We start from the raw sequence: 72,089 nt of genomic DNA, 5'->3' as shown, positions 1-72,089 counted from the left end.
GTCTGAAATGCATTTCATTTGATCTTGACACTTTCCTGTAGGTGCTGGTGTTACCCCTATTTAATGGATGAGGAAATAGGCTTAGTAAACACTGCTCGATATGTCTGCAAACAAGGGAAACCTTTCCTCTGTATTATTTGACCAGGGGTCATCCATTCTGACTTCCTTTGGATAGGTAAGTGGGAAGAAGCTTAGTGACTTCTTGTCTGCATCGCTGTCTCCTTTGAGTAAGAGCTTAGCCTTTCTGCTACACTGTGGTGTGGTTCAGGTCTGTGTGGCTCTTTGTGACCCATTTGGAGCTTGGGGAAAGGATACTGAAATGGTTTGTCATTCCCTTCTCCAGGTCATTTTATAGATTAGAAAACTGGGAAAACAGAGTTATGTCGTTTGGCTAAGGTCACCCAGCTGGTAAGTGTCTGAAACTGGATTTAACTCAAGTCTTCTTGATTCCAGGTTCCATCCACCACCCCACCAGGGTGCCCACTTCCCTGTGTAGGGGAGACTAAGTCATTTAAACAGCATTTACTCTCATCAACCCAGCCTGTTACAACATATTGAGCCAACGTCCAAGCTGTCCATCTTCTGGCCTTCTGGTGAAACTGCAGTGCCACAGACCCTCACCACCACAATTGCTATTCCCAAACTGATTGTAAGCTTCTCATACTTGGTTTTCTAATTCTCTAATTTACTAATAAATTTAAACATTTTTACGGGTAAAAAAAAAGAAGAAGAAGAAAACATTGCTTCGATCCTTCTCCTCCAATTTCCACGTATTTGTGCATTTTCTGCCTGCTCTCACGTGGGCTCAATTCATGAAATATATCTGGGTGGTCACACATTTACCCCAGTCCAGAGTGCCAGGGTTTATGGGTAGTACTGATGAGTGTGTTCGAGTCCTTCCTAGTTAACAAACAACTTTGATTGTTCCAGAGTAGCCCAGATATTGTGAGGGGTAGGCCAAATACCCAAAGTTTCATTCCTGGAGAAAGCTAGCCCCCAGCAAAACCAGGACCTTCGTGATGAAGTTTTCCCTTCCATAGGTTGCTACGGCTAATCTGACCCCTCAAATATACCATCAGTACCCTAGCCTGTCTTTATACAGGAGGGTATTGATAAACATCAATCACACATCCAGAAGAACTTAAGAACCTTTGCTATGAAGAGTTAAGGGTTTATTTATTTAATTAAAACCCTTACCTTCCATCTTGGAGTCAATGCTGTGTATTGGTTCCAAGGCAGAAGAGTAGTAAGGGCTAGGCAATAGGGGTCAAGTGACTTGTCCAGGGTCACACAGCTGGGAAGTGTCTGAGGCCAGATTTGAAACTAGGACCTCCCATCTTTAGGCCTGATTCTCAATCCACTTAGCTACCCAGCTGCCCCCCAGTTAAGGATTTATTGGTTCTATGTTCAAATTTTATTTTCAAAGCATTTTGCTTTAGTCGTTTGGAGACTGTGGCTGGTTTGGGAAGGCTTAGTGGGACGCGAAATGTTTGGATTATTCAATGGTTGCTCTCCTCTCATCATTTACCTCTGACACCACCAAATCAAAATGATGGTTTTCATGAAAGAAGGGGATAAAAGGAAAATAAAGCAACAGAATAAAATACAGAATTCGTAGATATGCACAAAAGTAACTGAACAAGAGGGTAGCTGGGTAGCCTAGCAGTTAGAGAGCCAGGACTGGAGCTGAGAGGTTCTGAGTTCAAATATGGCCTCAGACACTTCTGAGCTACATATAATCCTGACCAAGCTATTTATTCCCCATTGCTTAGTCCTCGTTGCTCTTCTGCCTTACGATCAATATTGATTCTAAGGCAAAAGATATGAATTAAAAAAGAAAAACAACGGAACAAAATTAAATCCCTACAAAGAAGGCTCTGAAATATTAGGCAGAACTAGTTGTGAATGAGTGTGGCCACTGACTGTCACTTTAAAAGATTACCTCTTGAAACAATACAAAGAGCACTAGATCTGAAGATAGAAGACTTTTGTCCCAATCTTGACTATGGGATGCTGAATAAATAACTTAATTTCTGTTTTCTAGGCCTTGGCTTCTTCACATGTAAAAGAGGGGGAGGGCAAATATTTTTTCTTATTTCCTAAGATCCTTTCTAATAGAGTCCAAAATTAACAACATAAATTGTAGTATTAATTGATGGCTGAAAATTGATAAGTCCACCTAATAAGCCAAGAACTATTTTTTAAGTTTATAGAACTTCTGATAGACTGGTTCCTTTATGGTTCTTTTTGAGAATGTTTTTAAAGGCATAAAATACAAATGAATTATAAAAGAAACAAATTATATTTAAATGGTTTCCAAAATGTATTTTTAAAAAGAAAAACACAAGTTCATAGGTCCCAGGTTCAGAACACTTTAATGCTTTTATCTGAACGAAAAATACATTCATGAACACATACTACATGCAAAACATCTTGATAAGGAGCCTGGAATACAAAGAAAAAATTAATAATTCTCCACTGTCAAAGAACTGACATTCCAATGGCCGAGGGTAGAGGAGAAAGAAAGCAAACAGAAAGTTTTATGTGAAGTCAAATAGAAAAATTGCAGAATCTTTAGCAAAAGAGATGTCAATACAATTTCTATTGTGTCATTTCCATTCATATTTCAAAGGAATTTTGAGGCAAGTGCATTTTTCCGGGTCTTTGGATATTTCTTAAGTTCCCATGGAAGTAATTGATAGGCTTTATCTTCCACGCATGAGGCCTACAACAGCTGTCCTGGAAGATGAGCCAATAACTAGGGGTAAATTGGTCATATCATTGGTAGCAAGGAATGCAGGTCTGCACTCCATAGTGATTTGTGCTCTCAATTATGGCTCCAGTGACTGTGATCAAAGGTCAACCTATAGACATGAAGGTACTGCTGTTCACAAGGCCCTTTCAATATGTATATATAGATACAGAGAAATGTCTATATCTATATCTATGTGTCTATATATGTATATATCAATCTATCATATCTAACAAAAGACATAGACAGACTAACAGACAGATAAGAGAGAGAGACAGAGACAGAAAGACAGAGAGGCAGAAGGAGGGATGATGGAGGGAGGAATGGAGGGAGGGGAAGGGAGAAAGGAGAGAGGGAGAGGGGGAGGGAGGGAGGAGAGGGGGCGGAAGAAGGGAGGGAGGGAGAGAAATCCATAAGGCCAAGAGATCCCATTAGAAATATTACAGGGCATATCTGCTTCTTCATTCTACATACTTCTCCATACCACCACTTAGAAACGACTTCATAGTCAGAGAATGGATCTTCATCCAAAAAATGTCATGAGTGGACCACCTCACACCTAGCAGATTCACCAATATGGGAGCAAAGGAAATAACTGTTGGAGATTTGGTAAAATTGGGACACTAATGCATTGCTAGTAGAGTTATGAATTAATTCAACCATTCTGGAGGATAATTTGGAATTATGCCCAAAGGGATTTAAAAGATTGCCTACCTTTTAATCCAGTCATACCACTGCTGAGTTTGAACCCAAAAGATATAAAGAAAAAGGCATGTACAAAAATATTCATAGCCACCCTCTTTGTGGTGGCAAAAAAAATGGAAAATGAGGGGATGCCCTCTTATTGGGGAATGGCTGAACAAATTGTGGTATCTGTTGTTGATGGAATTTGTGCTCAAATGAATAATAAAGCAGAGGAATACCAGGGGAACTGGAATGACCTCCAGGAACTGATGCAAAGTGAAAGGAGCAGAACCAGGAAAACATTATACACAGAGACTGATACACTGTGGTACAATCAAATGTAAGTGACTTTGCTACTAGCAGCAATTCAACGACGCACGACAATCCAGAGGGACTTATGAGAAAGAACACTGTCCCCATCCAGAGAAAGAATTTTGGGAGCAGAATGAAGAAGAAAAATATAAGATCAATTACGTGGTTCAATGTGGATATGATAGGGGTTTTGGCTTTAAAAGATAACTCTACTGCAAATATAAATAACACGAACAATGATACATGTATAACCCAGTGGAATTGCTTGTAAATTCTGGGAATAGGGAGGGAAGAAGGGTGGGAAAAAATCATGAATCATGTAACCATGGAAAACTATTCTAAATAAATAAATAATATCATGAATGGAGCTCATTTTTATTTACCCAAAGAATTTTTTTTCCTTTCTAACGTCCTTCTGAATGCATTTTTCACCTCCTTGTTTCTCAAGCTATAGATGAGGGGATTCAACATGGGAATCACTGCTGTGTAGAACACAGATACAACCTTATTAAGGTCCAGGGAGAAGCTGGCACTGGGTCTTACATAAATAAAGAAAAGGGTCCCATACAAGATGCTGACAGCAGTCAGGTGTGAGGAGCAGGTGGAAAAGGCCTTGGACCTTCCTTCAGCAGAGCGGATCCTGAGGATGGCCAAAAGGATATATATGTAGGAAATTAGAATAGTCAGACCACTGAAGACTCCCACACCTCCAGCCATGATGAGAAGGACTAACTCATTGAGGTGGGTGTCAGTACATGCAAGAGAGTGCAAAGGTGATATATCACAGAAGAAATGATTGATGACATTCTGGCCACAAAAGGGCAATTGGAAAGTTAAGACAGTATGAGTCATAGAGTTTAGAAGGCCCATGATGTAAGGCCCAACTACCAGATGGATGCAGACACTCTGAGACATGACAACGGTATAGAGTAATGGGTTGCAGATTGCTATATACCGATCATATGCCATTGCAGCTAAAAGGAAACACTCGGTGGTCACAAAGAGTCCAAAGAACCACATCTGTGCCGAACAGCCTAGGAAAGAAATGGTTTTCTTCTCTACAAAGAAGTCGGCCAACATTTTGGGGGCAATAGTAGACGAAGAGCAAATATCTACAAAGGACAAGTGGCGGAGAAAAAAGTACATGGGGGTGTGAAGCTGGGAGTCTATCCATATCAAGACGATCATACCCAAGTTCCCAAAGACAGTGATGAGATAGAAAAACAGAAACATGAGAAAGAGGAGAACCTGTTGCTGGAGATGTTCTGTAAATCCGACGAAAACAAATTCAGTCACCACGGTTTGATTCTTAGCTTCCATTATATGCTATCATCTGATAAAAGAAAAAAGACTAGTTTTATTACTGAATTATCTAGAATGTTCTTCTCTCCTATCTTATAGTATCCTTAGTTTCAACCAAAGTACATCTGTCAGTGCTTCCTTCCTCATGAAGATACCTTTATAAGAATTTTTCCCTTGTTTTCAATAGGGAAGAGAGAGGAGTAATAATGTTGCTGTCCAACTGTCCAAGAGAGAGAGAGAGAGAGAGAGAGAGAGAGAGAGAGAGAGAGAGAGAGAGAGAGAGAGAGAGAGGAAGGGAGGGAGAGAGAGAGAGAGAGAGAGAGAGAGAGAGAGAGAGAGAGAGAGAGAGAGAGAGAGAGAGAGAGGAAGGGAGGGAGAGAGAAATGACAGTGGTCTATTCACAGAAAAATATGAAAGGAAATACATGTGGAAGCCCAGATGAAGGGGACAATCATGAAATAATGAGTTGAATTTTTATTGCAAAGTGTTTTTGTTTTAATAAAGCAGGATGGAATGGAGAATTATGGTTTAATAAATAATCAACTTTTAATCTTCTACTTTGTATGTAGAATGATCATTTTGTTTTAGAATTGAAATTTTTAAAATGTTTTACAGTAATAAAAGAAATGTCCTGGTATAAAATATTCATATTTTGCATAGTTTATTTGTCGCCTTTGAGGAAAAGCAGCCTTCTCTCATTATGACTAGCACATTTTCTTTATCCATTGTTGTCCCAGAGTACAAGGCAATCTAGGAGTATGTTCAGATATTTCCTCATTAATTATTAAAATTGCAACCTCTCTCATTAATCAATTATTATTATTATTGAAGTTGGCCAATTTATTACATGGTATTTCTGAAATACACTGGATAATCCTCTTATTCCATGAACTTTTGGTCATCTCTCTCTCTCTCTCTCTCTTTCTCTCTCCCTCTCCTCTGTCTATATATATGTGTGTGTGTGAGCACATATAATATAAATATACACATAAAATATACATAAGTATTGTGTAAAACATTGAAATTTCATGACAAATCAACATCATGATCTATAGAATTTATGCAGAGGGTAACAAATAATAAAATAATATGAATAATTATTTATGATGAATCCACTCTGAGAAAAATCACAGCCAAAGTTCTCCCTAACCATTAATACTATTTCTGACTTCTCCTTAATTTCAGAAATTCAGACATTGATGTTCTCAGGACATCAACAGACGAGTGAAATCTCTTTTGACTTCTAGGTGGCCTAATGGATGGTTTCCTAGTTCTGGAATCAGGAAGAGCTGAGTTTGAAACTTTCCTCAGGCTAAGTGACCTTGGCCAAGTCATTTACTGTCCATCTCCCTCACTATCCTCATCTATAAAAATGGAGATAATAGTACCACTGTGAGTATAAAATGAGATGATATTTGTAAAACTCGTTGCAAACTTTACAGCACTATCTAAATACTAGCATATATTAGTAATAATAGCATCAAGGATTTTTGACACATTTCTTGACAAGAGGATGGTTAAAATCAACTCTCTCAAAACTGTTATTAGGCCACTCCTTGTGCTCTATCCTCTTATCATCTCTCTGCAGCCATCACAATGAACATTCTCTTCAGGATCTTGGTTAAGCCCTCCATGTGCTCACAGACTCCTCAAAGAAGAAAAGTTAAGCCATAATGGTTCATTATGTTCAATTGAGCTTCCAAAGATAGTCATAGGAGTTTTATTCTCTGTGGGAAAAGCTATAGGAAAACTGGATCCCCGTTACGGCAGGCAAACTCCAACGGTAGGACGAGGAACCCTTTGAGAGCCCTAATTTATTTTTGCTTTGTGTCCTCAGGACCAAGCAGAGTGTTTTATACATCCTCAGCACTTCATCCATATTTATTGAACCCGACTAAATAAAGCAGTTACTAATGCTTGCTGCCTTGGGTCATAAAGTGACCTCAAGTGCTTTGAGTTTTGTTCCTTTCCCCCATTTCCTACATACCTTCTTTGGCAGACATTTCAGGTAGGGGGAGGACCTGTTTTATCAGCTGACTTGGGAAGGTGCATAATGGTGCCTCTGTATCGGTACACATGTGCAGTGACTTGTCTCCATTAGGGCAGCGAGAGGTGGCCAGTAATGGGAACGTCCCAGAACCCAAACCGAATCAACAACTTAGAACAAGTTCTTCCTAGAATGTAAAAGGAATGAGGTTATCAGTGGGCATTGGGAGGTCATCAAAAGAATGGAGATACTAAAAGGAACTGGGAGTCCCAGAGCCCTCTATCCCCTTTAGTGCTCTCCTTCGAGATCCAGTCATTTGTGCAGAAATCTTTTTCTATCACCTCTCCATTTGCCCTTCTTCGCCTAAACCAGAAAGAGGATATAAATTGGCTGTTAGGATTAAGCCAGACTTCAGTTCTACGACTGATGCATCATTAGAAAGAGAAAGATGTCAACTCAGTGGGGTGGATTGAGCATAAGCTCTTACTACCCCAAAGCATCTCTTTCATTCAGATTCCTGAAATATAATTATCCGAAGTGAAAAAACTCCTTAGGAGAGGTTCTGATCTCTCTCTCTTTCATTTAGTTGGAAACACCACTGCCACATAAGTGTTCCTAGCATCATTTTAATCCAGTTACTACCATGATCAAAACCTTTCGATCATTCCCCAATTGTCTGCATAATAAAATTAAAGGGGGGCAGCTGGGTGGCTCAATGGATTGAGAGTCAGGTCCAGAGATGGAAGGTGAGGTCCTGGGTTCAAATTTGAATTCAGATACTTCCTAGCTGGGTGACCCTGAGCAAGTCACTTAACCCCCATTGCCTAGTCCTTAACTGCTTTTCTGCCTTGGAACAGATACATAGCATTAATTCTAAGATAGAAAGTAAGGGTTTAAAAAGTGATAATAAAATTAAAGGTAGTTAGCATGGTTTTCAAATCCCTGCACAGAAGGCTCTCACCTGTCTTTTCTGCTTGATCTCACATTAATATCTATATATGTACATATCTGCCAGATTAGACAACTTTCCATATGTGGTAGAAACCAAGGTGTTCTTTCTTCTGCACTTCTTCATTCACTTCTTAACTCTGGAATGCCTTCCCTACCCATCCATCTCTCTGCTGACATTCTCTAGCCTCAATGACCAGTTTAAAGAGCATCTTGTTCATAAAGACTTTCCTGATTCCCAGGTAGAAGAAGGGATCCTCCATTCACTAAACTCTTCACGACAGAGTCCTTCTTGGTCTGCAATCATTGGCTCTTAAGATATTCTGTGTGAGGCTCTCATCGCTCTGAATGGACCATGCATTCTTATAGGATGAAGGCGTTACTCATCATCATTTACCCTCCGTTGCCTGGAACAATGCTGTGTGCATCACTGCCAGCTCTCGAGAAATATCGTGCTGAGTAAATATTGGGGAAGTCTTGGCTGAACAGAGCTCTCGGCCCTTCTTGTTCCGTTACAAACACTCCTCCTATTTCTAGGGTGCTCACAACCGGCATTATGAAGTAACACAAAGATGCTCGGGTTTCCAGTCAGGAACCCACCAGCCGAGTCCCTGGTCTGAAATTTACTAGCCATTAGGACCATGGGAAAGTCCCTTCACAGGCCAGTTATGTGAGGACTGACTAAGCAAACTGAGTTGGGTGAATAAAAAGGAATGTGATTGTGGCGTAGAAAACAAGTCACCCTGGGAAGGCTTGTATAAACAGAAGCAAAGTAAAGAAACCATAATCCCAAAGAAGATAAACACGATGTCTGCAGTAGTGTACATGAAAACTCCACTAAAAGACCAGAGAACTCAGGGCAGTGTTGACTCTTGGCTGCAGAGGACTGGTTAATCAATCGAGAAATCGTTATGAAGAGCTGGCCTTGTACCTGACTCTGGTGCTAAAAAGCCATCAAAGAAACAGGAGAAGTCCTGGTCCTCAAAGCATTTACATTCCAAAAGGGAGGATATTCTGTACATATAAAACAATAAACAAACAAGTATGGTCTTTGGGTCAAGGGTGGCACTAACAGCTGTAGGGATCAGGGAAGATCTCTCTCTTCCTGTGGGATGTAATGTTTGACCTGAGATCAAGGTCGATGACAAAGCTCACTAGAGGTGGGAGACCTGTGGCATATGACCTCCTAGAACAATGTGATGCGGGAGAGGGGAGAGGACACTGTAGGGAAATGCCAATGCCTTTAAAAATGATAGGCAGGAGGCAGATGGGGGATCAGTGGTTTGAGAGTCAGGCCCAGAGACAGGAGGTGCTGGGTTCAAATCTAGTATCAGACACTTCCCAGCTGTGTGACCCTGGGCAAGTCACTTGACGCCCATTGCATAGCTCTTACCACTCTTTTGCCTTAGAACCAATACATAGTATTGATTCTAAGATGGAAGGTAAGGGTTTAAAAAAAAATAATTAATTAAAAGAAAATAAAAATGAAAGGCATCTGCAGATTTATTTCTCTTATCTATAGAAAACAAATAAAGTGATTTCTATTATTTGACTTTTAGGGTTGTTGTGAGGAAGAAATTTCTAAACATTTAACATTAAAGAAAGAGGAGATATAGTGTCCAATTGGTGGCACGTCAGTGTAAATTGCTTCCTAGCTTTACTCTCTTCTATTACAGAGATGAGGTAGGGATGGTTCCGGGGGGTGGGGGTGAAAGCTCAAGACCCACATGGTTTATTTTACATTTTGGCCAAGTTCAGCCTGGATGGCTATAGGCAGTTTCTTCTTTCAGGAAGATACCTGACATTCCCTCTCCCACCCAGTAGATATACATCCCATCTCTGAAGAATCCCTGCTCTTCAGAAGAAATGAACTAATCTGATCACGTCTATCTGGTCCCATGGTCCATGCCCAACAAAGCCTTCCACTGAATTACCTTTGCCAGGAAATCTAGTCCTGCTCTTTGGAAGAAGGTCATTCCCATTTCTATGGCAGAATAGTTTTCTGCAAAGCAGGGCAAATCTCAGGGTGCAGAAACTTCAGAGACGGCATCTTAGTAGTTATCTACTCAAGCCATTCCTGAATAAGAATTCCTTCCATTTTGTCCCCATTTTTGTATGAGGAAACTAAGTTGAAGAGATTGAGTGATTTGTTCAGGGTCATATGGCTGGTGTCTGAGACCACATTTGATCTCTGGACTTTGTGATTCCAAGTCCAACACTATCTGCTGCATCATCTAACTGCCTATTAAGTCAATATGTGGCCTCCTGTGCTTTCCACTAATTTTTGCTAGATACCCCCCACCTCAAACTCATGAAGAGTAGCATCACACCCACACTGCCTCCGAATCTTCTCTTCTCCAGGCTTGATATTCCCACTCCCTCCAATTCAGCAGTGAGTCATGGGAACAAGTACTCTCATTTTCCTGGTCATCCGCCAGTCAAATGTTCTCTGAATTATCAGCTGTTTTCCTAAAATATGGTGACCAGAACACAAGAACTATGATCGACGTTGTCTAGATGAGGAATCTAGGAGTCAATGTCTTAGATTAGACCTTTGACTTCATAGACACTGGACAATACTGTTAAGGAAAATTATATGCATCCCATCTCTGAAGGGCCCCTGCTCTTCAGAAGAAATGAACTAATCTGCTCAACACTATCTGGTCCAATGGTCCATGCCCACTTCCCAATGAAGATTAGGCACTGTTAGAGTTTTACCTGGGGCACTGAATGGTGTAATGACTTGCTCAGAGTCATACAACTAATAAACACAAGAGTTGAAACTCGAACCCTGTCTAGATGTTCTGGTTCAAAGGCCAGATCTCTCTCTTCTATGCAGTGTTGCTTCTCTCTTAAGAGTCACAGGATCATAATTATTTTGTAGATGTCACTCCATATTTTAAAACTAAATTCAAGGTGCAAATAAAAGCAAAATAAGAAATTTAATACAATAATATAATTGATTATAATGTAATTTAATAATATAATATAGCATAACATAATGTGAAATAACATAATATAATATGATATGATATGATATAATGTGATATGATATGACATGATATGATATGATATGATATAATATACCAAATTCATGCATTTTCTCTATAGAAATTCTAATGTCACTATGATGCTAAACCCATTAATGAATTCTGTTTTTTCATTTGGAAAACAGTGGATTTAAATCAGTTGAGAGCTAGTTATTTCCAACTCTATGTATTTATAAGAAATTATAATATTTGAAAGAGCCTGAATAACATATAGCATCCTGGATTTAGGTCAGGAAAAATTTAAATTCTCCCCCAAAGTATGATGTGACCCTGACCATGTTAATTAACCTCTCTTGTCTTCACTTTCCTCATCTGTAAAATGGGGACAAATATGACAATATATAGTTCTTACTTTACAGGGTTGACATCAGAAAAAAATATATAAAGCACTTACCAAAACCTAACGTACCATATAATTAGCAATTATTAATATTACCAGTCAAATCTATTGCTTGGTGTCATAAAGGCATCGAGTATTCCATTCATTGGATAGAACCCAGCTACTTTTCCGATTATTGGGTATTGTTTTTGAACCGATTTTGTCAGACATTTTCCTGAGCTCTAGAATAATTTGTAAATGTAATTTATTTGGAATTTGTGGGTCTCACCTCTTTGAGGGAATTCTTCATTGTCTCTTTTGATTTTTGCAAGGGGAATAAGGGAAGCCAAAGGTGCCCGCTAAAAACCTCATTGACAAGAAGGAAGATCATCTCCCTTCCTTGTGAGGACCCTCTCCAGGCATCAGAGCTACCTGTTCACTACATGAAGAGGCTGGAATCTGTCTTTTCTGCATCTCTTCTGAAAAAGAAAATAGAGTTGGTACCTTTGCGTTGGTCTTCAAGAGAGGCAACATAAGGGAGGTAAACGTCTTAAGACACTGGAATTTCCTTGGTTGGGAGCCAGCTCCCCAGTGAACCCCTAACCTCAGGAGCTTTATCCAATGGAGAAGGAATTAAAATAAATAACCTTGGCAGATTCTGAGTCCAAAATCAACTCACAAAGGAGCGTTCTCTGCAATGGAAAATCTTCACTTTGTAGCAAGGGATTTAGAAAAAGGAACTTGGAAGTCATTTAAGTTTCCAGGAGAAAATGAAGCCCAGACAGAGAAAATTGCACTCGACAATATCAAACAACATTAGAGGAAGCAGATTCCAAAATATAGATGTATATGTATAGCATGTACAGTGATTAAGATATAATCTGTGAAGTCAACATGGAGAGCCAATAAGACTTATCTCAGCTAGAGCTGTTCATGGCTAATACTGTTCAGTCAAAACCGATAGACACAGCTCTCCCTTCTGTTAACCATGGATTGACTAACTTTGGGGAGAAGTAATGAGAGGATCTTTGATTTAGAACTAGAAGGGGACTAAGTAACAGTCTGTCTTCTCTAATACTTTCATTTAACATAGAAAGAATCTTGAGCTCACAAAGGGGCTTGGATAAGTCACATAGCTGGTGACAGAGACAGAGTTTGACTACAGGCCATCTAACTTCAAAACCAGGGTCTAAATATCTAATGGAATACTAGTAGACTAAATTCCTCCCACGTTAGTGTGATTGGCCAGGTTGGGTTGGAGATGGGAAAAGCAAGAACAAGCATTTATTAAAGTGCCAAGTAATGTGACAAGTGCTTAAAAATAGTATCTCATTTGTTGTTCACAAATACCCTTTGAGTTAGATGCTATTACTACTTTCTTTTTTATAATGGAGAAACTAAGGCAGAAAATCGTTAAATGACTTTTCCAGGGTCACACAGCTAGTAAATGCCTGTGGCTAGACTTGAATTCAAGTCTTCCATACTCCAGGCCCAGAAGCACAGTGCCAGGAAGGAACCATGTATTCTCCTTTATTTTTACTTTCATAGGAACATAGATTTAAAATTGAGTAATTAGAATTTTGTACCCTAGGACTCCGTTTCCCAGCACCCCATTTTGTGGTGCTTACATTTTAGAGATAAGGTTTCTTTGAGTCTGCCACCCCTCATGTTCTTCTCCCACTTTCCCAGTCTGGTAAACTTGTCTTTACTCAGGCTATACTTTTCCTCTACTTCAAGTGATTATCAATAAATTTTGTAAAATATAATACTTGGAGTTATTGGATATTAATTTTTATCTTACAAAGCCCAAAAGTATCTTAGAGGCAATCTAGTCTGACTCCATCATTTTACAAATAAAAAATCTAAAGCATAAACAGATGAAATGACTTGCACAAAATCACACAATTAGGAAGCATCCTATTACAGACTAGATTTGAACATATCTTCCTGACTCCAAATGCAACAAGAGCCACAAAGCCCTCTCATGAAGGATATATGGGGATTCATCTTACAAACTATCCTTCATTTTCTATAGATCTTGAAGATATTCTTCTCTTTGTAATAATACTTTTAAAAAAATCCTTAGCTTCCATCTTGGAATCAATACAGAAGAGTGGTAAAAGCTAGGCAATGGGAGTTAAGTGACTTGTCCAGGGTCACACAGCTGGGAAGTGTCTGATGCCAGATTGGAACCCAGGACCTCCCATCTCTGGCCTGGCTCTCAATTCACTAAGCTACCCAGCTGCCCCCTATCAGTATTACTTTAAGGGGAAAAAAACAACTTTCCATTCTTGAACTTCATTCTAGGCTGATTAAACTAGAAATCTTCTTCTAGACCAGACAATGGTAAATTACACAAGCCTGAAATGAATGAAAAGCCTATGTGCAAAGGTGAAGCAAATAAAAACTGGCTGTTGCTCTTGGGGAATATAAACATTTTCTTCAAGGATTGTAAGGTGGTTATGAGATTGCTTTCTTAAAGTAATCTCCCCCTGATTCACATCCATGTTCTGTGTTGAAAAATAAAAGGTTGTCTTTCAGGACGGAGATGCTATTCATGTCACAATCATTCAGATGAGCAAATTGAGGAAGAAAATTCCAGTGACTTGCTCAAGGTCACATAGTAGGAGAGTTGAGAACCATTCTTTGTGAGGGAATATCTTAAGGAGATATTCATTGGGAAGCAATTTTTGGTGAAAAACAGAAGCTATCAGTGGCAGCTAGGTAGCCCAGTGGATAAAACTCCAGACCTGGAATCAGGAGTACCTAGTTTCAAATCCAGACTCAAAAAACTCTTCCTAGCTGTACGACCTTGGACAAATCATTTAATCTTAATTACGTAGCCTTTACCACTTTTCTGCCTTAGAAATGATACTTAGACCTTCTGGGAGGAAAAGTTGGAAATAATGCAAAAGAAATTCACGCATCTACAAAACCAGTTTGACCAAACTGTAAAAGAAAACCAGGCTTTAAAGCAAGAACTAATAAAGCAAAGCCAAAACACCAAGAAATTAGAAGAGAACATAAAATATCTCAACGACAAGGTGTTAGATCTGGAAAATAGAGGGAGAAGAGATAATTTAAGAATAATTGGACTCCCAGAAAAGCCAGAAATAAACACCAAACTCGATATTGTGATACAAGTTATAATCAAAGAAAATTGCCCAGAGATTCTAGAACAAGGGGGCAATACAGCCACTGACAGAACTCACAGAACACCTTCTACACTAAACCCCCAAAAGACAACTCCCAGGGATGTAATTGCCAAATTCCAAAGCTACCAAACAAAAGAAAAAATCCTACAGGAAGCCAGAAAAAGACAATTTAGATATAAAGGAATGCCAATCAGGGTCACACAAGACCTTGTAAGTTCTACTCTGAATGATCGTAAGGCATGGAACATGATCTTCAGAAAGGCAAGAGAGCTGGGTCTCCAACCAAGAATCAGCTACCCAGCAAAACTGACTATATACTTCCAAGGGAAAGTATGGGCATTCAACAAAATAGAAGACTTCCAACTTTTTGCAAAGAAAAGACCAGAGCTCTGTGGAAAGTTTGATACCGAAAATCAAAGAGCAAGGAATACCTGAAAAGGTAAATATTAAGGAAAGGGGAAAATGTTATCTTATTCTTTTACTCAAACTCTCTTCTATAAGGACTACATTTATATCAACCTATGTATACTAACATGTGGGGAAAATGTAATGTATAAATAGGGGGTAAAGAAAGACCAAATAGAATAATCATTCTCACACAAAGATTCACATGGGAAGGGGAGGGGAAGAAAACTCCTATAAGAAGGAGAGGAAGAGGGGGGGGGGGTTTACTTAAACCTCAATCTCAGGGAAATCAACTCTGAGAGGGAAAAACATCCAGATCCATTGGGATCTTGAATTCTATCTTACCCAACAAGGGTAAGGAGAAGGGAAAACCAAGGGGGGGAGGGGGAGAGGGAGAACAAAAAGGGAGGGAAAGAGAGGGGGAGGGAGAGGGAAGAAAAAGGGAGGGACTAAAAAGGGAAACATCAAGGGAGGGGACAATGGGACTGATTCAAAGTAAATCACTGGACTAAAAGGTAGAGCCGAAGAAGAAAAGGTTAGAATTAGGGAAGGCAATCAAAATGCCAGGGAGTCCACAAATGACAATCATAACTTTGAACGTGAATGGAATGAACTCACCCATAAAACGTAGACGAATAGCAGAATGGATTAGAATCCAAAACCCTACCATATGTTGTCTTCAAGAAACACACATGAGGTGGGTTGACACCCACAAGGTCAGAATTAAAGGATGGAGTAAGACCTTCTGGGCCTCAACTGATAGAAAGAAGGCAGGAGTGGTAATCATGATATCTGATAAAGCCATTGCAAAAATAGACCTGATCAAAAGGGATAGGGAAGGTAATTATATTTTGTTAAAAGGGACTCTAGACAATGAGGAAATATCACTAATCAACATATATGCACCAAATAATATAGCACCCAAATTTCTAATGGAGAAACTAGGAGAATTGAAGGAAGAAATAGGCAATAAAACCATACTAGTGGGAAACTTAAACCAACCATTATCAAATTTAGATAAATCAAATCAAAAAATAAATAAGAAAGAGGTAAAAGAAGTGAATGAAATCTTAGAAAAACTAGAATTAATAGACATATGGAGAAAAATAAATAGGGATAAAAAGGAATACACCTTCTTCTCAGCACCACATGGCACATTCACAAAAATTGACCATACATTAGGTCACAGAAACATAGCACACAAATGCAAAAAAGCAGAAATAATGAATGCAGCCTTCTCAGATCACAAGGCAGTAAAAATAATGATTAGTAATGGTACATGGAAAACCAAATCTAAAACCAATTGGAAATTAAACAATATGATACTCCAAAACCGTTTAGTTAAAGAAGAAATCATAGAAACAATTAATACTTTCATCAAGGAAAATGACAATGGCGAGACGTCCTTTCAAACCTTTTGGGATGCAGCCAAAGCGGTAATCAGAGGCAAATTCATATCCCTGAATGTTTATATTAACAAACAAGGGAGAGCAGAGATCAATCAATTGGAAATGCAATTGAAAAAACTCGAAAGCGATCAAATCAAGAAAAGTAGTCAAGTGGAATAAATTCAATGGGAACTCAAAAACAAAGGATGTTCATATTAGCACACATACACAATTTACAAATTGTAAACAAATTGTAAACAATGTGGGCTTTTGTTCTCATACATAATCGTTTTTATGCATTTGTTTAGTTAAATTTGGGGGGGTTAGTGGTGATGGTGGTGGAGGTGATTACTAAGAATATAATAAAATAAATAAATATGAGGAAAGTAAGACTGAAATAAAGAAAATTATTTGCCTAAAGTCATACATCTAGAATTATTTATTAAAAAGGATATTTGCTAAATTCTCCTTGGTTGATGAAACAAGTTTAACATATTATAATAACGTCCAGTGCCTGGCACCATAGTCTGCACACAGAAAGAACCCAATGTTTGTTAAATTAAATGGAATTAAAATGTGAACCCCATGTTTTCAAAAAGGAATATAGAAGCCACAGAGCATGCAGAGAAAGCCAAGAAAGACCCTTGTCAATGGAAGGAATTTCAGATCAGTAGTCACAAGAAGAAAAGATTTATGGCCAACTGGGGAGCAGTCTTCAGATATTTAGAAGAGCTATTGCCTGTAAAAGGGAATAGACTTTTTCTACCTGGACCAAGAAAATAAGATTGGCAATAATGATCAAATGTTATAAAGAGGTAGATTTATGCTTGAAAAAATTATAATGGATTCAAGCCAAGAGGATAATCAGTGCTATGCTGGATAATAAGTAGAAAGGGAGGAGAATGTTGAGCATGAAGCTTCATTCTAGAAGGCAGAAGAATTCTAGAATAAGAAGAATTATTGATTCGATTCCAAAGTCATCCCTCCCCTCCCCAGTATGCTCCAAGGAAATGGTAGAGAGAGAGAAAAATACTTTGGAATTGCAGAAATGAATAAGAAGAGTTCCCTTTGTATGGGTTTGGTAGAGTATTCACTATAATCATGACACTGTGGTTTAGCCATTTTTCATTTCATCTTTGTGGCACCATTTGGAGTTTCCATTTCCTTCTTCAGCTCCTTTAGTTTCCAATGTTCAGCAAAGGTCTCTCTTTCCCATCATCTTGTTGGATGAGAATTCAGTTTCATTCAGGAATATTTCCCTAACCATAGTTGTCCCTAAATAGAATGGGTTTCCTTGGAAGATAATGGTTTCTCCCTTCATAGTACTCTCCAAGCAAAAACTAAATATTTATTTAGTAGAGAGAGAGAAAAGGAACAAGCTTTCCTTTAGCACTTACTATGTGCCAGGCAATGGACTAAATGTTTCACAAATGTTATCTTGTTTAATCTTTAAAACAACCTGGCAGAGACTACATGGTGCCACGAAGGAACAGAGCATGAAGAACATAGTGTCCTGTTAAGATTATAATAAAGAGACTTCCGGGTAATCATGGCTGCAATCTAGACGCCGCACGCTTCCTCTCCCCAGCACCGAACGAAATAGACTACTTCAAAGGAGCATAAAATCACCTTTGGAGGAACAGAAGCACTCCCCAGTACCCCACAGAGGCAAAGGTACGTGGGGCTTGAACATTTCCACACTAAAATAAGAAGGAAAAGCTTGCACAGAAAAGTGAACTGAGCCGCCCTTCCCCCACCCCACCTCCCCCACTAAACCAGAGTGAGCTACCTGAGCGCTCACCGGGACAGCGAGTGAGTGGGTCGCGTCTCTGTCTGGGGGGGCACTCCAGGGTCCTTGGGATCTGGGGACTGCCAGGAAAAAACGTCTCAGGGCGCTTTCACTGGAGAATCCAGCGGACCTGGACTTGGGGCGGGCTGCGCTGAACAACGCGCGCTGATTATCTGGGCGGAGCTGAATACCTGGGCTCAGAGGCTGGGAAGAACTAGTCTGAAGCAACCTAAATTCACAGAAAAACCGCTCTTATAACCCAGACCCCAGACCAAAAAGGAAAGGGAAATAAAACCACCAAAGGGATGGCTCACATGGCCCAAAATCAAGCCTCCAGGAAGAAAGGGAAAAAAGTGACTATTGAAAACTTTTATGGTGGAAGTACCCAAGGAAAAGAGGAGAATGAGGAGGAAATCCAAAAAAATTCAGAACACGCCTCCCAAAATGGAAACTATCAACAAGCTCTGGAAGATCTCAAACTGGAACTTATCCAAAAGATGGAAACCTTCTGGAAAGAAAAATGGGAGAAAGAGATCAGCTGTCTGACAGATAAGACTGCTCAATTGGAAAAAGAACTCGAAGCATCCAATAGAAGGGCAGACAAGGCTGAAAAGCAAATCCAGTCCCTAATGACCAGAATTAAGCACCTCGAAGAAAGTGAGATGATAAAACAGCAAGAATCAATAAAGCAAACCCAAATAATTAATGAATTGGAAGAAAACATAAAATATCTCACTGAGAAGGTCACGGACCTGGAGAACAGAGGAAGACGAGAAAATCTCCGTATCATCAGTCTCCCAGAAAAACCAGAGGTAAACAACAAATTGGATATTATTCTAGAGGAGATTATAAAAGAAAATTGCCCCCACGTTCTGGAGCAAGGGGGCAAAATAGAAATAGAAAGGATTCATAGAACACCTTCTAGACTAAATCCCCAAAAGACAACGCCTAGGAATGTAATTGCCAAATTCAAGAGCTTCCAAGTAAAGGAGAAAATCCTACAAGAAGCCAAGAAGAAGAGCTTCAGATATAAGGGGGCTCCCATAAGGATCACACACGACTTAGCGGCTAACACACTAAGAGACCGCAAAGCATGGAACATGATATTTAGAAAGGCAAGAGAGCTGGGTCTCCAACCAAGAATCAACTACCCAGCAAAACTGACTATATACTTCCAGGGGAAAGTATGGGCATTCAACAAAATAGAAGATTTCCAAGCATTTGCTAAGAAAAGACCAGAGCTCTGTGGAAAGTTCGATATCCAAGCACAGAAAGCAAGAGAAACATGAAAAGGTAAATATGAAAGAAAGGGAAAAGGAGATAAATCTTATCTTTCTCTTTAAGTCAAACTCTCTTCTATAAGGACTACATTTACATCTAATTATATATATTAATATGTGGGGAAAATGTTTTGTGTAACTCTCATAAATTGTATGCATCATAAGAGTAGTTAGAAGAAACATGCATAGGGAAAGATTGGGGAATTAAGATTTGGGGAAAGTTGGGGCAAAAAAAGGAAAAGGGAGGGGGGAACCGTGATAATACTAAGATTAACTTCAAGAAATAGGGGGGGAATCAATAGAATAAACTTTCCCATATAAAGATACACATGGGAAGGGGAGGGGAAGAACTCTCATATGAGAAGGAGAGGAAGAGAGCGTGAAGTGGAATTACTTAAACCTTACTCTCAGTGAAATCAAATCTGAGAGGGAAGAACATCTAGATCCACTGGGATCCTGAATTCTATCTTATCCATTAGGGCAAGAAAGAAAGGAAAATTAAGGAGGGGGAGGGGGAAGGAGTACAAAAAGGGAGGGAAGGAGAGGGGGGAGGGGAAGGGAGCATAAAAAGGGAGGGGCTAGAAAGGGAAGCATCTCAAGGGAGGGGACTAGGGGGACTGACCTAAAGTAAATCACTGGTTCAAAAGGAGAAAGCTAAAGAAGAAAGGTCAGAACTAGGGGAAGACATCAAAATGCCAGCGAATCCACAAATAACAATCATAACTTTGAACGTGAATGGGATGAACTCACCCATAAAACGCAGACAAATAGCAGATTGGATTAGAACCCAAAACCCTACCATATGTTGTCTTCAAGAAACACATATGAGACGGGTTGACACTCACAAGGTTAGAATTAAAGGTTGGAGTAAGACCTTTTGGGCCTCAACCAATAGAAAGAAGGCAGGAGTTGCAATCATGATATCTGACAAAGCCAAAGTACAAATAGACCTGATCAAAAGGGACAGGGAAGGTAAATATATTCTGCTAAAAGGAAGTATAGACAATGAGGAAATATCACTAATCAACATGTATGTACCAAATGGTATAGCATCCAAATTTTTAATAGAGAAACTAGGAGAATTGAAGGAGGAATTAGACAGTAAAACCATATTAGTGGGAGACTTGAACCAACCACTATCAAATTTAGATAAATCAAATCAAAAAATAAATAAGAAAGAGGTAAAAGAGGTGAATGAAATCTTAGAAAAATTAGAATTAATAGACATATGGAGAAAAATAAATAGGGACAAAAAAGAATACACCTTCTTTTCAGCACCACATGGCACATTCACAAAAATAGATCATACACTAGGTCATAGAAACATGGCACTCAAATGCAGAAAAGCAGAAATATTAACTGCAGCCTTTTCAGATCACAAGGCAATTAAAATATTGATCGGCAAGGGTACATGGAGACCCAAATCAAAAATTAATTGGAAATTAAATAACATGATACTCCAAAATCGGATAGTTAGAGAAGAAATCATAGAAACAATGAACAATTTCGTTGAAGAAAATGACAACGGCGAAACATCCTTTCAAACCTTATGGGATGCAGCCAAGGCAGTACTTAGAGGAAAATTCATATCCCTGAGTGCATATATTAACAAATTAGGGAGGACAGAGACCAAGGAATTGGAAATGCAAATAAAAAAACTTGAGAATGAACAAATTAAAAACCCCCAGAAGAAAACCATACTAGAGATCCTAAAAATTAAGGGAGAAATTAATAAAATAGAAAGTGACAGAACTATTGAGCTAATAAACAAGACTAGAATCTGGTACTTTGAAAAAACAGACAAAATAGACAAAGTACTGGTTAATTTAATTAAAAAAAGGAAAGAAGAAAGGCAAATTAATAGCATCAAGGATGAAAAGGGGGATCTCACCTCAAATGAAGAGGAAATTAAGGCAATCATTAAAAACTACTTTGCCCAACTATATGGCAATAAATATACCAACCTAGGTGATATGGATGAATATTTACAAAAATATAAATTGCCTAGACTAACAGAAGAAGAAATAGTTTTCTTAAATAATCCCATATCAGAAATTGAAATCCATCAAGCCATCAAAGAACTGCCTAAGAAAAAATCCCCAGGGCCTGATGGATTCACCAGTGAATTCTATCAAACATTCAGAGAACAGTTAACCCCAATATTATTCAAACTATTTGACATAATAAGCAAAGAGGGAGTCCTACCAAACTCCTTTTATGACACAAGCATGGTACTGATTCCAAATCCAGGCAGGCCAAAAACAGAGAAAGAAAACTATAGGCCAATCTCCCTAATGAATATAGATGCAAAAATCTTAAATAGGATACTAGCAAAAAGAACATAAAGAAGGAAACTATAAGAAAATTAGGCGAACACAGAATAGTATACATGTCAGACCTTTGGGAAGGGAAATAATTCAAAACCAAGCAAGAATTAGAAAGAATTACAAAATGCAAAATAAATAATCTGGATTACATCAAATTAAAAAGTTTTTGTACAAACAAAACCAATGTAACCAAAATCAGAAGGGTAGCAACAAATTGGGAAACAATCTTCATAAAAACCTCTGACAAGGGTTTAATTACTAAAATTTATAAAGAACTAAATCAATTGTACAAAGAATCAAGCCATTCTCCAATTGACAAATGGGCAAGGGACATGAACAGGCAATTCTCAGCCAAAGAAATCAAAACTATTAATAAGAACATGAAAAAGTGCTCTACATCTCTTATAATCAGAGAGATGCAAATCAAAACAACTCTGAGGTATCATCTCACACCTAGCAGATTGGCTAACATGACAGCTATGCAAAGTAATGAATGCTGGAGGGGATGTGGCAAAGTGGGGACATTAATTCATTGCTGGTGGAGTTGTGAATTGATCCAACCATTCTGGAGGGCAATTTGGAACTATGTCCAAAGGGCAATAAAAGACTGTCTGCCCTTTGATCCAGCCATAGCACTGCTGGGCTTGTACCCCAAAGAGATAATGGACAAAAAGACTTGTACAAAAATATTCATAGCTGCGCTCTTTGTGGTGGCCAAAAATTGGAAAATGAGGGGATGCCCCTCAATTGGGGAATGGCTGAACAAATTGTGGTATATGTTGGTGATGGAATACTATTGTGCTAAAAGGAATAATAAAGTGGAGAAGTTCCATGGAGACTGGAACAACCTCCAGGAAGTAATGCAGAGCGAGAGGAGCAGAACCAGGAAAACATTATACACAGAGACTGATACATTGTGGTACAATCGAAGGTGATGGACTTCTCCATTAGTATCAATGCAATCCCTGAACAATCTGCAGGGATCTAAAAAAAAAATACTACCCACAAGCAGAGGATAAACTGTGGGAGTAAAAACACCGCTGAAAAGCAACTGCTTGACTACAGGGTTGGAGGAGATAAGACTGAGGAGAGACTCTAAATGAACACTATAATGCAAACTCCAACAACAGGGAAATGGGTTCGAGTCAAGAACACATGTGATAACCAGTGGAATCATGCGTCGGCTATGGGAGAGGGAAAGGCGGGGGTGGGGGGACGGCAGGGGAGGAAAAGAAACCATCTTTGTTTCCAGTGAATAATTTATGAAAACGACCAAATAAAATAATATTAAAAAAAAAAAAAAAACAACCTGGCAGGAAGAGTTGTTATTATTTCTACTTTATTTTTTTAAACACTCACCTTGTCACAATACTGTGTATTGGCTCCAAGGCAGAAGAGTGGGAAGGGCTAGGTGGTGGGGGTTAAGTGACTGCCCAGGATCACACAGCTGGGAAGTGTCTGAGGCCAGATTTGAACCTAGGACCTCCCATCTCTAGGCCTGGCTCAATTCACTAAGCTACCCAGATGCCCCCTATTATCCCTACTTTAAAGGAACTGAGTTAGGAAAGATCCCCAAGGTCACACAGTTAGGAAATATCTAACGGTGGACCAGATATTAGGATGTTCTATTCCTCTTAGCTTCCCTGAGTATATTATATGTCATTTAGTATATTATAAAGGGATGATTCCTGCTCAGTTAAGGGTTGGAATGGATGGCCTTTACCTAAGGCCAACCTTAAATATTATGATTCCCGATCAGACTTCCGGTTAAGATGGCGGCTTAGAGAAAGCTAAAGCTCAGATCTCCGGAAAACCCTTCCCGACCAATCTCAAACGATAAGCTCCTAAGGCGCCGAAATTCAAAACGATCAACAGCACAGCCCCTGGGAACCCTCCTCCTGGACCTGGACCCGGTTCAAAAGGTACGGCTCCCCTTAAAAGCCAGAACCCGAGATCACTCGGACCTCAGCGTTAGGAGCGCAGAGTCCAAGGCTCCCGGAAGCCGCAGCCCGGCCGGCTCAGAGAGCAGGGTCCTCGGAAACAACAACCCTCAGGGCCTTCTACAGTCCCGGTGAAAGTTACTGCCTGGGGCTTCCGCTGCAGAGAGCTGGTCAAAACAACAGCAACCCTCAGGGCGGGCAAGACAGCCTCACGGGCTGGATCCTGCTATCCAAGTCTCAGTGAAAGTCTGTGCTCTCGGAGCTTGGGGAAGCGGCAGCCCATCCCCCCGCAGGCCGACGAAACAGCCTCACGGCCAGGGATTCTGAAGGCAACTTCCGGAAAGCGAGCCGGGGGGGAGAGTGTGGCCTCGTGGTCCGACCCTTCCATTCCAGTTCCAGTGAGGCATATTCAGTTTAACCCAGGGAAAGCCCATAGAACTATCTGCCCAGGACTGCCTCTGAACACCAGAAAGAGACAAGAAAAACTAATCCTCCACATTCAGAGATGACAAACTCCACAGAACCACAGAAGCCCCAAAATACCAAGAAAAATAAGAAGAAAGGGGCGACTTTGGACACATTCTATGGAGCCAAAATACAAAATACAGAGCAGACAGAAGATAATATAAAAGAAAATGCTCCAAAACCTTCCAAAGGAAATGGAAACTCTCCACAAACCTATGAAGAATTTGAATCAGAAATGACCAAAAAGATGGAAGCCTTCTGGGAGGAAAAGTTGGAAATAATGCAAAAGAAATTCACGCATCTACAAAACCAGTTTGACCAAACTGTAAAAGAAAACCAGGCTTTAAAGGCCAGAATCAGGCAGCTGGAAGACAACGATCGTGTAAAAGAGCAAGAATCAATAAAGCAAAGCCAAAATACCAAGAAATTAGAAGAGAACATAAAATATCTCACCGACAAGGTGATAGATCTGGAAAATAGGGGGAGAAGGGATAATTTAAGAATAATTGGACTCCCAGATAAGCCAGAAATAAACACCAAACTGGACATGGTGATACAAGATATAATCAAAGAAAATTGCCCAGAGATTCTAGAACAAGGGGGCAATACAGCCACTGACAGAGCTCACAGAACACCTTCTACACTAAACCCCCAAAAGACAACTCCCAGGAATGTAATTGCCAAATTCCAAAGCTATCAAACAAAAGAAAAAATCCTACAGGAAGCCAGAAAAAGACAATTTAGATATAAAGGAATGCCAATCAGGGTCACCCAAGACCTTGCAAGTTCTACTCTGAATGATCGTAAGGCATGGAACATGATCTTCAGAAAGGCAAGAGAGCTGGGTCTCCAACCAAGAATCAGCTACCCAGCAAAACTGACTATATACTTCCAAGGGAAAGTATGGGCATTCAACAAAATAGAAGACTTCCAACTTTTTGCAAAGAAAAGACCAGAGCTCTGTGGAAAGTTTGATACCGAAAATCAAAGAGCAAGGAATACCTGAAAAGGTAAATATTAAGGAAAGGGGAAAATGTTATCTTCTTCTTTTACTCAAACTCTCTTCTATAAGGACTACATTTATATCAACCTATATATACTAACATGTGGGGAAAATGTAATGTATAAATAGGGGGTAAAGAAAGACCAAATAGAATAATCATTCTCACACAAAGATTCACATGGGAAGGGGAGGGGAAGAAAACTCCTATAAGAAGGAGAGGAAGAGAGGGGGGGGGGGGTTACTTAAACCTCAATCTCAGGGAAATCAGCTCTGAGAGGGAAAAACCTCCAGATCCATTGGGATCTTGAATTCTATCTTACCCAACAAGGGTAAGGAGAAGGGAAAACCAAGGGGGGGAGGGGGAGAGGGAGAACAAAAAGGGAGGGTAAGAGAGGGGGGAGGGGGAGGGAACAAAAAGGGAGGGACTAAAAAGGGAAACATCAAGGGAGGGGACAAGGGGGACTGTTTCAAAGTAAATCACTGGACTAAAAGGTAGAGCCGAAGAAGAAAAGGTTAGAATTAGGGAAGGCAATCAAAATGCCAGGGAGTCCACAAATGACAATCATAACTTTGAACGTGAATGGGATGAACTCACCCATAAAACGTAGACGAATAGCAGAATGGATTAGAATCCAAAACCCTACCATATGTTGTCTTCAAGAAACACACATGAGGCGGGTTGACACCCACAAGGTCAGAATTAAAGGATGGAGTAAGACCTTCTGGGCTTCAACTGATAGAAAGAAGGCAGGAGTGGTAATCATGATATCTGATAAAGCCAATGCAAAAATAGACCTGATCAAAAGGGATAGGGAAGGTAATTATATTTTGTTAAAAGGGACTATAGACAATGAGGAAATATCATTAATCAATATGTATGCACCAAATAATATAGCACCCAAATTTCTAATGGAGAAACTAGGAGAATTGAAGGAAGAAATAGACAATAAAACCATACTAGTGGGAGAGTTAAACCAACCATTATCAAATTTAGATAAATCAAATCAAAAAATAAATAAGAAAGAGGTAAAAGAAGTGAATGAAATCTTAGAAAAATTAGAATTAATAGACATATGGAGAAAAATAAATAGGGATAAAAAGGAATACACCTTCTTCTCAGCACCACATGGCACATTCACAAAAATTGACCATACATTAGGTCACAGAAACATAGCACACAAATGCAGAAAAGCAGAAATAATGAATGCAGCCTTCTCAGATCACAAGGCAATAAAAATAATGATTAGTAATGGTACATGGAAAACCAAATCTAAAACCAATTGGAAATTAAACAATATGATACTCCAAAACCGTTTAGTTAAAGAAGAAATCATAGAAACAATTAATAATTTCATCGAGGAAAATGACAATGGCGAAACATCCTTCCAAACCTTTTGGGATGCAGCCAAAGCGGTAATCAGAGGTAAATTCATATCCCTGAATGCTTATATTAACAAACAAGGGAGAGCAGAGATCAATCAATTGGAAATGCAAATGAAAAAACTGGAAAGCGATCAAATTAAAAACCCCCAGCAGAAAACCAAATTAGAAATCCTAAAAATTAAGGGAGAAATTAATAAAATCGAAAGTGATAGAACTATTGATTTAATAAATGAGACAAGAAGCTGGTACTTTGAAAAAACAAACAAAATAGACAAGGTACTGGTCAATCTAGTTAAAAAAAGGAAGGAAGAAAAGCAAATTCACAGCATTAAAGATGAAAAGGGGGACAGCACCTCCAATGAGGAGGAAATTAAGGCAATCATTAGAAATTACTTTGCCCAATTATATGGCAATAAATACACCAATTTAGGAGAAATGGATGAATATATACAAAAATACAAACTGCCTAGACTAACAGAAGAGGAAATAGAATTCCTAAATAATCCCATATCAGAAATTGAAATCCAACAAGTCATCAAAGAACTTCCAAAGAAAAAGTCCCCAGGGCCTGATGGATTCACCTGTGAATTCTATCAAACATTCAGAGAACAGTTAATCCCAATACTATACAAACTATTTGACATAATAAGCAAAGAGGGAGTTCTACCAAACTCCTTTTACGACACAAACATGGTACTGATTCCAAAACCAGGCAGGTCAAAAACAGAGAAAGAAAACTATAGGCCAATCTCCCTAATGAATATAGATGCAAAAATCTTAAATAGGATACTAGCAAAAAGACTCCAGCAAGTGATCAGAAGGATCATTCACCATGATCAAGTAGGATTCATACCAGGGATGCAGGGCTGGTTCAACATTAGGAAAACCATCCACATAATTGACCACATCAACAAGCAAACTAGCAAGAATCACATGATTATTTCAATAGATGCAGAAAAAGCCTTTGATAAAATACAACACCCATTCCTATTAAAAACACTAGAAAGCATAGGAATAGAAGGGTCATTCCTAAAAATAATAAACAGTATATATCTAAAACCAACAGCTAATATCATCTGCAATGGGGATAAACTAGATGCATTCCCAATAAGATCAGGAGTGAAACAAGGATGCCCATTATCACCTCTATTATTTGACATTGTACTAGAAACACTAGCAGTAGCAATTAGAGAAGATAAAGGAATTGAAGGCATCAAAATAGGCAAGGAGGAGACCAAGTTATCACTCTTTGCGGATGACATGATGGTCTACTTAAAGAATCCTAGAGATTCAACCAAAAAGCTAATTGAAATAATCAACAACTTTAGCAAAGTTGCAGGATACAAAATAAACCCACATAAATCATCAGCTTTTCTATATATCTCCAACACAGCTCAGCAGCAAGAACTAGAAAGAGAAATCCCATTCAAAATCACCATAGACAAAATAAAATACCTAGGAATCTACCTCCCAAGACAAACACAGGAACTATATGAACACAACTACAAAACACTCGCCACACAACTAAAACTAGACTTGAACAAATGGAAAAACATTAACTGCTCATGGATAGGACGAGCCAATATAATAAAAATGACCATCCTACCCAAACTTATTTATCTATTTAGTGCCATACCCATTGAACTACCAAAATACTTCTTCACTGATTTAGAAAAAACCATAACAAAGTTCATTTGGAAGAACAAAGGATCAAGGATATCCAGGGAAATAATGAAAAAAAACACATATGATGGGGGCCTTGCAGTCCCTGACCTAAAACTATATTACAAAGCAGCAGTCATCAAAACAATTTGGTACTGGCTAAGAAATAGAAAGGAAGATCAGTGGAATAGACTGGGGGAAAGCGACCTCAGCAAGACAGTATACGATAAACCCAAAGATCCCAGCTTTTGGGACAAAAATCCACTATTTCATAAAAACTGCTGGGAAAATTGGAAGACAGTGTGGGAGAGACTAGGAATAGATCAACACCTCACACCCTACACCAAGATAAATTCAAAATGGGTGAGTGACTTAAACATAAAGAAGGAAACCATAAGTAAATTGGGTAAACACAGAATAGTATACATGTCAGACCTTTGGGAGGGGAAAGGCTTTAAAACCAAGCAAGATATAGAAAGAATCACAAAATGTAAAATAAATAATTTTGACTACATCAAACTAAAAAGCTTTTGTACAAACAAAACCAATATAACTAAAATCAGAAGGGAAACAACAAATTGGGAAAAAATCTTCATAGAAACCTCTGACAAAGGTTTAATTACTCATATTTATAAAGAGCTAAATCAATTGTACACAAAATCAAGCCATTCTCCAATTGATAAATGGGCAAGGGAAATGGATAGGCAGTTCTCAGATAAAGAAATCAAAACTATTAACAAGCACATGAAGAAGTGTTCTACATCTCTTATAATCAGAGAGATGCAAATCAAAACAACTCTGAGGTATCACCTCACACCTAGCAGATTGGCTAACATAACAGCAAAGGAAAGTAATGAATGCTGGAGGGGATGTGGCAAAGTAGGGACATTAATTCATTGCTGGTGGAGCTGTGAACTGATCCAACCATTCTGGAGGGCAATTTGGAACTATGCCCAAAGGGCGACAAAAGAATATCTACCCTTTGACCCAGCCATAGCACTGCTGGGTCTGTACCCCAAAGAGATAATGGACACAAAGACTTGTACAAAAATATTCATAGCTGCGCTCTTTGTGGTGGCCCAAAACTGGAAAATGAGGGGATGCCCATCAATTGGGGAATGGCTGAACAAACTGTGGTATATGTTGGTGATGGAGTACTATTGCGCTAAAAGGAATAATAAAGTGGAGAAGTTCCATGGAGACTGGAACAACCTCCAGGAAGTGATGCAGAGCGAGAGGAGCAGAACCAGGAGAACATTGTACACAGAGACAAACACACTGTGGTATCATCGAACGTAATGGACTTCTCCATTAGTGGTGGTGTAATGTCCCTGAACAACTTGCAGGGACCCAGGAGAAAAAAACACCATTCATAAGCAAAGGATAAACTATGGGAGTGGAAACACCGAGAAAAAGCAACTGCCTGAATACAAAGATTGAGGGGACATGACAGAGGATAGACTCTAAATGAACACTCTAATGCAAATACTATCAACAAAGCAATGGGTTCAAATCAAGAAAACATCTAATGCCCAGTGGACTTACGCGTCGGCTATGGGGGGTTGGGGGGGGGAGGAAAAGAAAATGATCTATGTCTTTAACGAATAATGCTTGGAAATGACCAAATAAAATATATTAAAAAAAAAATATTATGATTCCCATTTGAGCATGAGCTTCCTGAGGATAGGAATTGCCTCTGTGCCTTTTTCTCTTCTTCTCTGTCTCTCTGTCTGCCCATTTTTGTCTCTCCCTATCTGGCTCTATTTCTGCTTCTCTATTTCTGTGTCTCTGTCTCTTGTGTCTGTCTCTGTTTCTCTGTCTCTGTCTTTCTCTGCCCCTATTTCGGTCTTAAGGCCTTAAGCCTTTTTCTATCACCTCCAGCACTAAGCAAAAAGATTATCAAGAACTTTATAAAACTAAATGGTTGAGGCCATGTAATAAAACATCAAGGACTAACTATTCAAAAGCAGAGCAGTTGATTTTTCCCCTTAAAAGAAATCACCTAGGGGGCAACTGGGTAGCTTGGTAGATTGAGAGCCAGGCCCAAAGATGGGAGGTCCTGGGTTCAAATTTGGCCTCAAATACTTCCTTGCTGTGTGACCATGGGCAAGTCACTTAATCTCTATTGCCTAGCCCTTACTGGTCTTCTGCCTTAGAGCTAATACACAGTATTGATTCTAAGATGGAAGGTAAGGACTTCAAAAAGGAAGAAAAGAAAAAATATTACTTAGATGCCATAACATTTAGTAGTTAATGTTCTATTTAAAATATTTAAAATATGCTATTGTGTGTGCAAGATGGGGCTGCTTGGTGGGAAAGTTGAGAGAGAGCTCTGGGATTAGAATCAGGAACACTTATCTTCATGAGGTCCAATTTGAATTCAGAAACTTACTATCTGTGTGATGTGTGAGATTTAAAATGGTTGAGGTCTTAAACTGTAGTGAGTTAAAATGGTGGAAGATATAAATTGTGATAGATATAAGAGAGGGTGAGTAAATTTTGACCACAGAAATATGTTTCACTACAATATCTTGGTTTTAAATCAAATATAAGGTGGTCACCAGGGAAATATTCCCAATTATTCAAATACCCAAGTCAATTGGGTTTATAGAGATTTTAATTAATAATGCAATGAGTAATCAAAGAAAGAGAGAGAGAGTAAGAAAGGAATAAGTATGAAGGGCCTCAAGCCAATATGGCCTAGACCTGAGTCTTAAGAGAGAGAATCAGTCAGTTTTTTAACACTCACCACAATGTCTGACTAAACAAGGATTCTAGTAACACCAGACCTGCTCCATCTCAGCTGACTTCATGAGAGAGCCTTCCAGCCAGAGACTGTTCCAAAGGGCCTCTCTCCAGAGCCTCCAGATGGACAGAGTCCCCTAAGAGGAGCTCCAGCGAGACCTCCTTAGAGATTGTCATCCAAGAGCTTCCCTTCTCCAGAGCCTCTCTCAAGAGATTCTTCCCAAGTAATCCTCATCAGAGATCCTCCAAAAGGATTTCTCCTAAAGGATATCTATATCCTCAAGAGATTCTGCTTTTTCTTATATAGGGGTTTTTCTCCCATGTCACCTCCCCTAAGTCCCTACATCTACCAATCACTGAAGACGCTTTCCAAAGGACTGCCCATCTGAATTCCTGCTAAGTCCACAAATCTCCTCAGTAAGTCTGAACCAGTGAAAACACAGCTGAGTCAACTAATCTCGTTAAGACAAAACTTGCCCGACCCTTTTAGGTACCTAGCATCTCATTGTATCAATTCTAAACACAGGCCTGGCTCAAAGAACTCCTTGCCCCACCATAAGCATGGATCCAAGTACTTTCTTTGTTTAGCAAGGAGTTTTCTCCCCTAAAGCAGTCTTAAGTACAGTTGGAGTAGAGGTCCTCCCATTTCTGATCCTGGCGAGTTCTCACATCAAAATGAGGAATGTTTCTCAGTAGGGAATTTGTTCCAATTAAAAATTCCCTGATGGGGAAATTTTTAACATTCACAAGTCTGAGAGATTTCAAGATTTACAGATGCTAGACAAGTCACTTTTAACCCTGTTAGCCTTAGTACCCTTATCTGTAAAATGAGCAAGAGAAGAAAATGGCAAACCAAGTCATCCTCTTATTCAACACAGAAGGGAAACAGATAAGATGCTAATCCAGATGCTAACCAGAGTATTAATGAAGTTACTAACAATATGGTCGAGTTTAGAGAGGAGGAAAAAAAAGTGAATCCAGAAGGAGGAAAATAGAATAAGGATAGGAGAGGGGGCTATTGGAATTGGAGGTCATGATGAGGACAAAGAATAGCATTAGGAAAACAGGTGGAGGATGAGGAAATGCAACAGGCAAGGTCCAGCCTTACTTGTGAATCCAGGGGTTCCCAACAGGTGGCTAAGGATCAGTCAAAAAAAAAACAAACAGAAAACAGCTGTATCTTTATGGCCATGGGAATGCTTTGCATATGATAGCTTCTCCACCATCCCCAGGTTTGATGTTTATTTTTATACCCATTTACTTGGCACACAGGTACATTACCTAACACACATGTCCAAAGAGAGATAATTAGAAAAGTGATACATTAACATTTAACAAATTACTTGATTAACAGTCTATATTTTTGCATTGTGATTACAGACAGCCTAAAGTTCCACACAAGAGAAATGATTTTGTCACGGGAAGCATAATTTTCTCATTACCCTGTGAGAAGTTTTGAGCTTACAAACAATCAAGGGAAATTACTTATTACTTTTAATAAAATGGAATGATTAATCAGAAGTTCTTAAAAGACAACCCAATAATCATATCATTGAGGTTGAGGGGTACTGGGAACACAATTCAAATTTAGACTGATCATTTTTCAGGGTTTACTAAGGTGTCCCTGAGTTACTGGTTTGTGAATTCGAGTCACTGAGGCATATTGAAGCTTGATATACCTGTATATTTTGTGAAGGACTTTATGATTGATTTGTGTGTTGGCTTCATGAGAATAAGTTTCTGTGAGTGGAAAAGTTCTGGGTTTGGCTTGTAGCTGCAGTTTGCTGTGAATTATGTACCTAAATAAAAGTTATCCCATGAAACTCTTTGGGATTGGATTTGAGGGTCTGATCTTTTGGTGATGTTTTAGAGAACTAGGTACAGGTATTTTGCTTTTGCATTATTCCTTCTGAGACTAGGGGGAATAATACTCAGGTCAATCTGTAATATGTAAGGGATATTGATGAGAGAGGTCATGCAAGGGGGACTGAGTGGGCAATCACATCTTGCCAGGGGCCACTCTGTGGAGATCCTTCTCCAGTTTCCACCTATTCCTACCACACGTGACTCTGTCAAGGCATTGTGACCTGATGGGTCCCAGAAAGGAAAGGGCAAAAGTCAAAGAGTTTGTGGTCTGAAAGGGAATTTCAGAATTCGAGATTTTGAAAATGGAGTAAATATAAGGAATGACAAGAAACCAGGGTGCAGTGAATATTGCGAAGTAAAAAAGAACTGAAAGTCACTGAAATTGAGGAAGCCAATGGGTCTCAATGGGCTTCTTGAAGGGGATTTTGTCATACTTAACTAAGATAATGAAGCAAAGAATGGGAAAAAAACATAATTAGCAAGCCAGCCAGAAACTGGTTTATTGTAAGGTAAAGGATGTGAAAGTAGTAGAGAGTTTAGGTGAAAGACAGATTAATAACATGAGGGACAAGTTTCCTGATTTCAGTTCTTCACTCCAAAGAATAGAAGGAGGGACTCTCTGAGGGAGGATTACACGATGGGGATGATATCAGGATTAAGGTATGATTCTAATAAGGACCAAAAAAAAAGAAATATTTCTGGAAAAGATGGAAGACATAGCCAAGTTTGCTCACAAATAGCCAATATGTATCTATTGCTGACAGTCTGAAATGCATTTCATTTGATCTTGACACTTTCCTGTAGGTGCTGGTGTTACCCCTATTTAATGGATGAGGAAATAGGCTTAGTAAACACTGCTCGATATGTCTGCAAACAAGGGAAACCTTTCCTCTGTATTATTTGACCAGAGGCCATCCATTCTGACTTCCTTTGGATAGGTAAGTGGGAAGAACCTTAGTGACTTCTTGTCTGCATCGCTGTCTCCTTTGAGTAAGAGCTTAGCCTTTCTGCTACACTGTGGTGTGCTTCAGGTCGGTGTGGCTCTTTGGGACCCCATTTGGAGCTTGGGGGAAAGGATACTGAAATGGTTTGTCATTCCCTTCTCCAGATCATTTTATGGATTAGAAAACTGGGAAAACAGAGTTATGTCGTTTGGCTAAGGTCACCCAGCTGGTAAGTGTCTGAAACTGGATTTAACTCAAGTCTTCTTGATTCCAGGTTCCATCCACCACCCCACCAGGGTGCCCACTTCCCTGTGTAGGGGAGACTAAGTCATTTAAACAGCATTTACTCTCATCAACCCAGCCTGTTACAACATATTGAGCCAACGTCCAAGCTGTCCATCTTCTGGCCTTCTGGTGAAACTGCAGTGCCACAGACCCTCACCACCACAATTGCTATTCCCAAACTGATTGTAAGCTTCTCATACTTGGTTTTCTAATTCTCTAATTTACTAATAAATTTAAACATTTTTATGGGTAAAAAAAGAAGAAGAAGAAAACATTGCTTCGATCCTTCTCCTCCAATTTCCACGTATTTGTACATTTTCTGCCTGCTCTCACGTGGGCTCAATTCACGAAATATATCTGGGTGGCCACACATTTACCCCAGTCCAGAGTACCAGGGTTTATGGGTAGTACTGATGAGTGTGTTCGAGTCCTTCCTAGTTAACAAACAAGTTTGAATGTTCCAGAGTAGCCCAGATATTGTGAGGGGTAGGCCAAAGAGCCAAAGTTTCATTCCTGGAGAAAGCTAGCCCCCAGCAAAACCAGGACCTTCGTGATGAAGTTTTCCCTTCCATAGGTTGCTACGGCTAATCTGACCCCTCAAATATACCATCAGTACCCTAGCCTGTCTTTATACAGGAGGGTATTGATAAACATCAATCACACATCCAGAAGAACTTAAGAACCTTTGCTATGAACAGTTAAGGATTTATTTATTTAATTAAAACCCTTACCTTCCATCTTGGAGTCAATGCTGTGTATTGGTTCCAAGGCAGAAGAGTAGTAAGGGCTAGGCAATAGGGGTCAAGGGACTTGCCCAGGGTCACACAGCTGGGAAGTGTCTGAGGCCAGATTTGAAACTAGGACCTCCCATCTTTAGACTTGACTCTCAGTCCACTTAGCTACCTAGCTGCCCCCCAGTTAAGGATTTATTGGTTCTATGTTCAAATTTTATTTTCAAAGCATTTTGCTTTAGTCGGTTGCAGACTGTGGCTGGTTTGGGAAGGCTTAGTGGGACACGAAATGTTTGGATTATTCAATGGTTGCTCTCCTCTCATCATTTATCTCTGACACCACCAAATCAAAATGATGGTTTTCATGAAAGAAGGGGATAAAAGGAAAATAAAGCAACAGAATAAAATACAGAATTCGTAGATATGCCCAAAAGTAACTGAACAAGAGGGTAGCTGGGTAGCTTAGCAGTTAGAGAGCCAGGACTGGAGCTGAGAGGTTCTGAGTTCAAATATGGCCTCAGACACTTCTGAGCTACATATAATCCTGGTCAAGCTATTTATTCCCCATTGCTAAGTCCTCTTTGCTCTTCTGCCTTACGATCAATATTGATTCTAAGGCAAGAGATATGAATTAAAAAAGAAAAACAACAGAACAAAATTAAATCCCTACAAAGAAGGCTCTGAAATATTAGGCAGAACTAATTGTGAATGAGTGTGGCCACTGACTGTCACTTTAAAAGTTTACCTCTTGAAACAATACAAAGAGCACTAGATCTGAAGATAGAAGACTTTTGTCCCAATCTTGACTATGGGATGCTGAATAAATAACTTAATTTCTGTTTTCTAGGCCTTGGCTTCTTCACATGTAAAAGAGAGGGAGGGCAAATATTTTTTTTTTTATTTCCTAAGATCCTTTCTAATAGAGTCCAAAATTAACAACATAAATTGTAGTATTAATAGATGGCCAAAAATTGATAAGTCCACCTAATTAACCAAGAACTATTTTTTAAGTTTATAGAACTTCTGATAGACTGGTTCCTTTATGGTTCTTTTTGAGAATGTTTTTAAAGGCATAAAATACAAATGAATTATAAAAGAAACAAATTATATTTAAATGGTTTCCAAAATGTATTTATAAAAAGAAAAACACAAGTTCAAAGGTCCCAGGTTCAGAACACTTTAATGCTTTTATCTGAACGAAAAATACATTCATGAACACATACTACATGCAAAACATCTTGATAAGGAACCTGGAATACAAAGAAAAAATTAATAATTCTCCACTGTCAAAGAACTGACATTCTAATGGCCGAGGGTAGAGGAGAAAGAAAGCAAACAGAAAGTTTTATCTGAAGTCAAATAGAAAAATTGCAGAATCTTTAGCAAAAGAGATGTCAATACAATTTCTATTGTGTCATTTCCATTCATATTTCAAAGGAATGTTGAGGCAAGTGCATTTTTCCGGGTCTTTGGATATTTCTTAAGTTCCCATGGAAGTAATTGATCGGCTTTATCTTCCACGCATGAGGCCTACAACAGCTGTCCTGGAAGATGAGCCAATAACTAGGGGTAAATTGGTCATATCATTGGTAGCAAGGAATGCAGGTCTGCACTCCATAGTGATTTGTGCTCTCAATTATGGTTCCAGTGACTGTGATCAAAGGTCAACCTATAGACATGAAGGTACTGCTGTTCACAAGGCCCTTTCAATATGTATATATAGATACAGAGAAATGTCTATATCTATATCTATGTGTCAATATATGTATATATCAATCTATCATATCTAACAAAAGACATAGACAGACTAACAGACAGATAAGAGAGAGAGACAGAGAGGGACAGGGAGAGATGATGGAGGGAGGAATGGAGGGAGGGAGGGAGAGAAATCCATAAGGCCAAGACATCCCATTAGAAATATTACAGGGCATATCTGCTTCTTCATTCTACATACTTCTCCATACCACCACTTAGAAAGGACTTCATGGTCAGAGAATGGATCTTCATCCAAAAAATGTCATGAGTGGACCACCTCAAACCTAGCAGATTCACCAATATGGGAGCAAAGGAAATAAGTGTTGGAGATTTGGTAAAATTGGGACACTAATGCATTGCTGGTAGAGTTATGAATTAATTCAACCATTCTGGAGGATAATTTGGAATTATGCCCAAAGGGATTTAAAAGATTGCCTACCTTTTGATCCAGTCATACCACTGCTGGGTTTGAACCCAAAAGATATAAAGAAAAAGGCATGTACAAAAATATTCATAGCCACCCTCCTTGTGGTGGCAAAAAAAAATGGAAAATGAGGGGATGCCCTCTTATTGGGGAATGGCTGAACAAATTGTGGTATCTGTTGGTGATGGAATATTGTGCTCAAATGAATAATAAAGCGGAGGAATACCATGGGAACTAGAATGACCTCCAGGAACTGATGCAGAGTGAAAGGAGCAGAACCAGGAAAACATTATACACAGAGACTGATACACTGTGGTACAATCAAATGTAAGTGACTTTGCTACTAGCAGCAATTCAATGACCCACGACAATCCAGAGGGACTTATGAGAAAGAACACTGTCCACATCCAGAGAAAGAATTGTGGGAGCAGAATGAAGAAGAAAAACATAAGATCAATTACGTGGTTCGATGTGGATATGATAGGGGTTTTGGCTTTAAAAGATCACTCTACTGCAAATATTAATAACACGAACAATAATACATGAATAACCCAGTGGAATTGCTTGTAAATTCTGGGAATGGGGAGGGAAGAGGGGTGGGAAAAAATAATGAATCATGTAACCATGGAAACCTATTCCAAATAAATAAATAATATCATGAATGGAGCTCATTTTTATTTACCCAAAGAATTTTTTTTTCCTTTCTAATGTCCTTCTGAATGCATTTTTCACCTCCTTGTTTCTCAAGCTATAGATGAGGGGATTCAACATGGGAATCACTGCTGTGTAGAACACAGACACAACCTTATTAAGGTCCAGGGAGAAGCTGGCACTGGGTCTTACATAAATAAAGAAAAGGGTCCCATACATGATGCTGACAGCAGTCAGGTGTGAGGAGCAGGTGGAAAAGGCCTTGGACCTTCCTTCAGCAGAGCGGATCCTGAGGATGGCCAAAAGGATATATATGTAGGAAATTAGAATAGTCAGACCACTGAAGACTCCCACACCTCCAGCCATGATGAGAAGGACTAACTCATTGAGGTGGGTGTCAGTACATGCAAGAGAGAGCAAAGGTGATATATCACAGAAGAAATGATTGATGACATTCTGGCCACAAAAGGGCAATTGGAAAGTTAAGACAGTATTAGTCATAGCGTTTAGAAGGCCCATGATGTAAGGCCCAACTACCAGATGGATGCAGACACTCCGAGACATGACAACGGTATAGAGTAATGAGTTGCAGATTGCTATATACCGATCATATGCCATTGCAGCTAAAAGGAAACACTCGGTGGTCACAAAGATTCCAAAGAACCACATCTGTGCCGAGCAGCCTAGGAAAGAAATAGTTTTCTTCTCTACAAAGAAGTCGGCCAACATTTTGGGGGCAATAGTAGACGAAAAGCAAATATCTACAAAGGACAAGTGGCTGAGAAAAAAGTACATGGGGGTGTAAAGCTGGGAGTCTATCCATATCAAGACGATCATACCCAAGTTCCCAAAGACAGTGATGAGATAGAAAAACAGAAACATAAGAAAGAGGAGAACCTGTTGCTGGAGATGTTCTGTAAATCCGACGAAAACAAATTCAGTCACCACGGTTTGATTCTTAGCTTCCATTATATGCTATCATCTGATAAAAGAAAAAAGACTAGTTTTATTACTGAATAATCTAGAATGTTCTTCTCTCCTATCTTATAGTATCCTTAGTTTCCACCAAAGTACATCTGTCAGTGCTTCCTTCCTCATGAAGATACCTTTATAAGAATTTTTCCCTTTTTTTCAATAGGGAAGAGAGAGGAGTAATAATGTTGCTGTCCGACTGTCTGAGAGAGAGAGAGAGAGAGAGAGAGAGAGAGAGAGAGAGAGAGAGAGAGAAAGAGAGAGAGAGAGAGAGAGAGAGAGAGAGAGAGAGAGAGAGAGAGAGAGGGAGAGAGGGAGGGAGGGAGGGAGAGAGAAAGAGAGAGGGAGGGAGGAAAGGAGAAAGAGGGAGGGAGAGAGAGGGAGGGAGGGATGTAGGGAGGGAGAGAGAAAGAGAGAGGGAGGGAGGAAGGGAGAAAAAGGGAGGGAGAGAGAGGGAGGGAGAGAGAGGGAAGGATGGAGGGAGAGAGAGAGAGAGAGAGAGAGAGAGAGAGAGAGAGAGAGAGAGAGAGAGAGAGAGAGAGAGAGAGGGAGGGAGGGAGGGAGGGAGGGAAGGAGGGATTGAGCATAAGCTCTTACTACCCCAAAGCATCTCTTTCATTCAGATTCCTGAAATATAATTATCCAAAATGAAAAGACTCCTTAGGAGAGGTTCTGATCTCTCTCTCTTTCAATTAGTTGGAAACACCACTGCCACATAAGTGTTCCTAGCATCACTTTAATCCAGTTACTACCATGATCAAAACCTTTCCATCATTCCCCAATTGTCTGCATAATAAAATTAAAGGGGGGCAGCTGGGTGGCTCAATGGATTGAGAGTCAGGTCCAGAGATGGAAGGTGAGGTCCTGGGTTCAAATTTGAATTCAGATACTTCCTAGCTGGGTGACCCTGAGCAAGTCACTTAACCCCCATTGCCTAGTCCTTAACTGCTTTTCTGCCTTGGAACAGATACATAGCATTAATTCTTAGACAGAAAGTAAGGGTTTAAAAAGTGATAATAAAATTAAAGGTAGTTAGCATGGTTTTCAAATCCCTGCACAGAAGGCTCTCACCTGTCTTTTCTGCTTGATCTCACATTAATATCTATATATGTACATATCTGCCAGATTAGACAACTTTCCATATGTGGTAGAAACCAAGGTGTTCTTTCTTCTGCACTTCTTCATTCACTTCTTAACTCTGGAATGCCTTCCCTACCCATCCATCTCTCTGCTGACATTCTCTGGCCTCAATGACCAGTTTAAAGAGCATCTTGTTCATAAAGACTTTCCTGATTCCCAGGTAGAAGAAGGGATCCTCCATTCACTAAACTCTTCACGACAGAGTCCTTCTTGGTCTGCAATCATTGGCTCTTAAGATATTCTGTGTGAGGCTCTCATCGCTCTGAATGGACCATGCATTCTTATAGGATGAAGGCGTTACTCATCATCATTTACCCTCCGTTGCCTGGAACAATGCTGTGTGCATCACTGCCAGCTCTCGAGAAATATCGTGCTGAGTAAATATTGGGGAAGTCTTGGCTGAACAGAGCTCTCGCCCCTTCTTGTACCCTTACAAACACTCCTCCTATTTCTAGGGTGCTCACAACCGGCATCATGAAGTAACACAAAGATGCTCGGGTTTCCAGTCAGGAAGCCACCAGCCGAGTCCCTGGTCTGAAATTTACTAGCCATTAGGACTATGGGAAAGTCCCTTCACAGGCCAGTTATGTGAGGACTGACTAAGCAAACTGAGTTGGGTGAATAAAAAGGAATGTGATTGTGGCGTAGAAAACAAGTCACCCTGGGAAGGCTTGTATAAACAGAAGCAAAGTAAAGAAACCATAATCCCAAAGAAGATAAACACGATGTCTGCAGTAATGTACATGAAAACTCCACTAAAAGACCAGAGAACTCAGGGCAGTGTTGACTCTTGGCTGCAGAGGACTGGTTAATCAATCGAGAAATCGTTAAGAAGAGCTGGCCTTGTACCTGACTCTGGTGCAAAAAAGCCATCAAAGAAACAGGAGAAGTCCTGGTCCTCGAAGCATTTACATTCCAAAAGGGAGGATATTCTGTACATATAAAACAATAAACAAACAAGTATGGTCTTTGGGTCAAGGATGGCACTAACAGCTGTAGGGATCAGGGAAGATCTCTCTCTTCCTGTGGGATGGAGTGTTTGACCTGAGATCAAGGTCGATGACAAAGCTCACTAGAGGTGGGAGACCTGTGGCATATGACCTCCTAGAACAATGTGATGGGGGAGAGGGGAGAGGACACTGTAGGGAAATGCCAATGCCTTTAAAAATGAAAGGCAGGAGGCAGATGGGGGATCAGTGGTTTGAGAGTCAGGCCCAGAGACAGGAGGCGCTGGGTTCCAATCTAGTATCAGACACTTCCCAGCTGTGTGACCCTGGGCAAGTCACTTGACCCCCATTGCCTAGCCCTTACCACTCTTCTGCCTTGGAGCCAATACATAGTATTGATTCTAAGATGGAAGGTAAGGGTTTTAAAAAAATAATTAATTAAAAGAAAATAAAAATGAAAGGCATCTGCAGATTTATTTCTCTTATCTATAGAAAACAAATAAAGTGATTTCTATTATTTGACTTTTAGGGTTGTTGTGAGGAAGAAATTTCTAAACATTTAACATTAAAGAAAGAGGAGATATAGTGTCCAATTGGTGGCACGTCAGTGTAAATTGCTTCCTAGCTTTACTCTCTTCTATTACAGAGATGAGGTAGGGATGATTCCGGGGGGGGGGGGGGTGAAAGCTCAAGACCCACATGGTTTATTTTACATTTTGGCCGAGGTCAGCCTGGATGGTTATAGGCAGTTTCTTCTTTCAGGAAGATACCTGACAATCCCTCTCCCACCCAGTAGATATACATCCCATCTCTGAAGAATCCCTGCTCTTCAGAAGAAATGAACTAATCTGATCACGTCTATCTGGTGCCATGGTCCATGCCCAACAAAGCCTTCCACTGAATTACCTTTGCCAGGGAAATCTAGTCCTGCTCTTTGGAAGAAGGCCATTCCCATTTCTATGGCAGAATAGTTTTCTGCAAAGCAGGGCAAATCTCAGGGTGCAGAAACTTCAGAGACGGCATCTTAGTAGTTATCTACTCAAGCCATTCCTGAATAAGAATTCCTTCCATTTTGTCCCCATTTTTATATGACGAAACTAAGTTGAAGAGATTAAGTGATTTGTTCAGGGTCATATGGCTGGTGTCTGAGACCACATTTGATCTCTGGACTTTGTGATTCCAAGTCCAACACTATCTGCTGCATCATCTAACTGCCTATTAAGTCAATATGTGGCCTCCTGTGCTTTCCACTAATTTTTGCTAGATGCCCCCCACCTCAAACTCATGAAGAGTAGCATCACACCCACACTGCCTCCGAATCTTCTCTTCTCCAGGCTTGATATTCCCACTCCCTCCAATTCAGCAGTGAGTCGTGGGAACAAGTACTCTCATTTTCTTGGTCATCCGCCAGTCAAATGTTCTCTGAATTATCAGCTGTTTTCCTAAAATATGGTGACCAGAACACAAGAACTATGATCGACGTTGTCTAGATGAGGAATCTAGGAGTCACTGTCTTAGATTAGACCTTTGACTTCATAGACACTGGACAATACTGTTAAGGAAAATTATATACATCCCATCTCTGAAGGGTCCCTGCTCTTCAGAAGAAATGAACTAATCTGCTCAAGACTATCTGGTCCAATGGTCCATGCCCACTTCCCAATGAAGATTAGGCACTTTTAGAGTTTTACCTGGGGCACTGAATGGTGTACTGACTTGCTCAGAGTCATACAACTAATAAACACAAGAGTTGAAACTCGAACCCTGTCTAGATGTTCTGGTTCAAAGGCCAGATCTCTCTCTTCTATGCAGTGTTGCTTCTCTCTTAAGAGTCACAGGATCATAATTATTTTGTACATGTCACTCCATATTTTAAAACTAAATTCAAGGTGCAAATAAAAGCAAAATAAGAAATTTAATATAATAATGTAATATAATATATTATAATGTAACATAATTAATATAATAATATAATATAGTATAACATAATGTGAAATAACATAATATAATATGATATGATATAATGAGATATGATATGACATGATGTGATATGATATAATATGATATAATATACCAAATTCATGCATTTTCTCTATAGAAATTCTAATGTCACTATGATGCTAAACCCATTAAGCAATTCTGTTTTTTCATTTGGAAAACAGCGGATTTAAATCAGTTGAGAGCTAGTTATTTCCAACTCTATGTACTTATAAGAAATTATAATGTTTGAAAGAGCCTGAATAACATATAGCATCCTGGAATTAGGTCAGGAAAAATTTAAATTCTCCCCCAAAGTATGATGTGACCCTGACCATGTTAATTAACCTCTCTTCTCTTCACTTTCCTCATCTGTAAAGTGGGGACAAATATGACAATATATGGTTCTTACTTTGCAGGGTTGTCATCAGAAAAAAATATATAAAGCACCTACCAAAACCTAACGTACCATATAATTAGCAATTATTAATATTACCAGTCAAAGCTATTGCTTGGTGTCATAAAGGCACCGAGTATTCCATTCATTGGATAGAACCCAGCTACTTTCCCGATTATTGGGTATTGTTTTTGATCCGATTTTGTCATCCATTTTCCTGAGCTCTAGAATAATTTGTAAATGTAATTTCTTTGGAATTTGTGGGTCTCACCTCTTTGAGGGAATTCTTCATTAGTCTCTTTTGATTTTTTCAAGGGGAATAAGGGAAGCCAAAGGTGCCCGCTAAAAACCTCATTGACAAGAAGGAAGATCATCTCCCTTCCTTGTGAGGACCCTCTCCAGGCATCAGAGCTACCTGTTCACTACATGAAGAGGCTGGAATCTGTCTTTTCTGCATCTCTTCTGAAAAAGAAAATAGAGTTGGTACCTTTGCGTTGGTCTTCAAGAGAGGCAACATAAGGGAGGTAAACTTCTTAAGACACTGGAATTTCCTTGGTTGGGAGCCAGCTCCCCAGTGAACCCCTAACCTCAGGAGCTTTATCCAATGGAGAAGGAATTAAAATAAATAAGCTTGGCAGATTCTAAGTCCAAAATCAACTCACAAAGGAGCGTTCTCTGCAATGGAAAATCTTCACTTTGTAGCAAGGGATTTAGAAAAAGGAACTTGGAAGTCATTTAAGTTTCCAGGAGAAAATGAAGCCCAGACAGAGAAAATTGCACTTGACAATATCAAACAACATTAGAGGAAGCAGATTTCAAAATATAGATTTATATGTATAGCATGTACAGTGATTAAGATATAATCTGTGAAGTCAACATGGAGAGCCAATAAGACTTATCTCAGCTAGAGCTGTTCACGGCTAATACTGTTCAGTCAAAACCAATAGACACAGCTCTCCCTTCTGTTAACCATGGATTGACTAACTTTGGGGAGAAGTAATGAGAGGATCGTTGATTTAGAACTAGAAGGGGACTAAGTAACAGTCTGTCTTCTCTAATACTTTCATTTCACATAGAAAGTATCTTAAGCTCACAAAGGGGCTTGGATAAGTCACATAGCTGGTGACAGAGACAGAGTTTGACTACAGGCCATCTAACTTCAAAACCAGGGTCTAAATATCTAATGGAATACTAGTAGACTAAATTCCTCCCACTTTAGTGTGATTGGCCAGTGTGACAAGGAAATCACTTTTAAAGACTGATATATATTAATTTAAAGTCGCCAAGGAATTCAGCTATGTAATTCCTAAATGAAAACTCAAGTCAGCAGTCAATCTTTTATGGAGTTTAATTACAATAGGAGGAAGAAAGGAATTAGAGATAGAGAGAGAGAAAAGGGAGAGAAAGGAATAGGGCTTAAATACCACTTCTGTTTAGGCTGGGCCAAATGGCCCAAGCCCTTAGATAGCTGGGGCAAAGAAAAGAGATCAGTCCCTATTACTCACTTGACCAAAATGGAGAAACAGTCTCAGAGGCCCCCACCTTCAGCTTCCTTCAGAGCAAGCTTCTCAGAGCACACTCCAACCTCTCAGACAAACTCCTTAACCACCCCCTCCTCGAGTCTTCAGACCCCCCTATCCTTAAGGAAACCATCCAAGTTTCCTCCCCTCAGTCCTCACATCTACCAATCACCTGTCCATCAATTTCCCTGTGCCAATGGAGGCTCTAGCTTAACCCAGGACCGCCCAGAGGTCTCTGGCTTTGCACATGTCTGTTGAAGGTCATATTTTCAAATAATTAAATCTTTGATCCTTTGCTACAGCCCTTTCTAAATCCTGTTAACCTGAGTAGGGTAGAGATTGGAATAATTAAATTTTGATCTAGGCTGCAGCCCTTACTCAATCCTGTTAGGACTGAGTAGGGTGGAGACTGATTCCAAGTATCTCCATTGTATCAATTCTAAAATCAATCATGACTCAAAGAAATTCCTGTTCTATGCTTAAGCATAGGTCAAAGTCCTTTCCATTGTTCAGCAAAAGGTTTCTGTCCTAAAGTAATCTTAAGAAGGGAGGAGAAGGAACCTCCCATGCCAATGGGGTTCACATTCCAATAGTCAAGACCCACTATCAATAGGAAAATTTTCAAGTACGAAATTTCCCAATGGTGAAATTTCCAACATTTATGAGTCTAAGAAATTTTGAGGTTTACACCAGGTTGGGTTGGAGATGGGAAAAGCAAGAACAAGCATTTATTAAAGTGCCAGGTACTGTGCCAAGTGCTTAAAAATAGTATGTCATTTGTTGTTCGCAAATACCCTTTGAGTTAGATGCTATTACTACCTTCTTTTTTATAATGGAGAAACTAAGGCAGAAAATAGTTAAGTGACTTTTCCAGGGTCACACAGCTAGTAAATACCTGTGGCTAGACTTGAATTCAAGTCTTCCATACTCCAGGCCCAGAAGCACAGTGCCAGGAAGGAAACATGAAATCTCCTTTATTTTTACTTGCATAGGAACATAGATTTAAAATTGTGTAATTAGAATTTTGTACCCTAGGACTCCGTTTCCCAGCACCCCATTTTGTGGTGATTACATTTTAGAGATAAGGTTTCTTTGAGTCTGCCACCCCTCGTGTTCTTCTCCCACTTTCCCAGTCTGGTAAACTTGTCTTTACTCAGGCTATACTTTTCCTCTACTTCAAGTGATTATCAATAAATTTTGTAAAATATAATACTTGGAGTTATTGGATATTAATTTTTATCTTACAAAGCTCAAAAGTATCTTAGAGGCAATCTAGTCTGACTCCATCATTTTACAAATAAAACATCTAAAGCGTAAACAGAGGAAATGACTTGCACAAAATCACACAATTAGGAAGCATCCTATTACAGACTAGATTTGAACACATCTTCCTGACTCCAAATGCAACAAGAGCCACAAAGCCCTCTCATGAAGGATATATGGGGATTCATCTTACAAACTATCCTTCATTTTCTATAGATCTAGAAGACATTTTTCTCTTTGTAGTAATACTTTAAAAAAATCCTTAGCTTCCATCTTGGAATCAATACAGAAGAGTGGTAAAAGCTAGGCAATGGGAGTTAAGTGACTTGTCCAGGGTCACACAGCTGGGAAGTGTCTGAGGCCAGATTGGAACCCAGGACCTCCCATCTCTGGCCTGGCTCTCAATCCACTAAGCTACCCAGCTGCCCCCTGTCAGTATTACTTTAAGGGGAAAAAAACACCTTTCCATTCTTGAACTTCATTCTAGGCTGATTAAACTAGAAATCTTCTTCTAGACCAGACAATGGTAAAATCCACAAGCCTGAAATGAATGAAAAGCCTATGTGCAAAGGTGAAGCAAATAAAAACTGGCTGTTGCTCTTGGGGAATATAAACATTTTCTTCAAGGATTGTAAGGTGGTTATGACATTGCTTTCTTAAAGTAATCTCCCCCTGATTCACATCCATGTTCTGTGTTGAAAAATAAATGTTGTCTTTCAGGACGGAGATGCTATTCATGTCACAATCATTCAGATGAGCAAATTGAGGAAGAAAATTCCAGTGACTTGCTCAAGGTCACATAGTAGGAGAGTTGAGAACCATTCTTTGTGAGGGAATATCTTAAGGAGATATTCATTGGGAAGCAATTTTTGGTGAAAAACAGAAGCTATCAGTGACAGCTAGGTAGCCCAGTGGATAAAACTCCAGACCTGGAATCAGGAGTACCTAGTTTCAAATCCAGACTCAAAAAACTCTTCCTAGCTGTGTGACCTTGGACAAATCATTTAATCTTAATTACGTAGCCTTTACCACTTTTCTGCCTTAGAAATGATACTTATACCTTCTGGGAGGAAAAGTTGGAAATAATGCAAAAGAAATTCACGCATCTACAAAACCAATTTGACCAAACTGTAAAAGAAAACCAGGCTTTAAAGCAAGAACTAATAAAGCAAAGCCAAAACACCAAGAAATTAGAAGAGAACATAAAATATCTCACCGACAAGATGATAGATCTGGAAAATAGAGGGAGAAGAGATAATTTAAGAATAATTGGACTCCCAGAAAAGCCAGAAATAAACACCAAACTCGATATTGTGATACAAGTTATAATCAAAGAAAATTGCCCAGAGATTCTAGAACAAGCGGGCAATACAGCCACTGACAGAACTCACAGAACACCTTCTACACTAAACCCCCAAAAGACAACTCCCAGGGATGTAATTGCCAAATTCCAAAGCTACCAAACAAAAGAAAAAATCCTACAGGAAGCCAGAAAAAGACAATTTAGATATAAAGGAATGCCAATCAGGGTCACACAAGACCTTGCAAGTTCTACTCTGAATGATCGTAAGGCATGGAACATGATCTTCAGAAAGGCAAGAGAGCTGGGTCTCCAACCAAGAATCAGCTACCCAGCAAAACTGACTATATACTTCCAAGGGAAAGTATGGGCATTCAACAAAATAGAAGACTTCCAACTTTTTGCAAAGAAAAGACCAGAGCTCTGTGGAAAGTTTGATACCGAAAATCAAAGAGCAAGGAATACATGAAAAGGTAAATATTAAGGAAAGGGGAAAATGTTATCTTCTTCTTTTACTCAAACTCTCTTCTATAAGGACTACATTTATATCAATCCATGTATACTAACATGTGGGGAAAATGTAATGTATAAATAGGGGATAAAGAAAGACCAAATAGAATAATCATTCTCACACAAAGATTCACATGGGAAGGGGAGGGGAAGAAAACTCCTATAAGAAGGAGAGGAAGAGAGGGGGGAGGGGGTTTACTTAAACCTCAATCTCAGGGAAATCAACTCTGAGAGGGAAAAACATCCAGATCCATTGGGATCTTGAATTCTATCTTACCCAACAAGGGTAAGGAGAAGGGAAAACCAAGGGGGGGAGGGGGAGAGGGAGAACAAAAAGGGAGGGAAAGAGAGGGGGAGGGGGAAGGAAGAAAAAGGGAGAGACTAAAAAGGGAAACATCAAGGGAGGGGACAACGGGACTGATTCAAAGTAAATCACTGGACTAAAAGGTAGAGCCTAGAAGAAAAGGTTAGAATTAGGGAAGGCAATCAAAATGCCAGGGAGTCCACAAATGGCAATCATAACTTTGAACGTGAATGGGATGAACTCACCCATAAAACGTAGACGAATAGCAGAATGGATTAGAATCCAAAACACTACCATATGTTGTCTTTAAGAAACACACATGAGGTGGGTTGACACCCACAAGGTCAGAATTAAAGGATGGAGTAAGACCTTCTGGGCCTCAACTGATGGAAAGAAGGCAGGAGTGGTAATCATGATATCTGATAAAGCCATTGCAAAAATAGACCTGATCAAAAGGGATAGGGAAGGTAATTATATTTTGTTAAAAGGGACTCTAGACAATGAGGAAATATCACTAATCAACATATATGCACCAAATAATATAGCACCCAAATTTCTAATGGAGAAACTAGGAGAATTGAAGGAAGAAATAGACAATAAAACCATACTAGTGGGAGACTTAAACCAACCATTATCAAATTTAGATAAATCAAATCAAAAAATAAATAAGAAAGAGGTAAAAAAAGTGAATGAAATCTTAGAAAAATTAGAATTAATAGACATATGGAGAAAAATAAATAGGGATAAAAAGGAATATACCTTCTTCTCAGCACCACATGGCACATTCACAAATATTGACCATACATTAGGTCACAGAAACATAGCACACAAATGCAGAAAAGCAGAACTAATGAATATAGCCTTCTCAGATCACAAGGCAATAAAAATAATGATTACTAATGGTACATGGAAAACTAAATCTAAAACCAATTGGAAATTAAACAATATGATACTCCAAAACCGTTTAGTTAAAGAAGAAATCATAGAAACAATTAATAATTTCATCGAGGAAAATGACAATGGCGAAACATCCTTTCAAACCTTTTTGGATGCAGCCAAAGCAGTAATCAGAGGTAAATTCATATCCCTGAATGTTTATATTAACAAACAAGGGAGAGCAGAGATCAATCAATTGGAAATTCAAATGAAAAAACTCGAAAGCGATCAAATTAAAAACCCCCAGCAGAAAACCAAACTAGAAATCCTAAAAATTAAGGGAGAAATTAATAAAATCGAAAGTGATAGAACTATTGATTTAATAAATAAGACAAGAAGCTGGTACTTTGAAAAAACAAACAAAATAGACAAAGTACTGGTCAATCTAATTAAAAAAAGGAAGGAAGAAAAGCAAATTAACACCATTAAAGATGAAAAGGGGGACAGCACCTCCGATGAAGATGAAATTAAGGCAAATATTAGAAATTAATTTGCCCAATTATATGGCAATAAATACACCAATTTAGGAGAAATGGATTGATATATACAAAAATACAAACTGCCTAGACTAACAGAAGAGGAAATAGAATTCTTAAATAATCCCATATCAGAAATTGAAATCCAACAAGCCATCAAAGAACTTCCTAAGAAAAAATCCCCAGGGCCTGATGGATTCACCTGTGAATTCTATCAAACATTCAGAGAACAGTTAATCTCAATACTAATCAAACTATTTGACATAATAAGCAAAGAGGGAGTTCTACCAAACTCCTTTTACGACTCAAACATGGTACTGATTCCAAAACCAGGCAGGTCAAAAACAGAGAAAGAAAACTATAGGCCAATCTCCCTAATGAATATAGATGCAAAAATCTTAAATAGGATACTAGCAAAAAGACTCCAGCAAGTGATCAGAAGGGTCATACACCATGATCAAGTAGGATTCATACCAGGGATGCAGGGCTGGTTCAACATTAGGAAAACCATCCACATAATTGACCACATCAACAAGCAAACTAGCAAGAACCACATGATTATCTCAATAGATGCAGAAAAAGAATTTGATAAAATACAAAACCCATTCCTATTAAAAACACTAGAAAGCATAGGAATAGAAGGGTCATTCCTAAAAATAATAAGCAGTATATATCTAAAACCATCAGCTAATATCATCTGCAATGGGGATAAACTAGATGCATTCCCAATAAAATCAGGAGTGAAACAAGGATGCCCATTATCACCTCTACTATTTGACATTGCATTAGAAACACTAGCAGTAGCAATTAGAGAAGATAAAGGAATTGAAGGCATCAAAATAGACAAGGAGGAGACCAAGTTATCACTCTTTGAGGATGACATGATGGTCTACTTAAAGAATCCTAGAGATTCAACCAAAAAGCTAATTGAAATAATCAACAACTTTAGCAAAGTTGCAGGATACAAAATAAACCCACATAAATCATCAGCTTTTCTATATATCTCCAACACAGCTCAGCAGCAAGAACTACAAAGAGAAATCCCATTCAAAATCACCTTAGACAAAATAAAATACCTAGGAATCTACCTCCCAAGACAAACACAGGAACTATATGAACACAACTACAAAACACTCACCACACAACTAAAACTAGACCTGAACAAATGGAAAAACATTAACTGCTCATGGATAGGACGAGCCAATATAATAAAAATGACCATCCTACCCAAACTTATTTATCTATTTAGTGTCATACCCATTGAACTACCAAAATACTTCTTCACTGATTTAGAAAAAACCATAACAAAGTTCATTTGGAAGAATAAAAGATCAAGGATATCCAGGGAAATAATGAAAAAAAACACATACGATGGGGGCCTTGCAGTCCCTGACCTAAAACTATATTACAAAGCAGCAGTCATCAAAACAATTTGGTACTGGCTAAGAAACAGAAAGGAAGATCAGTGGAATAGACTGGGGGAAAGCGACCTCAGCAAGACAGTATACGATAAACCCAAAGATCCCAGCTTTTGGGACAAAAATCCACTATTCGATAAAAACTGCTGGGAAAATTGGAAGACAGTGTGGGAGAGACTAGGAATAGATCAACACCTCACACCCTACACCAAGATAAATTCAAAATGGGTGAGTGACTTAAACATAAAGAAGGAAACCATAAGTAAATTGGGTAAACACAGAATAGTATACATGTCAGACCTTTGGGAGGGGAAAGGCTTTAAAACCAAGCAAGATATAGAAAGAATCACAAAATGTAAAATAAATAATTTTGACTACATCAAACTAAAAAGCTTTTGTACAAACAAAACCAATATAACTAAAATCAGAAGGGAAACAACAAATTGGGAAAAAATCTTCATAGAAACCTCTGACAAAGGTTTAATTACTCATATTTATAATGAGCTAAATCAATTGTACAAAAAATCAAGCCATTCTCCAATTGATAAATGGGCAAGGGAAATGGATAGGCAGTTCTCAGATAAAGAAATCAAAACTATCAACAAGCACATGAAGAAGTGTTCTACATCTCTTATAATCAGAGAGATGCAAATCAAAACAACTCTGAGGTATCACCTCACACCTAGCAGATTGGCTAACATAACAGCAAAGTAAAGTAATGCATGCTGGAGGGGATGTGGCAAAGTAGGGACTTTAATTCATTGCTGGTGGAGTTGTGAATTGATCCAACCATTCTGGAGGGCAATTTGGAACTATGTCCAAAGGGCGACAAAAGAATATCTACCCTTTGACCCAGCCATAGCACTGCTGGGTCTGTACCCCAAAGAGATAATGGACACAAAGACTTGTACAAAAATATTCATAGCTGCGCTCTTTGTGGTGGCCCAAAACTGGAAAACGAGGGGATGCCCATCAATTGGGGAATGGCTGAACAAACTGTGGTATATGTTGGTGATGGAGTACTATTGTGCTAAAAGGAATAATAAAGTGGAGAAGTTCCATGGAGACTGGAACAACCTCCAGGAAGTGATGCAGAGCGAGAGGAGCAGAACCAGGAGAACATTGTACACAGAGACTAATACACTGTGGTATCATCGAACGTAATGGACTTCTCCATTAGTGGTGGTGTAATGTCCCTGAACAACTTGCAGGGATCCAGGAGAAAAAAACACCATTCATAAGCAAAGGATAAACTATGGGAGTGGAAACACCGAGAAAAAGCAACTGCCTGAATACAGAGGTTGAGGGGACATGACAGAGGATAGACTCTAAATGAACACTCTAATGCAAATACTATCAACAGAGCAATGGGTTCAAATCAAGAAAACCTCTAATGCCCAGTGGACTTATGCGTCGGCTATGGGGGGTGGGGGGGAGGAAAAGAAAATGATCTATGTCTTTAACGAATAATGCTTGGAAATGATCAAATAAAATATATTAAAAAAAAAGAAAATATCAATACTTCTGATATAATAATTACAGAGTCTCTTTTGTAAGGGAGAGAGAACTTTAAGGTTGAGTCTAGAACTATTTATCCAGATGTTTCCCTTTGTTCTTCTCCCATAGTATGCTGTACCATTTTATAACATATATAGCATTAACTTCTCTTTATCGGGAGATAAACCCCTTTATAAACAAGCATATAGCAATTAAAGAAGATTTAAAGGTAAATGATGCTAGCTCACCAGGCAGTAGAAAAGAAGGGGCCATAGGGAGTTATTTTTGCTGCTCTCCATACAGCAATAAATTCCATACATGCTGCTCACTCAAGTAGAAGAATGAACCAGAAAAATACCCAACTACTTATGGTTATATTCGGTCTGGGTAGCAGCATCCTTCCCTGGCAGTAAATAAATGATCTCTGCATGTCTGTCCCTGGAGTTTCAAAGATCCCTAGATTTCCTCTTTCCACACAGCTTTGACTTCCCACAGTTCTTCAGTACTTCCTTTCAGCTGAGAAAAAAACTGCACTGCCCTCAGTCTCCTTGTCAATAAACGTCGACATTCCTGCCTGGAGTTTGAAATTTTGCACTCCCTTGCAAAATCTGCTGCCACATACCTGATATCTGGAATTATACAGCACAGCACTAAATTGCATATTAGCACTTAACAGAGAAAGCATGAATGAATGAATTTCCCAGGTAATTGTCTTCAGTTACATTTGCAGAACACATACCTCAATTATATATATATATATATATGCAATAAACAGAGAAAAAAGAAGTAAAAAAGTTTCTCCTATTAGGTTGGTTAAATGATTGCAAGCAATGATGGTCATATACCACATAATTCATTCGTAACCACACATCAAAAGGAAGCACACATAACTGAAAAAACTATGCCTAGTCAACTGACAAATGTAGATATAGCCAACAAAATGCAATACAAATAATCAAAAGAAGAAAATATGAAAAACAGAAGCAGAATTTCATGTAAAAATTGTTAACTAGTAAATAACCCTTTTTCTGTTACTTTAACTCATAACTTGATACAGCAAAACTTTTCATCTCAAAAGTTGAGCAACTGTGAAACAAATAAGTATTTAAATGACAATGAAACTAGCATTTCTTAGATAGAAAGATCACAGCTATAGTCCTGTCAATTGCAACTGTTGCCTTATCCTCAACTCTGGAAGCCCAGCTCCATCATTCAGCTCTCTTAAGATTTTGGCTAAAAGTTCTCAATCATATTCTTCATGATGTTATTTCAAGTGAACAAAAGTTGACTTGATTTCTCAGGTAAGAAATTCTCTTGGCCCTTTTCTATATACATCTTATAGTTTCTCTGAGGAAATTTCTTAGTCTGTTTCAATTCTGGCTTTGTTTTTAAATAGTCTTTTTTTCAGTCACAGAAGTTAACATTCTTCCAAGGATGACAGTAAACTGCTGATCTTCTCAGAGATTCATCACAGATGACATTTATGATCAGCCTTTTTTCCTTAAGAAATTAAAAAATATTTTCCCCTTCATGGTAACTCACACAGCCTCTTTTTCTCATCCCAGTAACTTTTCTAGAATGAGAGTTAAAATTTAGGTCTCTCCAAGATCCCACATTTGTATCTTACAGTATGCACAATTTATCTAGGAGGAAATATTGAATCTTCCATTACATTTGTTTCCAAGATTGCCATGAGCAAAGAATTATTCATGCAGTGGTGGAGCAAAAGGTTGCAAGGTTTACAAAAGGTAGCAATATTGCCTCTTTTATCAGATCATTTAGAAAAATGTCTCTATTGCATGCACTTAACAGATCTTCCCTTTTCCCAGATTGGGAAAATGAGGGATTACCCAGGACCACAGCTAAGGATAGGTTGTGAATAGAAACATTTGCTTCCCTTACACCTTCACCAATTCTATAACCCTCTTTGGAGAAGACACCTGTGGTGAAGACTTATCCTTATTACAATGAACCTACTTTGCAACCAAAATTCTTATTCTTTTAAAATCCTTAGAATGAGTGAATCTTAGAGCTAGAGAAGAGTTTAGATTTCATCCCCTTTATGTTATTTTTTTAATTAACAAACAACCAAAAAAATGACCTTTAGTTAATCTATATAGAAATGTAATTTATTATGAAGAGTTTTCATATTGCAGAAGGGATTCTTCTTTCATTATGATTTGATTTAAATATCCTCTGAAGTTCTTTTCCACTTTAATTTTCTGTAATACTTTGTTCTCAAAACTAGAAGGGAATTTCTTATATATATATATATATATATATATACATACATATGTATATATATGTGTTTTAATGCATATGATTAATGGCTAAGAAATAATGTATTAACTAAAGGGTTTGAAGGAATTAGTAATAACAATAATAATAAAGGAATTGGGCAATAACAAGAGTAAAGTTGTTACCAAGGAGATATGACCAAGATTAGATTTACTAATTATGTACTGAGAGTGAAAGATACATAGTCAAGGGACCATGTGCTTCATCAATGTCCACACTATATCATATAGCATATTGAGTAGACTAACCCCCATGGGAGGATGTATAGACAAGAGTGAAATTAAAGATGTGCCAATGTGGGGGTGGGTGGGGAGAACACTGAACTTATAGATCCCTCAAAGTATCAAAGTGTATTGATTCACCAAAAGGGATTTTCCTGCAATTTACAAAGAAACTCTATATTTGAGGATTTACCTTTCACCTGACAGATCTGAAGATACTTAAAGAATAAAACTTCTTTCCCCTGAATTTTCTCTTCTTTGCCCCAGGATAAGCAATTCTAAATTTTCCACACCTGTACTAGGACCAAGCCTGCTGTCTTATTCCCACTTACCTGGAGAAAGAATCAGAATAGCACCATTAGATAATGAGCCAGCTGTCAGATCATAGAATGTTAGTATTGGGGGGAAAAAAGAGTAACCTGCAATGGTGGAAAGAAAGAAGAATTTGAAATCAGGGAACCTGAGTTCATATTTAACTCGCCTACTTAGGAATTGTGACCTTGAGCAAGTAATTGACCTCTATGCTTCCATTTCATCATTTGTGAAATGAAAAGGGGGAATAAGAACCTCTTCATGTCTACATCCCAAACCCTAGGGAGCTAAGACATGATTTAAAACAAGATTGTAGCCCTGTTTTTACTCATGCAGAAGTTGAGACCCAGAGAAAGGAAGTAATTTAGTGAAGGTCATTCAACTAATCCACCATAGCTGTAAGACTCTAATCTAGATTTTCTGGGTTCTACATATCTAATTATTAGAATGCTTTATCTCTGCTATGCTAATGTGAATGTGGTTACACAATAACCCAGAAATCATTGACCCAACTCTGGACTTCTAGTTGATTTACCTACACAATCTCAAATAGATGACCCAAATTCCCAGCACAAAATAAAGGTCTGGCATTAGAGGAATAGGTTGGACTTTTCTACATCTCAGGCAGTAGGTTGGAATCTTTTAATCTGGCCTATCTCAGATGTGAAAAGGAAACGAAAACAAATTCAGGACTTTCTGCCACTGTGTTAGAACAAGCAACAGTGGGAATATTAGAGAGAGAAGAAATTGACAAGACTGACAGTTGGTGGGGGAAGGGGCAACTTGGAGTGACAGTTGGTCTTTTGACTAGCACTATCTTCCTGGCATTGGATGTGGGAGGAGCTTGGCTTCCCAGTCTCGGGATAGAAGTGCCTCTATTTTCCTTAGCCTGAAGAGACAGGCCCAACCAGCTCGGAAAATCAGAACTTTTCTTGTTGCATGCTATCTACTGCTAAGATTTTGAAATTAAGAAAACTAGCACAGATATAGCTAAGACAGGAATAAGAGAAACCCTCCACCAGCCTATGAGGCCTGGCCTCAGCTCCAAAGTTTTGAAAGACTCCAACCTTATTTAGGGACATCCTTCTTCCCTTTTCCCTGATACCTCTGCAATTCAAACTGGTTATTAAAATTTATCTTATTTGAATATCACAGTCAGATAAGTGGACTATCTTTCCATGGGGCATAGAGGGAGCTAAACCTCAGTTTTGCCATTCAACTACAAATAGTCCTTATTGGACCCCTGATGGGCCACCAAAGTCTGGAGAAAGGCTTGTCTCTCAGGAGGGTCCGTGTTTACCTGATCTGCGGCATCTTCAGCATCAATCCAAACAGAAGACATCCTCGCAGGCTATCATGAGTGGCCTATTTCTCAGAGACCCAATTTTGTTCAAAAATAGCCTCTAGGCAGGGGGCATCTCTCTCCTTTTACCTCATCAGCAGCCATATTCCCTCTCTCTCTTCAACTCCTCCATTCCCTGCTACAAACTTTCCTTATCCCCTGTTCTTCATATCCACCCATCTTTCCCTATAAATATTACACAGCTTATTAGCAATTAGAGCAATGAACTTGGAATCATGGAACTCCTTGCTACTGCTATGACCTTGGGCAAGTCATATAACCTCTGGGTCTCAGTTTTCTTCTCTTTTAAGCTGAGTGTGATGCACCAGAATCCATCTGACAGGCCTTCCAACTTTAGATCTAAGATTATACAAATTAATAAATGTTTCCTTATATAAGTAACATGAATCTTCCTTGCTATGATTTTAACATACATTATTTTTTCTGTCATTTCCTTGGTCAAAATGGAAATGAGATCATAGGATAATAGATTTAAAGCTGCCAGAAAGTTTAAGGATCACCTAGTCCAAACCTTTCATTTTACCAGTGAGGAAGCTGATACCCAGAGTCATGAAGTAGTAGAGCTAGAATTCAAACCTTGTGTATTTTATAATTAAATTTGTAAAGATCCTTAAAATATATTAAATCTGAACTAAAAGAAGTTAATATAAGTCCAACTCTTCAAATATGATGAACATTTCTTATAGAAGAAAATAGTACATTAAAAATTAGAACTGGACAAATAAAAGTTAACAATTCCTTAGACAAAAAATTATAATAATAAAAAAATTAAAAGAGTGAAATAATAGAAGAGATCATGAAACATCTTATCACAAATTACCTAAAAATAATTCAAGGAGAGGCAATATAAGAATAAACAAATAAGAATTTGAAGTGATGAATATTTGAATTATGAAAAATATAAAAATATATAAGGAAAAAATAAGGAAAGTATTTGAAGAGATGAAAAGAAAAGAGAATAAGAATAATATATACCATCATCACATACTTAAAATAGCAGCCACCAAATCAAGAAAAGTAGTCAAGTGGAATAAATTCAATGGGAACTCAAAAACAAAGGATGTTCATATTAGCACACATACACAATTTACAAATTGTAAACAAATTGTAAACAATGTGGAGCTTTTGTTCTCATACATAATCTTTTTTATGCATTTGTTTAGTTAAATTTGGGGGGGGGTTTAGTGGTGATGGTGGTGGAGGTGATTACTAAGAATATAATAAAATAAATAAATATGAGGAAAGTAAGACTGAAATAAAGAAAATTATTTACCTAAAGTCATACATCTGGAATTATTTATTAAAAAGGATATTTACTAAATTCTCCTTGGTTGATGAAACAAATTTGACATATTATAATAACTTCCAGTGTCTGGCACCATAGTCTGCACACAGAAAGAACCCAATGTTTGTTAAATTATATGGAATTAAAATGTGAAAGCCATGTTTTCAGAAAGGAATGTAGAAGCCACAGAGCATGCAGAGAAAGCCAAGAAAGACCTTTGTCAATGGAAGGAATTTCAGATCAGTCGGCACAAAAAGAAAAGATTTATGGCCAACTGGGGAGCAGTCTTCAGATATTTAGAAGAGCTATTGCCTGTAAAAGGGAATAGACTTTTTCTACCTGGACCAAGAAAATAAGATTGGAAATAATGATCAAATGTTATATAGAGGTAGATATATGCTTGAAAAAATATAATGGATTCAAGCCAAGAGGATAATCAGTGCTATGCTGGATAATAAGTAGAAAGGGAGGAGAATGTTGAGCATGAAGCTTCATACTTCTAGGAGGCAGAAGAATTCTAGAATAAGAAGAATTATTGATTCGATTCCAAAGTCATCCCTCCCCTCCCCAGTATGCTCCAAGGAAATGGTAGAGAGAGAGAAAAATACTTTGGAATTGCAGAAATGAATAAGAAGAGTTCCCTTTGTATGGGTTTGGTAGAGTATTCACTATAATCATGACACTGTGGTTTAGCCATTTTTCATTTCATCTTTGTGGCACCATTTGGAGTTTCCATTTCCTTCTTCAGCTGCTTTAGTTTCCAATGTTCAGCAAAGGTCTCTCTTTCCCATCATCTTGTTGGATGGGAATTCAGTTTCATTCAGGAATATTTCCCTAACCATAGTTGTCCCTAAATAGAATGGGTTTCCTTGGAAGATAATGGTTTCTCCCTTCTTAGTACTCTCCAAGCAAAAACTAAATATTTATTTAGTAGAGAGAGAGAAAAGGAACAAGTTTTCCTTTAGCACTTACTATGTGCCAGGCAATGTACTAAATGTTTCACAAATGTTATCTTGTTTGATCTTTATAACAACCTGGCAGGTAGAGTTGTTATTATTTCTACTTTATTTTTTTAAACCCTCACCTTGTCACAATACTGTGTACTGGCTCCAAGGCAGAAGAGTGGGAAGGGCTAGGCGGTGGGGGTTAAGTGACTGCCCAGGATCACACAGCTGGGTAGTGTCTGAGGCCAGATTTGAACCTAGGACCTCCCATCTCTAGGCCTGGCTCAATCCACTGAGCTACCCAGCTGCCCCCTATTATCCCTACTTTAAAGGAACTGAGTTAGGAAAGATCCCCAAGGTCACACAGTTAGGAAACATCTAATGGTGGACCAGATATTAGGATGTTCTATTCCTCTTAGCTTCCCTGAGTATATTATATGTCATTTAGTATATTATAAAGGGATGATTCCTGCTCAGTTAAGGGTTGGAATGGATGGCCTTTACCTGAGGCCAACCTTAAATAGTATGATTCCCATTTGAGCATGAGCTTCCTGAGGATAGGAATTGCCTCTGTGCCTTTTTCTCTTCTTCTCTGTCTCTCTGTCTGCCCATTTTTGTCTCTCCCTATCTGGCTCTATTTCTGCTTCTCTATTTCTGTGTCTCTGTCTCTTGTGTCTCTCTCTGTTTCGCTGTCTCTGTCTTATTCTGCCCCTATTTCTGTCTTAAAGCCTCAAGCCTTTTTCTATCACCTCCAGCACTAAGCAAAAAGATTATCAAGAACTTTATAAAAATAATGGTTGAGGCCATGTAATAAAACATCAAGGACTAACTATTCAAAAGCAGAGCAGTTGATTTTTCCCCTTAAAAGAAATCACCTAGGGGGCAACTGGGTAGCTTGGTAGATTGAGATCCAGGCCAAAGATGGGAGGTCCTGGGTTCAAATTTGGCCTCAAATACTTCCTTGCTGTGTGACCATGGGCAAGTCACTTAATCTCTATTGCCTAGCCCTTACTGGTCTTCTGCCTTAGAGCTAATACACAGTATTGATTCTAAGATGGAAGGTAAGGACTTCAAAAAAGAAGAAAAGAAAAAAATTTACTTAGATGCCATAACAATTAGTAGTTAATGTTCTATTTTAAAATATTTAAAATATGCTACTGTGTGTGCAAGATGGGGCTGCTTGGTGGCAAAGTTGAGAGAGAGCTCTGGGATTGGAATCAGGAACACTTATCTTCATGAGGTCCAATTTGAATTCAGAAACTTACTATCTGGGTGATGTGTGAGATTTAAACTGGTTGAGATCTTAAACTGTAGTGAGTTAAAATGGTGGAAGATATAAATTGTGATAGATATAAGAGAGGGTGAGTAAATTTTGACCGCAGAATATGTTTCACTACAGTGTCTTGGTTTTAAATCAAATATAAGGTGGTCACCAGGGAAATATTCCCAATTATTCAAATACCCAAGTCAATTGGGTTTTATAGAGATTTTAATTAATAATGCAATGAGTAATCAAAGAAAGAGAGAGAGAGTAAGAAAGGAATAAGTATGAAAGGCCTCAAGCCAATATGGCCTAGACCTGAGTCTTAAGAGAGAGAATCAGTCAGTTTTTTTAACACTCACCACAAGGTCTGACTAAACAAGGATTCTAGTAACACCAGACCAGCTCCATCTCAGCTGACTTCACCAGAGAGCCTTCCAGCCAGAGACTGTTCCAAAGGGCCTCTCTCCAGAGCCTCTAGAGGGACAGAGTCCCCTTAGAGGAGCTCCAGCGAGACCTCCTTAGAGATTGTCCTCCAAGAGCTTCCCTTCTCCAGAGCCTCTCTCAAGAGATTCTTCCCAAGTGATCCTCATCAGATATCCTCCAAAAGGATTTCTCCAAAAGGATATCTATATCCTCAAGAGATTCTGCTTTTTCTTATATAGGGGTTTTTCTCCCATATCACCTCCCCTAAGTCCCCACATCTACCAATCACTGTAGACACTTTCCAAAGGACTGCCCATCTGAATTCCTGCTAAGTCGACAAATCTCCTCAGTAAGTCTGAACCAGTGAAAACACAGCTGAGTCAACTAATCTCATTAAGACAAAACTTGCCCGACCCTTTTAGGTACCTAGCATCTCATTGTATCAATTCTAAAAACAGGCCTGGCTCAAAGAACTCCTTGCCCCACCATAAGCATGGATCCAAGTACTTGCTTTGTTTAGCAAGGAGTTTTCTCCCCTAAAGCAGTCTTATGTACAGTTGGAGTAGAGGTCCTCCCATTTCTGATCCTGGCGAGTTCTCGCATCAAAATGAGGAATGTTTCTCAGTAGGGAATTTGTTCCAATTAAGAATTCCCTGATGGGGAAATTTTTAACATTCACAAGTCTGAGAGATTTCAAGATTTACAGATGCTAGACAAGTCACTTTTAACCCTATTAGCCTTAGTTCCCTCATCTGTAAAATGAGCAAGAGAAGAAAATGGCAAACCAAGCCTTCCTCTTATTCAACACAGAAGGGAAACAGATAAGATGCTAATCCAGATGCTAACCAGAGTATTAATGAAGTTACTAACAATATGGTCGAGTTTAGAGAGGAGGGAAAAAAAGTGAATCCAGAAGGAGGAAAATAGAATAAGGATAGGAGAGGGGGCTATTGGAATTGGAGGGCATGATGAAGACAAAGAATAGCATTAGGAAAACAGGTGGAGGATGAGGAAATGCAACAGGCAAGGTCCAGCCTTACTTGTGAATCCAGGGGTTCCCGACAGGTGGCTAAGGATCAGTCAAAAAAAAAAAATAACAAACAGAAAACAGCTGTATCTTTATGGCCATGGGAATGCTTTGCATATGATAGCTGCTCCGCCATCCCCAGGTTTGATGTATATTTTTATACCCATTTACTTGGCACACAGGTACATTACCTAACACACATGTCCAAAGAGAGATAATTAGAAAAGTGATACATTAACTTTTAACAAATTACATGATTAACAGTCTATATTTTTGCATTGTGATTACAGACAGCCTAAAGTTCCACACAAGAGAAATGATTTTGTCACAGGAAGCATAATTTTCTTATTACCCTGTGAGAAGTTTTGAGCTTACAAACAATCAAGGGAAATTACTTATTACTTTTAATAAAATGGAATGATTAATCAGAAGTTCTTAAAAGACAACTCAATAATCATATCATTGAGGTTGAGGGGTACTGGGAACACAATTCAAATTTAGACTGATCATTTTTCAGGGTTTACTAAGGTGTTCCTGAGTTACTGTTTTGTGAATTCGAGTCGCTGAGGCATATTGAAGCTTGATATACCTGTATATTTTGTGAAGGACTTTATGATTGATTTGTGTGTTGGCTTCATGAGAATAAGTTTCTGTGAGTGGAAAAGTTCTGGGTTTGGCTTGTAGCTGCAGTTTGCTGTGAATTATGTACCTAAATAAAAGTTAACCCATGAAAGTCTTTGGGATTGGATTTGAGGGTCTGATCTTTTGGTGATGTTTTAGAGAACTAGGTACAGGTATTTTGCTTTTGCATTATTCCTTCTGAGACTAGGGGGAATAATACTCAGGTCAATCTGTAATATGTAAGGGATATTGATGAGAGAGGTCATGCAAGGGGGACTGAGTGGGCAATCACATCTTGCCAAGGGCCACTCTGTGGAGATCCTTCTCCAATTGCCACCTATTCCTACCACACGTGACTCTGTCAAGGCATTGTGACCTGATGGGTCCCAGAAAGGAAAGGGCAAAAGTCAAAGAGTTTGTGGTCTGAAAGGGAATTTCAGAATTCGAGATTTTGAAAATGGAGTAAATATAAGGAATGACAAGAAACCAGGGTGCAGTGAATATTGCGAAGTAAAAAAGAGCTGAAAGTCACTGAAATTGAGGAAGCCAATGGGTCTCAATGGGCTTCTTAAAGGGGATTTTGTCTTACTTAACTAAGATAATAAAGCAAAGAATGGGAAAAAAACATAATTAGCAAGCCAGCTGGAAACTGGTTTATTGTAAGGTAAAGGATGTGAAAGGAGTAGAGAGTTTAGGGGAAAGACAGATTAATAACATTAGTAACAAGTTTCCTGATTTCAGTTCTTCACTCCAAAGAATGGAAGGAGGGACTCTCTGAGGGAGGATTACACAATGCGGATGATATCAGGATTAAGGTATGATTCTAATAAGGACCAAAAAAAAAGAAATATTTCTGGAAAAGATGGAAGACATAGCCAAGTTTGCTCACAAATAGCCAATATGTATCTATTGCTGACAGTCTGAAATGCATTTCATTTGATCTTGACATTTTCCTGTAGGTGCTGGTGTTATCCCTATTTAATGGATGAGGAAATAGGCTTAGTAAACACTGCTCCATACTGTCAGCAAACAAGGGAAACCTTTCCTCTGTATTATTTGACCAGAGGCCATCCATTCTGACTTCCTTTGGATAGGTAAGTGGGAAGAAGCTTAGTGACTTCTTGTCTGCATCGCTGTCTCCTTTGAGTAAGAGCTTAGCCTTTCTGCTACACTGTGATGTGGTTCAGGTCTGTGTGGCTCTTTGTGACCCCATTTGGAGCTTGGGGGAAGGATACTGAAATGGTTTGTCATTCCCTTCTCCAGTTCATTTTATAGATTAGAAAACTGGGAAAACAGAGTTATGTCGTTTGGCTAAGGTCACCCAGCTGGTAAGTGTCTGAAACTGGATTTAACTCAAGTCTTCTTGATTCCAGGTTCCATCCACCGCCCCACCAGGGTGCCCACTTCCCTGTGTAGGGGAGACTAAGTCATTTAAACAGCATTTACTCTCATCAACCCAGCCTGTTACAACATATTGAGCCAACGTCCAAGCTGTCCATCTTCTGGCCTTCTGGTGAAACTGCAGTGCCACAGACCCTCACCACCACAATTGCTATTCCCAAACTGATTGTAAGCTTCTCATACTTGGTTTTCTAATTCTCTAATTTACTAATAAATTTAAACATTTTTATGGGTAAAAAAAAGAAGAAGAAGAAAACATTGCTTCGATCCTTCTCCTCCAATTTCCACGTATTTGTGCATTTTCTGCCTGCTCTCACGTGGGCTCAATTCACTAAATATATCTGGGTGGTCACACATTTTCCCCAGTCCAGAGTACCAGGGTTTATGGGTAGTACTGATGAGTGTGTTCGAGTCCTTCCTAGTTAACAAACAACTTTGATTGTTCCAGAGTAGCCCAGATATTGTGAGGGGTAGGCCAAAGAGCCAAAGTTTCATTCCTGGAGAAAGCTAGCCCCCAGCAAAACCAGGACCTTCGTGATGAAGTTTTCCCTTCCATAGGTTGCTATGGCTAATCTGACCCCTCAAATATACCATCAGTACCCTAGCCTGTCTTTATACAGGAGGGTATTGATAAACATCAATCACACCTCCAGAAGAACTTAAGAACCTTTGCTATGAACAGTTAAGGGTTTATTTATTTAATTAAAACCCTTACCTTCCATTTTGGAGTCAATGCTGTGTATTGGTTCCAAGGCAGAAGAGTAGTAAGGGCTAGGCAATAGGGGTCAAGTGACTTGCCCAGGGTCACACAGCTGGGAAGTGTCTGAGGCCAGATTTGAAACTAGGACCTCCCATCTTTAGGCCTGACTCTCAATCCACTTAGCTACCCAGTTGCCCCCCAGTTAAGGATTTATTGGTTCTATGTTCAAATTTTATTTTCGAAGCATTTTGCTTTAGTCGGAGGGAGACTGTGGCTGGTTTGGGAAGGCTTAGTGGGACGCGAAATGTTTGGATTATTCAATGGTTGCTCTCCTCTCATCATTTACCTCTGACACCACCAAATCAAACTGATGTTTTTCATGAAAGAAGGGGATAATAGGAAAATAAAGCAACAGAATAAAATACAGAATTCGTAGATATGCCCAAAAGTAACTGAACAAGAGGGTAGCTGGGTAGCTTAGCAGTTAGAGAGCCAGGACTGGAGCTGAGAGGTTCTGAGTTCAAATATGGCCTCAGACACTTCTGAGCTACATATAATCCTGGCCAAGCTATTTATTCCCCATTGCTTAGTCCTCGTTGCTCTTCTGCCTTACGATCGATATTGATTCTAAGGCAAAAGATATGAATTAAAAAAGAAAAACAATGGAACAAAATTAAATCCCTACAAAGAAGGCTCTGAAATATTAGGCAGAACTAGTTGTGAATGAGTGTGGCCACTGACTGTCACTTTAAAAGTTTACCTCCTGAAACAATACAAAGAGCACTAGATCTGAAGATAGAAGACTTTTGTCCCAATCTTGACTATGGGATGCTGAATAAATAACTTAATTTCTGTTTTCTAGGCCTTGGCTTCTTCACATGTAAAAGAGGGGGAGGGCAAATATTTTTTTTATTTCCTAAGATCCTTTCTAATAGAGTCCAAAATTAACAACATAAATTGTTGTATTAATTGATGGCCAAAAATTGATAAGTCCACCTAATTAACCAAGAACTATTTTTTAAGTTTATAGAACTTCTGATAGACTGGTTCCTTTATGGTTCTTTTTGAGAATGTTTTTAAAGGCATAAAATACAAATGAATTATAAAAGAAACAAATTATATTTAAATGGTTTCCAAAATGTATTTATAAAAAGAAAAACACAAGTTCAAAGGTCCCAGGTTCAGAACACTTTAATGCTTTTATCTGAACGAAAAATACATTTATGAACACATACTACATGCAAAACATCTTGATAAGGAGCCTGGAATACAAAGAAAAAATTAATAATTCTCCACTGTCAAAGAACTGACATTCTAATGGCCGAGGGTAGAGGAGAAAGAAAGCAAACAGAAAGTTTTATGTGAAGTCAAATAGAAAAATTGCAGAATCTTTAGCAAAAGAGATGTCAATACAATTTCTATTGTGTCATTTCCATTCATATTTCAAAGGAATGTTGAGGCAAGTGCATTTTTCCGGGCCTTTGGATATTTCTTAAGTTCCCATGGAAGTAATTGATCGGCTTTATCTTCCACGCATGAGGCCTACAACAGCTGTCCTGGAAGATGAGCCAATAACTAGGGGTAAATTGGTCATATCATTGGTAGCAAGGAATGCAGGTCTGCACTCCATAGTGATTTGTGCTCTCAATTATGGCTCCAGTGACTGTGATCAAAGGTCAACCTATAGACATGAAGGTACTGCTGTTCACAAGGCCCTTTCAATATGTATATATAGATACAGAGAAATGTCTATATCTATATCTATGTGTCTATATATGTATATATCAATCTATCATATCTATCAAAAGACATAGACAGACTAACAGACAGATAAGAGAGAGAGACAGAGAGGCAGAAGGAGGGATGATGGAGGGAGGAATGGAGGGATGAGAAGGGAGAAAAGGAGAGAGGGGGAGGGGGAGGGAGGGAGGGAGAGGGGGAGAAGGGAGGGAGGGAGAGAAATCCATAAGGCCAAGAGATCCCATTATAAATATTACAGGACATATCTGCTTCTGCATTCTACATACTTCTCCATACCACCACTTAGAAAGGACTTCATGGTCAGAGAATGGATCTTCATCCAAAAAATGTCATGAGTGGACCACCTCACACCTAGCAGATTCACCAATATGGGAGCAAAGGAAATAACTGTTGGAGATTTGGTAAAATTGGGACACTAATGCATTGCTAGTAGAGTTATGAATTAATTCAACCATTCTGGAGGATAATTTGGAATTATGCCCAAAGGGATTTAAAAGATTGCCTACCTTTTGATCCAGTCATACCACTGCTGGGTTTGAACCCAAAAGATATAAAGAAAAAGGCATGTACAAAAATATTCATAGCCACCCTCTTTGTGGTGGCAAAAAAAATGGAAAATGAGGGGATGCCCTCTTATTGGGGAATGGCTGAACAAATTGTGGTATCTGTTGGTGATGGAATATTGTGCTCAAATGAATAATAAAGCAGAGGAATACCATGGGAACTGGAATGACCTCCAGGAACTGATGCAGAGTGAAAAGAGCAGAACCAGGAAAACATTATACACAGAGACTGATACACTGTGGTACAATCAAATGTAAGTGACTTTGCTACTAGCAGCAATTCAATGACCCACGACAATCCAGAGGGACTTATGAGAAAGAACACTGTCCACATCCAGAGAAAGAATTTTGGGAGCAGAATGAAGAAGAAAAATATAAGATCAATTATGTGGTTCGATGTGAATATGATAGGGGTTTGGGCTTTAAAAGATCACTCTACTGCAAATATAAATAACACAAACAATGATACATGTATAACCCAGTGGAATTGCTTGTAAATTCTGGGAATGGGGAGGGAAGAGGGGTGGGAAAAAATCATGAATCATGTAACCGTGGAAAACTATTCTAAATAAATAAATAATATCATGAATGGAGCTCATTTTTATTTACCCAAAGAATTTTTTTTCCTTTCTAACGTTCTTCTGAAGGCATTTTTCACCTCCTTGTTTCTCAAGCTATAGATGAGGGGATTCAACATGGGAATCACTGCTGTGTAGAACACAGATACAACCTTATTAAGGTCCAGGGAGAAGCTGGCACTGGGCCTTACATAAATAAAGAAAAGGGTCCCATACATGATGCTGACAGCAGTCAGGTGTGAGGAGCAGGTGGAAAAGGCCTTGGACCTTCCTTCAGCAGAGCGGATCCTGAGGATGGCCAAAAGGATATATATGTAGGAAATTAGAATAGTCAGACCACTGAAGACTCCCACACCTCCAGCCATGATGAGAAGGACTAACTTATTGAGGTGGGTGTCAGTACATGCAAGAGAGAGCAAAGGTGATATATCACAGAAGAAATGATTGATGACATTCTGGCCACAAAAGGGTAATTGGAAAGTTAAGACAGTATTAGTCATAGCGTTTAGAAGGCCCATGATGTAAGGCCCAACTACCAGATGGATGCAGACACTCTGAGACATGACAACGGTATAGAGTAATGGGTTGCAGATTGCTATATACCGATCATATGCCATTGCAGCTAAAAGGAAACACTCGGTGGTCACAAAGAGTCCAAAGAACCACATCTGTGCCGAACAGCCTAGGAAAGAAATGGTTTTCTTCTCTACAAAGAAGTCGGCCAACATTTTGGGGGCAATAGTAGACGAAGAGCAAATATCTACAAAGGACAAGTGGCGGAGAAAAAAGTACATGGGGGTGTGAAGCTGGGAGTCTATCCATATCAAGACGATCATACCCAAGTTCCCAAAGACAGTGATGAGATAGAAAAACAGGAACATGAGAAAGAGGAGAACCTGTTGCTGGAGATGTTCTGTAAATCCGACGAAAACAAATTCAGTCACCACGGTTTGATTCTTAGCTTCCATTATATGCTATCATCTGATAAAAGAAAAAAGACTAGTTTTATTACTGAATTATCTAGAATGTTCTTCTCTCCTATCTTATAGTATCCTGAGTTTCCACCAAAGTACATCTGTCAGTGCTTCCTTCCTCATGAAGATACCTTTATAAGAATTTTTCCCTTGTTTTCAATAGGGAAGAGAGAGGAGTAATAATGTTGCTGTCCGAGAGAGAGAGAGAGACAGAGAGAGAGAGAGAGAGAGAGGAAGGGAGGGAGAGAGAGAGAGAGAGAGAGAGAGAGAGAGGAAGGGAGGGAGAGAGAGAGAGAGAGAGAGAGAAATGACAGTGGTCTATTCACAGAAAAATGTGAAAGGAAATTCATGTGGAATCCCAGATGAAGGGGACAATCATGAAATAATGAGTTGAATTTTTATTACAAAGTGTTTTTGTTTTAGTAAAGCAGGATGGAATGGAGAATTATGGTTTAATAAATAATCGACTTTTAATCTTCTACTTTGTATGTAGAATGATCATTTTGTTTTAGAATTGAAATTTTTAAAATGTTTTACAGTAATAAAAGAAATGTCCTGGTATAAAATATTCGTATTTTGCATAGTTTATTTGTAGCCTATGAGGAAAAGCAGCCTTCTCTCATTATGACTAGCACATTTTCTTTATCCATTGTTGTCCCAGAGTACAAGGCAATCTAGGAGTATGTTCAGATATTTCCTCATTAATTATTAAAATTGCAACCTCTCTCATTAATCAATTATTATTATTATTGAAGTTGGCCAATTTATTACATGGTATTTCTGAAATACACTGGATAATCCTCTTATCCCATGAGCTTTTGGTCATCTCTCTCCCTCTCTCTCTTTCTCTCTCCCTCTCCTCTGTCTATATATATGTGTGTGTGTGAGCACATATATAATAAAAATATACACATAAAATATACATAAGTATTGTGTAAAATATTGAAATTTCATGACAAATCAACACCATGATCTATAGAATTTATGCAGAGGGTAACAAATGATAAAATAATATGAATAATTATTTATGATGAATCCACTCTGAGAAAAATCACAGCCAAAGTTCTCCCTAACCATTAATACTATTTCTGACTTCTCCTTAATTTCAGAAATTCAGACATTGATTTTCTCAGGACATCAAGAGATGAGTGAAATCTCTTTTGACTTCTAGGTAGCCTAATGGATGGTTTCCTAGTACTGGAATCAGGAAAATCTGAGTTTGAAACTTTCCTCAGGCTAAGTGACCTTGGCCAAGTCATTTACTGTCCATCTCCCTCACTTTCCTCATCTATCAAAATGAAGATAATAGTACCACTGTGAGTAAAAAATGAGATGATATTTGTAAAACTCGTTGCAAACCTTACAGCACTATCTAAATACTAGCATATATTAGTAATAATAGCATCAAGGATTTTTGTCACATTTCTTGACAAGAGGATGGTTAAAATCAACTCTCTCAAAACTGTTGTGGTATATATTGGTGATGGAATACTATTGTGCTAAAAGGAATAATAAAGTGGAGAAGTTCCATGGAGACTGGAACAACCTCCAGGAAGTAATGCAGAGCGAGAGGAGCAGAACCAGGAAAACATTGTACACAGAGACTGATACATTGTGGTACAATCGAAGGTGATGGACTTCTCCATTAGTGTCAATGCAATCCCTGAACAATCTGCAGGGATCTAAAAAAATACTACCCACAAGCAGAGGATAAACTGTGGGAGTAAAAACACCGCTGAAAAGCAACTGCTTGACTACAGGGTTGGAGGAGATAAGACTGAGGAGAGACTCTAAATGAACACTATAATGCAAACTCCAACAACAGGGAAATGGGTTCGAGTCAAGAACACATGTGATAACCAGTGGAATCATGCGTCGGCTATGGGAGAGGGAAAGGCGGGGGGTGGGGGGGAGGGGAGGAAAAGAAAACGATCTTTGTTTCCAGTGAATAATGTATGAAAACGACCAAATAAAATAATATTAAAATTAAAAAAAAAGAAGAAAAAAAATCCACTCTCTCAAAACTGTTATTAGGCCACTCCTTGTGCTCTATCCTCTTATCATCTCTCTGCAGCCATCACAATGAACATTCTCTTCAGGATCTTGGTTAAGTCCTCCATGTCCTCACAGACTCCTCAAAGAAGGAAAGTTAAGCCATAATGGTTCATTATGTTCAATTGAGCTTCCAAAGATAGTCATAGGAGTTTTATTCTCTGTGGGAAAAGCTATAGGAAAACTGGATCCCCGTTACGGCAGGCAAACTCCAACGGTAGGACGAGGAACCCTTTGAGAGCCCTAATTTATTTTTGCTTTGTGTCCTCAGGACCAAGCAGAGTGTTTTATACATCCTCAGCACTTCATCCATATTTATTGAACCCGACTAAATAAATCAGTTACTAATGCTTGCTGCCTTGGGTCATAAAGTGACCTCAAGTGCTTTGAGTTTTGTTCCTTTCCCCCATTTCCTACATACCTTCTTTGGCAGACATTTCAGGTAGGGGGAGGACCTGTTTTATCAGCTGACTTGGGAAGGTGCATAATGGTGCCTCTGTATCGGTACACATGTGCAGTGACTTGTCTCCATTAGGGCAGCGAGAGGTGGCCAGTAATGGGAACGTCCAAGAACCCAAACCGAATCAACAACTTAGAACAAGTTCTTCCTAGAATGTAAAAGGAATGAGGTTATCAGTGGGCATTGGGAGGTCATGAAAAGAATGGAGGTACTAAAAGGAACTGGGAGTCCCAGAGCCCTCTATCCCCTTTAGTGCTCTCCTTCGAGATCCAGTCATTTGTGCAGAAATCTTTTTCTATCACCTCTCCATTTGCCCTTCTTCACCTAAACCAGAAAGAGGATATAAATTGGCTATTTGGATTAAGCCAGACTTCAGTTCTACGACTGATGCATCATTAGGAAGAGAAAGATGTCAACTCAGTGGGGTGGATTGAGCATAAGCTCTTACTACCCCAAAGCATCTCTTTCATTCAGATTCCTGAAATATAATTATCCAAAGTGAAAAAACTCCTTAGGAGAGGTTCTGATCTCTCTCTCTTTCATTTAGTTGGAAACACCACTGCCACATAAGTGTTCCTAGCATCACTTTAATCCAGTTACTACCATGATCAAAACCTTTCGATCATTCCCCAATTGTCTGCAAAATAAAATTAAAGGGGGGCAGCTGGGTGGCTCAATGGATTGAGAGTCAGGTCCAGAGATGGAAGTTGAGGTCCTAGGTTCAAATTTGACCTCAGACACTTCCTAGCTAGGTGACCCTGAGGAAGTCACTTAACCCCCATTGCCTAGTCCTTAACTGCTTTTCTGCCTTGGAACAAATCCATAGCATTAATTCTTAGACAGAAAGTAAGGGTTTAAAAAGTGATAATCAAATTAAAGGTAGTTAGCATGGTTTTCAAATCCCTGCACAGAAGGCTCTCACCTGTCTTTTCTGCTTGATCTCACATTAATATCTATATATGTACATATCTGCCAGATTAGACAACTTTCAATATGTGGTAGAAACCAAGGTGTTCTTTCTTCTGCACTTCTTCATTCACTTCTTAACTCTGGAATGCCTTCCCTACCCATCCATCTCTCTGCTGACATTCTCTAGCCTCAATGACCAGTTTAAAGAGCATCTTGTTCATAAAGACTTTCCTGATTCCCAGGTAGAAGAAGGGATCCTCCATTCACTAAACTCTTCACGACAGAGTCCTTCTTAGTCTGCAATCATTTGCTCTTAAGATATTCTGTGTGAGGCTCTCATCGCTCTGAATGGACCATGCATTCTTATAGGATGAAGACGTTACTCATCATTATTTACCCTCCGTTGCCTGGAACAATGCTGTGTGCATCACTGCCAGCTCTCGAGAAATATCGTGCTGAGTAAATATTGGGGAAGTCTTGGCTGAACAGAGCTCTCGGCCCTTCTTGTACCCTTACAAACACTCCTCCTATTTCTAGGGTGCTCACAACTGGCATCATGAAGTAACACAAAGATGCTCGGGTTTCCAGTCAGGAACCCACCAGCCGAGTCCCTGGTCTGAAATTTACTAGCCATTAGGACTATGGGAAAGTCCCTTCACAGGCCAGTTATGTGAGGACTGACTAAGCAAACTGAGTTGTGTGAATAAAAAGGAATGTGATTGTG

The 72,089-nt window shown here is 38.9% G+C and overlaps 3 protein-coding genes across 3 annotated transcripts; all 3 read right to left on the bottom strand.

The window, feature by feature from the left end:
* Window positions 1-4,122: 4,122 nt before the first annotated feature.
* Window positions 4,123-5,074, bottom strand: LOC100024976 (olfactory receptor 5G3). Its single transcript, XM_056801750.1, has one exon. It carries the CDS (start codon window positions 5,066-5,068, stop codon window positions 4,124-4,126), a length of 945 nt encoding a protein of 314 aa, XP_056657728.1. The 5' UTR covers window positions 5,069-5,074; the 3' UTR covers window position 4,123.
* Window positions 5,075-37,579: 32,505 nt separating this feature from the next.
* On the bottom strand, window positions 37,580-38,521 carry LOC100033074 (olfactory receptor 998). The gene has a single exon (XM_007506801.2). It carries the CDS (start codon window positions 38,519-38,521, stop codon window positions 37,580-37,582), a length of 942 nt encoding a protein of 313 aa, XP_007506863.2.
* A 28,472-nt stretch (window positions 38,522-66,993) lies between these two features.
* LOC100024951 (olfactory receptor 998-like) lies at window positions 66,994-67,944 on the bottom strand. Its single transcript, XM_056801749.1, has one exon. The coding sequence runs from the start codon at window positions 67,936-67,938 to the stop codon at window positions 66,994-66,996; it is 945 nt and encodes a 314-aa protein (XP_056657727.1). The 5' UTR covers window positions 67,939-67,944.
* Window positions 67,945-72,089: the final 4,145 nt, after the last annotated feature.

Source organism: Monodelphis domestica, chromosome 6 (genome assembly GCF_027887165.1).
Source record: "Monodelphis domestica isolate mMonDom1 chromosome 6, mMonDom1.pri, whole genome shotgun sequence".
Taxonomy (NCBI): domain Eukaryota; kingdom Metazoa; phylum Chordata; class Mammalia; order Didelphimorphia; family Didelphidae; genus Monodelphis; species Monodelphis domestica.
This window is presented reverse-complemented; position numbering and strand designations above follow the sequence as displayed.

Excerpts from the sequence above, each read along its gene's own strand:
- LOC100024976 (XM_056801750.1), bottom strand. The coding sequence starts at position 5,068 with ATGGAAGCTAAGAATCAAACCGTGGTGACTGAATTTGTTTTCGTCGGA.
- LOC100024951 (XM_056801749.1), bottom strand. The coding sequence starts at position 67,938 with ATGGAAGCTAAGAATCAAACCGTGGTGACTGAATTTGTTTTCGTCGGA.
- LOC100033074 (XM_007506801.2), bottom strand. The coding sequence starts at position 38,521 with ATGGAAGCTAAGAATCAAACCGTGGTGACTGAATTTGTTTTCGTCGGA.